Consider the following 72,089-nt stretch of genomic DNA (forward strand, 5'->3'; position numbering starts at 1 on the left):
GGCAACTCAAATGTGGATTTATCACACTTTCCTTGTGCTTTATTTCTAGGTCATATCCATCATTGCTAATTGTGAAATGGAATAAGCTTTTGAATCAAAAGCCCCAGGTTTCTATACCCAAGACTTTCAGAAACTTAATATTATTGAACAGTTTAAACACAAACACACATATACACATATATACACATAAAACTTATGATCAGTTAACAAGTATTTATTAAATATATGGTATGTGTCAGAAACTCTGCTAGCCTCTGCATGTACAAGTGCAAAGAATGAAACAATTACAACTCTCAAGACAAATATATAACTAAATAAATATAAATATGAAGTTATTATATCCAAATATGTACAAATCAATTAAATACATATTAATTATGAGGAAGAGTAACTGAAAGAACAAACAAAAGATAGTCAATCTGTATCTTCAAATAGGGAGGTAGTAGGAAGACTAGTAGGAAGGGAGAGGAAGATTCTGAAGTAGAGATAAGAATGCATTCTAGCAATGAGGAATATATTCCATAGGAAATTATGAGATGAAGAACTATGAAAAGGCCCGTCTAGTTGAATTTAAGAGTATAATAGGGGAATGATATCTAAAGAAAGTGGAACATTAAGCTAGGACCAGATAGTGACAGATTTAAAAAACTGAACAGAATGTTGCCCCCAAAGCTACCAAAGTCCAATGAATAAGGAAGTCACATTATAAGCTTTATGCCTATGGGAAATTATTGTGGTAGCATTATAGAAAATAGACTAAAGTGGTTGAAGGCTTAAACTATGGAGAACAATTAGGAGAATGTTAAAGATAATCTAGGTAAAATGTCTTGAAAGCATATCTAAAGTGGTAGTTATGTAAATAGAGAAATGTCATTAAAGTCATTGTGAAGATAAAAACATTTACATTTAACAACTACTTTACATATAAAATGAGTGAGAATAAGTAGTTTAAAATAATGCCATAATTACAAACTTCAGAGCTGAGCCTTGCAACAAAGAAGAATAATTATTAAAGGCACACAACCTGACTTCTCAGTAGCCAGGAGGGGTACAATGAGAGCCATTAGAATTCTGTTCTTGACTTTTCCTTCTAACTTTCTCTTCCCTTCAAACTGGCAAAATTACCTTTCATTCCTAGCCTTCTCTTCCCTTCTGGTGAACAAGGCCAGTGTTATACTCTTGGCATATCTCTGGACCACCTGCCCTCCCAGCTGGCCATAAAGGAGTAATGTGGCACAAAGTCTCCTGCTGTCCTGCTACTGTTCCAAGCTCATTCTTTGCCATTCCTTTTTCTTCTCCCTCTCTCTTTTTTTTTTTTCCCCTAAGTCTTCCAGCTAATATCTCTCCTTCTAAACATAAGAGATGAGTCAATCCATGGTAACTTTTTATTCAGGAAAAATTGTGTGCTTTATTTTGGTAATATTAAATATTATTTTTTTATAAATAAGTCATAAAGGATAAGCTTGTATATTATGAAACTATTGACTCCAGCTGACTGTCAAAAGTGCTGATATTGATAGTTCTAATCACTAAATTTATTTCTTTGTTCTTTGTTGACCATTTATTTTCTAGAATGTATATATCTGATCATAATTTTGCCAGTGATTTAAAAATGTTTATAGCTTCTATGTTGGCAGTTCCAACTGAATATCTCTTTTTCTTGCTTTGCAAGTGTACCATAAAAAGGCCTACAAGATTTTCAATAATCTTTTAGAGTGGGTACAGTAAACTCAACAACTGGTGGAATCTTAGGGTTCCCCACCTCCTTTTTACAGTCTGCTTAACACAACTATCAGCCTTGACTGATAAAACCTTGAGGACCTTCAAAGTATTGTTTTAATGTATAAATAAAGAGCAGTTTATTATTGGTCTTAGTAGTAAATGCAATATTTTCCAATTGATTAAACAGGTCCAACAAAAAATACTTACAAGGTTAATTTACTTAATTTAAGTGAAAAGTAAATTTTATTGTATTAAATAAATCATCATAAATTCCAAAACTTAAGCTCTAAATTGACAAGTTGTGCCTTTGAAAAGTTGTCTTTAATTTTTCCCTTTATATTTGCCATTGCTAACATAGATAGAATTGATTAATCTACAAGTGCTTATTGAACCAATATTATTGATTATGAGAAACTGACTATTCCTGAGCCTTCTATCTTCTCCTTTCTACAATGAGGTTATTGGTTTAAATGGTTTGATATGCTCTATAGCATCAATGGGTAGAGATTCTTGAAAAAGAAGGATTGAGAGGGCTCATAACTTATCTCATTATATACCTTAAAGAAGGCAAGCTAAAAATAAGGAACAAATATCACAGACCCTATTCAAAGTTCACGTAAGGGAGTTGGGCCAAATCTTTGCTTGTTTTCTCTGGAACTTTTCTCATATATTTTATTGTTCAACTTTTTCAGATATGTCTGACATTTACATATATATATCTATATCTATATCTATATCTATCTAGATAGATAGATAGATAGATAGATAGATAGATAGATAGATAGATAGATATAGACTGAATTTGGGGTGTACTTGGATGTCAGAATGGTTTGTCATTTCCTTCCCCAGTCCGTTTCTCCATTTCACAAATTTAAGAACTGAAGGAAACAGGTTTAAAAGTTTCAAGCCATATTTGATTGTTGTTGTTGTTGTTGCTGCTGAGGTTATTGGGGTTAAGGGTCATAAAGTTAAGAAGTGTTAAATGTCTGATCCCAGATTTGATCTCAGGTCCTCCTGACTTCAGGGCTGGTGCTCTATCCACTGCACCATGTAACTGCCCCACAAACCAGATTTTAACTTAGAGTCTTCCTGGCTCTAGATGCCACTATGCCATCTAGCCAACCTTCACTTATATAGACGAAATCTTTGAAACCACTGAACAATGATGCATATTAGTTGTTGTGGCATATAGTTTTCTCAGAAAAGGTTCATCTATATTTTCTTGAATAATGACTTTTCATTCTAGGAGCTCAAATCTCTTTTTATAAATGTGTAAATAGCCAGTTGTAGGACAGTTAGGACTAAAAGGGGAAAAACAAATCCCTAGTCTATAATAATCATATTGTACATTGCTTTAGTAGTATTATAGAGTTAAAAAGTGTTCTGAAGAGATCAATCCAGTTCAAGTGGGAGGGAGGATGCAAGATATATTAAATACCTCTTATGTATTAGGCATTATGCTATGTGCTTTACAAATTTTATCTCACTTAAGTCACATAATAATCTTGTAATATAATGACATAAGGATCTTATCATTAAACCCATTTTAGATGAGGAAACTGATTCTTAGAAAGTGGGAATTGTTCAAGATCACAAATTCAGAAGAACAGTATACTTATCATGGGAATGAGGAATCAAAGCTACTTACCTCCCTGAATCATTGTGAAATAAGTACTTTGAAAATATTAAATTGATATTCAAATTTGAAATACTGTAACTATGGCTGTTTTTTTTTTAATTATTGTCATTATAATGGAGAAGAGAAGGTATCTGGGGAATCATTTGCATTTGTGATGAAAGCTTAGAAAGCTATTTCAAAGCATTGGCTGGATCTTAAATCACAACTGGCACTAATTCTCTTTAAAATAGAATAGTTCTCTTATTCCATTCTTACTCATAAGGTAAAATTATTATTTTGTATAATCATGTAAACTATATATCCTGATAAAACCCTATATAACTAAGATGTTTTAAATTCTGAGGTATTCTTCTAACCTAGTTTTATAACAAGCAAAATAATCAGTACACACATAAGATAGCTATAAAAATATTCATATTGAAGTTTGATGAATAAATGAAAATATTTGTAAACCATTAATATGTGTTCATTTCTAAGTGCTAGAGACAGTACAAAATTAGAGCTAACCCTGTCTTCAAGAAATTTATATAAGGGGAACTTAACTTGTTAAGGGATAAACCAGGAATCTCTTATAGCTGAAATGGGGCAGATGTTAGCTATATTCAATCCCTGGACCTCAGCCGACTCATCCCCAGCCCCAGAAGCAACCTCAGCTCCACCCCCATTCAGGAGTGGTACTATAGAGAGTATAATCAACATAATTGAGGAGCAGAGTTTACTTGTAACCTGGGTACAGATTGCTAAACTCTTGGCTGCATTAAGACGCACATCCCCTTGGTTCTTAGAGGAAGAAAAGATAGATGTAGATAAATGGAAGCTAGTGGGATATGAAATGAAAGAATTTCAAGCAAAAAATGGACCTCGTTCAATTTCTGCAGAAGTATTTTATATCTACAACATAGTTCAATTAGCCTTAAACTATCAAGCAAGTTGTAGGAGAAGGAAAAGTTCTAAAAATGAACAGAGGAGGAAGTGTGAGGAAAAAAGGAAAGATCAAGATCTTTCCCTAGACCAAGAGGATTTAAATGAGGAATTATGGTATGATTCTCTTGAAGAAGCTTCAACCCTGCCTAGAGAACAGATTATTGACAGGCCCACATCAACCCCACCTTCAGAGATGGAGGAAGAAAGAGGGGAAGAGGCAGAAACACAAACAGAATTGCCTGTGAAGCAGCCTAAGCCTATGACAAGATTAGAAAAAGCATTGGTTAAAGCTAAGAGAGAAGGACAGGATATAAGTGATTTTATACATGCATATCCTGTGATTGAAAATACTGACTGTGTAGGTAAAAAAAGGAGAAGATATGCACCTTTAGATTTGAATAAAATTAAGGATTTGAAAAAAGGTTGTACCCTTTATGGGGCTACATCAGCTTATGTCAAAATGTTACTAGATGGTTTGTCTTATGAAGTCCTAACCCCGAATGATTGGAAATCCATAGCAAGGACATGTCTGGAACCTGGAGAAAATTTATTATGGCTTGCGGAATTTCATGAATTATGTAAAATTCAAGTCAGATGCAATTTGGAAATAGGAGTTAACACACAATTCACTTTTGAGCACTTAGCTGGTGAAGGTCAGTATGGAGAGAATTCGGAACAGATTAATTATACCATGACAATATATGAGCAAATTGCTAAGGCTGCAATAAAAGCTTGGGGTGTCCTTCCTGGACAGAAAGATCGTGGAGAGGCTTTCACTAAAATACAGCAAGGTCCCAATGAACCTTTTGCAGATTTTGTGGGACGTTTGCAAACTGCTGTCAAAAGAACTATTGGAGAAAATTCAGCTACAGAAATAATGACCAGACATCTGGCTAAGGAAAATGCCAATGAGATTTACAAAAGAATTATATGGGGATTAGACAAAGATGCTCCTTTAGAGGAGATCATAAGACGCTGTGTTACAGTGGGAACAAATGCTTTTTACACCCGGACAATGATGAATGTGGAAAGACAGGGTCCCTCATGGCAAGGGCCTTCTAGAGAAACTCGGCGATGTTTTCAATGTGGAAAAATTGGGCATCTAAGAGCTCAGTGTAGATATGGAGATACAGTGAGAAGACAGGGTGAGAGAAGACCTAAAACTCCATGTCCAAAATGTCACAAGGGCCTCCACTGGGCCTCCGAATGTAGATTGACACAGGGAAATGACAGGTGGGGCCCAGCTTCAGCCCCCCAGGTGGGGAATGATGGCAGCCGAGGTTACATCCAGAGAATTTTAAGACACGATCAATCAGCCAAAAGGCAATCAGATGGAAGAAAGGGATTGAAATTAGGAAAAATAGAGTTGTGTGCAGTAGAGACTACCGAGATACTCCCTGGAGAAGTGAAATCTGTTCCTGTTGAGCCTATGGATCCTTTGCCTCCAGGCACAGTAGGCTTGACCATTTCACCTTCCGAGAGTGCCTACAAAACAGTGTCCATCCATACACTGATGTGGGAGACTGGAGAACGTGTATCTAATATCCCAGTCACTAACACAGGCAGACAACGTGTGATTTATCAACCAGGAGAAGTAGTAGCATCAGGCTTATTGTTACGGACCCCTAATAAGCAACCTAGTGATAGTCGCCTAGATTTTGACTCCAATGAACAAAATCCAGGAATATATTGGACAGCAGCTGTGACAGCTGACCGACCTATGCTTACTATTTATATAAATGGAATACCATTTGAAGGATTGGTAGACACGGGTGCAGATCGTACAGTTATTAGAGGTGCCAATTGGCCCGGTCACTGGCCAAAGATTAAAGCAGACACCTATATGTCTGGGGTGGGAGGATCAATAGCAGCAGAAGTTAGTGCTAGGCCTTTGAGATGGGTATTTGAAGGAGAAACAGGAGCTTTTACTCCTTTTGTGGTTGAAAAAATCCCCATCAATCTGTGGGGAAGAGACATTTTACAGCAGATAGGATTACAAATAAGCACTTCGGCTTTTTAGGCAGGGCTGCTGTTGAAGGCCTACCTGCACTTTCACCAGTTCCTATTCAGTGGAAGACTGATTCACCAGTGTGGGTAGAACAGTGGCCCTTAAGAAGTGATAAAATTCAGGCCTTATTAGACATAGTGCAAGAACAACTTGACCAAGGACACTTGCGGCCTTCTCTAAGTCCTTGGAATTCCCCAGTATTTGTGGTGAAAAAGAAATCTGGAAAATGGAGGATGATAACTGATCTAAGAAGAGTAAATGAACAGATGGAAACTATGGGAACTCTTCAGCCTGGACTTCCATCTCCTACTCAGTTGCCAAGAGAATGGCCTCTATGGGTTATAGACATTAAGGATTGTTTCTATTCTATTCCTCTAGATAAGGAGGATATGAAAAGATTTGCTTTTTCAGTGCCTAGTGTTAATTTGGCTGAGCCTTATAAAAGATATGAATGGACAGTTTTGCCACAGGGAATGAAAAACAGCCCTACTATGTGCCAAATGTATGTTGCAGCTGCTCTTGCTCCAGTAAGAAAAGCCTTTCCAAAAGTAATATTGTTACATTATATGGATGATATTTTGGGATGTGCACCTGAGGAACAAATGTTAGAGGCATGTCTACAAAGGACAATGGAAACATTAAAGTACTACAAACTGCATATAGCTACAGAAAAAATTCAAAGACATGCTCCTTTTCAATATTTAGGATATGAAGTATATCCTAAGACACTCACAGTACAAAAGCTTTCTTTAAGAACAGAGAAGTTGAACACCTTAAATGACTTTCAAAAATTAATAGGAGATATCCAATGGATGCGTCCAGTGTTAGGCTTAACTACCAATCAACTACAACCTCTCTATGACATTTTAAGGGGAGACAGTGCTTTAAATTCACCACGCCAGCTTACAAAAGAAGCACAAAAGGCTTTGAGAGAAGTTGAACTGGCTTTATCCAATGTGGTTGAAAGAGTCACTCAAAAACCCTTGGAAATATCAGTTTTTGCTACAAAAGAGGCACCCACAGCAGTCCTTCATCAAGGAGACAGAGTGATTGAGTGGGTGAACCTCCCAGCACAACCAGAACAAAGCCTTACACCTTACCCAGTGCTTGTGGCTAGGATTTTATTAAAGGCTATTAAGAGAGTAACACAATTATCTGGGATAAGTCCTGAAAAAATATACACATTCTATACTAACGCACAGATTAATGTATGCTGTGAGACCATCCCAGAATAGCAAATTTTATTGGCCACCGCTCCAAATTTTGCACATGGATCTCCATTAAAGATTACCCGGCTACTACATAATTGGCGATGGATTTTTGAAGAAAAGGTTTCTAAGGTTCCTCTTAAAGGACCAACAATCTTTACAGATGCCTCCAAAGAAAATATTTGTGCCATATACTCTCATGATTTAACCATAAAGAGAGTAATCAGGACTCCTTTTCAATCCACTCAACAGAATGAATTATTTGCTATCATGCTAGCTCTCACTTATTACCCAGGAGACATAAATATAATTACTGATTCAGCCTATTCAGTAGGTGTAGTACAAAGAATTGCCACAGCCCAAATAAAATTTGCAGCCTCCAATATTTATCAGCTCTTTAAGGAACTTCAAGAGCAAGTGAGAAAACATCCAGGCAAGATTTATATCTTGCATGTCCACTCACATAGTGGACTTCCAGGTCCCATTTTTGATGGAAATTCAAAGGCAGATAGCCTTCTAACCATGTTAGCCAGTAGTCCTTTATTTCAGGAAGCACAAGAATCTCATTCTAAATATCATCAGGCTGCTCGAGCTTTACGTTTACAATTTGGAATCACAAGAGAGGAAGCTAGGAGCATAGTAAAAAGCTGTACAGCTTGCCTTCCTTTCCATGCTCCTACACTCCCTCCAGGGAAGAATCCTCGTGGTTTGAGACCCAATGAAATCTGGCAAATGGATGTGACCCATTATAAATCTTTTGGTCCTCTATCTTTTATTCATGTCGTGGTAGACACCTTTTCAGGATTCACATTTGCAATGCCAGCAGCAAAAGAGACAGCCCGAGTGGTCACTGAATTCCTTATACAGGCTTTTGCAATTATGGGTGTGCCACAAGCAATAAAAACAGACAATGGACCTGCATATACGTCCAAACATTTTACACACTTTTGTGCACAGTATAAGATTTTACATACCACGGGCATACCCTTTAATCCTCAAGGGCAGGCAATAGTAGAGAGAAGAAACAGAGATATTAAGACACTCCTCCAAAAACAAAAGAAAGGGGGAGCCACAGGTAGCCCTAGGGAGCTTCTAAATTTAGTTCTCTATACCATTAATTTTCTAATTTTTGACAAAGATGCACTGGCTCCGGCAGACAGGTTTTATAACCCACCAGAAGGGCAGTGTCCAGTGCGAGCATCTCCACTGTCCTTAGATAATCGCCAGGTGATGTGGAGAGATCCAGAAAGTGGTGAATGGAAGGGACCAGATAGGTTAACTGCCTGGGGGAGAGGGTTTGCTTGTATTTCTTCAGCAGGAGAAGGAATCTAATGGGTGCCAACGAGTCATATTCGCCTTGTCCATCAGAGAGAGACAGAAAAAGAGAAAGACCTCAAAATAAAGGAGAAGATCTAAGAAACATCTGACACTGAAAGAGCATGGATAATAAGAAGACTGTTAAAAAACTTTAAAAACCAGCAGGAATCATTGGACTTCCTCACACAAGATGAGACTAATGGACAATGGACTTATGGACATTTATAAATTTTCAATTTATGATTATTTGATTATGTTATATACTTCTAGAATGTATTATGTTACTATGTTACTATGTGCTTATGTAATTTATGTAATTATCTGTAATACTTCCCATATTGATGGATTTATGTTTCAAGGTCATTTATGTAATTATCTGTAATACTTCCCATATTGATGGATTTATGTTTCAAGGTCATGACTGCCCTATGTTCTAAATCAAAAGAAAGGGGGAGATGTTAGGATTACTAAGTGAGAACTCAGGTTTTCTGGACAATTACAAGGTGAGAACTCAGGTTGACTTGATAGAGGGGGCAAGCTCATTGGCTGGGGTGGTTCTTCCCAGAAGCCCTTGCATTATCCCACGCCCATTCTCTGGGAGAATAAAAGAGAGGACTCCCAGAGATAAAAGGAAGACTCTGAATTGCATCAGGCTTGACGGGGCTCTCTGCAGGAAGGGAAGTCACTTCTTTGGACAAGAGTTAACAGCAACTGCCTGGAGACAACGGTTCGTTACAGGAAGAAGAATCTGTTGGAGAGATTTGAGTAGAAGACACAGCAGATCTCTTCCCAGAGAGTGATCCGGCAGCTTCTGGAGACGACAGCTCGCTACAAGTTTATATAAAAGTTTTCTACAAATAGAGGTGATAAAGAAATAATCTCACTTGACTCCTATACAACACCACTATAATATAATAGCTTCTTCACATTGATATTTTTACCTATATGTCTTATTTTTAATAGAACTAAGGAAATAAGGGAAAAGAAAAAAAATAACTGCTTTACATTTGGATATTGCTTCATAATTTACAAAGTGATATCTAATCCATTATCTTATTTGGTTATCATAATAGCTTTATGATATAGGTAGTATAGATTTTATCATTTCAGTATTTTTTAACTTACAGTTTTTGAAAAAGATTAATTCTAAATCACCTCACTCTTTTCCACACCTTCCACCACCAATTGAGAAGGAAAGCAATATGATAACCATCCTACATATGAAGTCATGGAAAAATATTTTCATATTATCCTTGTTGGTAAAAAAATAAAGCAAGAAAAATATATAATAGCTTTGATCTGCACTTAATTAATTTAACTTAAAGTTAGTTTTTTGTTTGTGGGAGAAGAATATTTTTCATTATAAGTCCTTTGATACTGTCACAAATCTTTGTATTGATCAGAGTAGCGAAGCTATTCACAGATTAATAATATTGTTACTGTATAAAATGATTTTGTGGTTCTTTTTATTTCATTTTCTATCAATTCATATCTGTTTACTAACATTTTTTATAGTTATCTCCCTCATTATCTGTTACAGCACCATATTATTCCATCACAGTCAAATACCACCATTTCACTTTAATTGGAGAAGTATGGTAAAAGATATAGGAAACATAAACCCCTTTCCAAACATTTTGTCTTCTAATTTGCAGAACCTAGACGACAAATTGAATGTAGAACTGTTACAATAATTTGCTTAATAGAAGTATTTGTCCAAGAAAAGAAGGCATTCCTGGAAGAAAACATCAAATGGAATGCAACAAATCCACTGAAAATTCAAGCAATATTTTAATTGCCTGATTTTCCTAACTGATCAAAGTAAAAGGCTCACTAACACAAGGGTGCTGAAGACCTAATCTCAGAAGCAGCAACATAATTCTTGTATTCTTGTGTACTTCTGACTATAGGAATATTAGCATTGTCTTGTGTTTTTGTCTTCCTTTTTGATACCTTCCTTTCTTTAGGGAGAAATGACATAGTATTTTTGTTTTCCTTAAAGGTAAGAATTATCAAATTTCAAAATGGGTTTTAAATGGAAATTAGTCTACAACCTGAACTTCTTCAGGAGATTCCTAATATAAATATTCACATGTACCTTGAATAAATATTTAAATATATTCTTTGTTTTTATTTATGTGGTAATTTTCATGGTTATTTCTTGATATGTACGGGTATTTATGTAGACATACCTGCAGATAAATATATATATATATATATATATATATATATATATATATATGCCCACAATACAGACAAAATAGTAGAAAAATAATACCTATATATATATGGGTGCAAACATGCATGTATACTTATATTCATAAACATTCTTTGCCTTTCTACAATTTGGTCTGTATTGATGTAGTCCATTTCACTAAGAAGATCTGAAAAGATGATATCTGGGTCTGTTTTGCTTCTACTCTGGATGCACTACATTCATTATGGGCACTTAATAAATCCATTTTTATTTAAGTCATTTTTAACTTTATTTTCAATAACTAAGTAAATTGTACTGATTTTCCTCAGTCTTCAATCCCAAATGGCTTGTAGGCTAGTTTTCCTCTAAATTTGTAACATATGCTGAGCAAAAAAAAAAAAAAAAAAAAAAAAAAAAAAGGGTGGGTAGGGAATTGGAAAAGAAGTAGAAAAAATATACAGATAATTAGTAAATTAGCAGAGAGACTCAGAGAAAGAGTCAGAGACTGAGATGGAGAGAAAGAATATGAGGAGAAGAGTAGAATCAGAGAAACAACAACAACAACAACAAAATAAATGTAAGGAAAGAGTGAGGGAAGCAATACAACCATAGGATTTTGGAAAATTTTGACCCTTTCTTCCTAGAATTACTCATAAAATTGATGACTCCAAAAGTTTCCCACAAAATTTATAGATTTTTATGAATATTAATTTGGATTGAAAAGATCAAGTAGTATGAACTTACTAAAAAAATAGAAATCGTATATATGGTTCTTGTTAAATTCAAAATAAATTAGATTGTCAATCTCTTGCATGATGGGAAATCAAAACAATGTTTGAACTAAAATTAATTAATCGGGGTATTTTGCCTTTCAGATTTCCCCCCCAATATTTATGTCATTCTTCACAAATAATAAATTGGAGAAATTTGTTCTGGTTATACATAAAGCCATTTTGATAAATATAGGAAATCATCAAAGTTCATTTCCCCCTTTAACTGATGAAGAATTCCAACACAAATTCAAGAATCTGGTTCTATGAAAGGATTTCCAAAATTAATTCAAACCACAAGCATCATAATTTATATCAGTGTAAATTTTATCTTCTTTTTTGGGGGGGTGTTAATTGTCTGTTCTAAAATATTGACATTTCAGAAGCTTGAAATATTAAGTCAGAAAACTGAGGAGTATAGATGAAGGTTACAAGAAAACTTGAATTTTATTGAATTCATCCCTAACTCAATGACCATAAAGAGAGGTACAAAATAAATTAATTTTAGCATGAACAAAAAGAATTACTATTTACACTTAAGGTCACATGGTTTTAATTTTCTGAGGCTAGGTATGAAGTCAGATTCTCCTAATTCCAGGTCCTACACTTTTCACACTTTCCCACCTAGCTGCCTACAGAAAGCAAATATATCTTGCATTGTGAAACAGAAAAAAAGAATAATAAGCAAATATATATATGGATCTTTTCTTGATGGTAAATAATTTCATATTAAATGGAAGGAAGGAAAATGAAAATGATATGTTACAGATGCAGGACTACTATAATAGCTAAGATTACTTATGAAGATGCAGATTCAGATCCTTTTAAAATGACAGCTAGGATTCAGTTAATGGTTTTCAAGGTTATTTATTTCACAATGAAGATCCAAAATGGTTAGTATCCCTCCTAAATTGATAATTTTTTCTTCAAATTTTTTTTTTCTTTCCAACAAATGAATGCTTATTATACAGAATCATTTCTTAATAGAAATATAGATTGGAATAGAAAGCTAGCCTCAGAGTCAAGAAGATGGTTTAAAATCCTACACATACTTTATGTAAGACTACAGATAAATGATTTAGCTTCTCTGACCTCTAAATAGTTTCTGAAATTATGTCTCAGAGAAGGTGCTAACATGTATGTGTTAAGAGAATGTACTCTCTTTAGTGTTCTCTTTATCAATGAAATCATGTCCTATCTCTTTTTCCATCCCTTTCCCATATTACTTTGTATGCATTTTTTTCATAGAGTGGAAAAACTTAAGAAAAATAGGCAGAATAATGTAATGGAACAATATACCACGGACTAGGCCCAAGTTCAAAAATCACCCCTCCTATTTTGCTAATTTGTGATACATCTGGAAAGTCATTGCCTGACTCTGGAACTCTATTTTAGTAACTCATTTTTTTTCAAGTCAAAAACTAAAGATTTTCACCTCTTTATATTGGTTTTGTAACATAATTTATAATGTAGTATACATTTATATCATGCATTGGTGATTAAAGGGATGATTTTGACTAAAAATATAAAAATAATACAAAAAAACTAGAAAATGTTATGAAAGGTAACTTTGATTACATTAAATTTAAAAAAGTATTTTGTTTGTTTGTTCCTCCTCCTGCACCCCTGTGCAACAAAACCAACAGAAAAGAGATTAAAAGGGAAGTTGGAAGCTGGGGGGGGGGGGAATTACAGCCAAAGTTTCTGATAAAGTGTTAATAAATATATAAAATATTATAAAAATATATAAAATATATAATATATATATATAAGTGTTAAATTATAAAAATACAACTAATTCCCCAGTAAATAAATAATCAAGGCCATAAACAGATGACAAACTTAAAACTATCTATAGTCATATGAAAAAAAAATGCTCTAAATCACTATTGATTACAGAAATGTAAGCAAAGCAACTCTAAGATTGGCTAAAATAACAGAACAAGATAATGGTAAATATTGAAGGGGATGTGGGAAAACAGGTACACTAATGCATTGTTGAGGGAGTTGTGGAATGACCTTTCTGGAGAGCAATTTTGAACTACACTCAAAGCATTATCAAACTGTGCATACCCTTTGACCTATCAGTATTGAGCCCGCATTTAGGAAATCCTAAAAGAGGGAAAAGGATCTACATTTGCAAAAATGTTTGTAGCAGCTCCTTTTGTGGTAGCAAAGAATTAGAAAATGAGTAGATGCCCATCAATTGAGGAAAGGCTGAACAAGTTGTAGTATATTATAGGATAAAAAACCCAGGTTTCCTTGACTCCTAGCCATTTATTCTTTTTATAAATATGTTTTTCTTCAAAAAAAGGGATTTAAAGGTAAGATACATAAATATAAATATAAGCATATAGAAAAATTGATATGTTTGAGGAAGATATTCATTACCAAGTTATAGTATCTTTGCTGGAATATAACTGAAGCATGCATACTCATTAATTGTTGGGTTATCATTTTCATATCTTTTTTTTTCTTTTTAAAAATATTCATTTATTTTTGATACACAATGCTTTATGAATCATGTTGGGGCAGAAAAATCAGAAGGAAAAACCATGGGAGAAAAAGAACAGGAAAAAAAAAAGTGAACCTAGCATGTGTTAATTTACACTTAATCTCCATAGTTATTTTTCTGATTTCAAGTGCCATTTTCTATCCAGCATTATAAAAGTGATAACTACTATCATTATGGTCTTTTTAAAGTTTAAATTAGTGATATGGTATCAAGATCATATTTCAAACAAAAGTAGTCTCAATAATTTGCATATAAAAAGTTTAAAAATAAGGAAAATTGGGGGGGAGCATAAAAAGAATGTTTATTGCTGTCATTCAATCATGTTCAACTCTTTGTGACTTCATTTGAAGTTTTCTTGGCTCAGATGCTAGCTTACCATTTCTTTGTCTAGTTTATATTATAGATAAGAAACTGAAGCAAATATGGTTAAGTGACTGCTCAAGACTTCTGCAGAGAGTGAGTCATAGAATTTTGGCATAACTTGGATTTCAGATTGGACCCACCTCCCCCAAAAGTGGGACCACAGATCTAAACTGATCTCTACCAGAATCTTCTGCCTGCTTCCATCCCCAGAGATCAATTATTTTACTCATCACACCTAACATTGAAGACCTCATCAGAATGACTTGTTTACTTCCTTAGTAAATCATTTCCTTAGTAAAGAGTAGAACAGGATTTAAATTTAAGTCCTGTTAGTTATAATTTATGATGATAGTGATTAATAATGTTTATAATAATATTAATAATAATTATCATTTCTATAATGCTTCAAAGTTTTGAAAGTATTTATGAATAAAAACCTCATTTGATCTTCTTAACGATCCTGGGAGATAGGTGATATTATTATCCAAATTTGTGAGATGAGAAAACTGAAGCAGAATTTAAATGATTTGCATAGGCTCATCCAGGTAGTAAGTTTTTCAGGCTAGTTTACAGTTCAAGTATTGAGGCAATTAAGTCTACCACTCTAGCCACTATATCACTTACTTATCTATTATCATTAATATAATCATACCAACAGTTACAATTTTATTATCTTTTTTTGTTGCTATTATATTTATTAGCCCACAGTCTAAAAGACATTTATACTTAAAGAACAATTGATTATAATCCCCCAGAGGAAAAAAAAATAATTAAAATGAAATCCTCCATATGAACTATGAGGAAGGTAAAATGTAATAGCAATATCAGTCTCAAAGCTCTCCTAAGTGTGACCCAAGCAAAATTAAAATTTATTTTGGAAATGTGTAACAAAAATAAAGACACAATCCAACAATGTTAATGTTAAATTGTGATTTTCTAAATCAAAACATAACCCAAAGGGATTGTTTCTATTTCGGTTTCACAGCGCTGCTGTAGATGACAATCCTTTTGTAGTCAATGTCATTTGTAGACTCTACAAGTCCTAGATAGACCTTTTGGAGTCTTGCTGTTACATGTAGAAATTAGAATTTTAATAATTTAAAATAAATTAGTTTTTTTTTTAAATAATCCCAGTAACCTTCCCCTTCACCTCCCCATATCCTAAAGAAGAAATTTTCAGCATCCATGAAATAATTTTTATAAAAACTCCAAAGTACAAATATTTGATACCATGGCTGTCAGCATTATTATGCATGTTTGTCTGTCTTCAATAAGCATTCAAATTGTTTCATTAAAAGTTAACTCCATTTTTCAGCATCTCCCACATATAAGAATAGACCAGCCTAATACAAATGAATCTATTTAGGCATTTCTTTCAGATTTATGGGCTTTATCTCTTTTCTGAGGGAAAAATGCAGTTTAAAAATGCTGATATCATTTCTGATTCGATGTGTGTAGCTAAAAATCCATTATCTGAAGAACAGGGAGGAAACTGTTTTGGTTGGAGAAAGAACTGCTGACAGGTTTAAATAGGAGTATTATGTTAGTCATGCTTGGCTGCCTGTGATTTTAGCATGTATAAAGATAGATTCCTTTAAATATTGATGTTCTGTAAATTTAAGACTTTAAAAATATTTCTTGGAATTACAGTCAAACCCAGCATAAAAAATATCAGGAATGTACAATAAATGCCTAAGTTGTAGAAAAACATGAAAAAATCAGGTATTTTGTTCAACCCTTAGCATCTGGATACTCTGTTCAGGGAGTTCAATAACTTTTTTCCAACTTCAAATATTTGTAATTCTAGTTAGAGGGAATTTACTCTATCATGGATTTTTCTGAAGAGGCATGGGAACTACAATGATAATTCTTGATTAATAAGTAGTAATCATTAGTAAGCAAGGTAGCTCTTTAATTATCCCAAGCCTGTTATTTTTTTAGGAAAAAAAAAGTTTAATTATACATGAAGGCCAGATATAGATGCATTCTTGTTGCAACCAAACTTTCAAGTTACCCTTCTCTCTTATCCCCATAGAATTAAATAGAGATTTATCATCAAGCTTCCTATGTGTCACAGGGAGCAAAAGGTGAGTTGTAGGAAGCCATATAATAAGCAATATCAGTACCCAGGGAAGCAGTGAAAAAGTAATTGGCTGGCTGATACTTCTTTCACTGATATTCATAATTTGTTACCATACATCAGATAAGCCAAAAGAGGATAAAAGTTGCGTAGAATTAAGTAGGAAAAGCAAGTAGGAGTAGAATTGAAAAAGACAAGAGAGGAGTATGAAGGGGAGGAGAAGGAAGGAGACAGAAGAGGAGAAGAGGATATTGGTAAGTTGAAAAGACTTCAGGAGAAGAAAACTAGGATAGTGAAGGGAGTAATGATCATGGATTGTGTGGATAGATTGTAGAAATCAGTTATGTATAATCTGAAAAGAAGAAGATATTAAGGGATCATGTCTCTCTTCTCTCTTATCTCTTCAGGACTGAGACTGAAAAATGATAAAAGGGTCTTTGGCCTTAAAGACAAAATTCAGAGCAACTGATGGAAATGATAAAGTGGCAAATCAAGGCCTGATATAAGGCAAAGTATATAAAAAAGTGAAATTAGTTGCCTATTAGCGGATTCCTCTTTTCTATAGCTTTTCCTTATTCTATTCATTCAACAAATATCCATTAATCACTAGGTTTCAGATAGTTCTAGCCATTTGTGATATAGAGACAAAAAGAAACAAGATCTTCCAACAAGAAGCACAAATTTTAGTAAATACAAAATAATTTTAGGAAGCACTAGTAATTGGGGTGGGTTAGGGAGAATCAGAATAGGCTTCTTATAAGAGTTAGCAATGGCGTTTACCTTTGTAGGAAACTTCCATTTCTAATAAGAAGAAAAAAAAAGAGTGTATATAAGGTATGGAAGCTAGACTACACAAAAGTCCAGAAATGGGTGAAGGGATAATATAACTGAGGAGAAAGGAGTTGAGTAGTTTCTTTGGAATTCTGGAATAAATTCTGTGTGATAGGGAGTATTAATGTGAGATAAGCCTGGAAAGACTGAACTCATAGTGTAAAACACTTTAAATTATTAACAGAAGAGATAGTATTTTGTGTAATGTTCAGCTTAGCTTTCTAGAGGTCCTTCGGATGGGGCCTTGGTCTCAGCAGGATAGACACCACAAGAATGGTCAAGAATAGAGTCTAAAGTCTTTATTGTGGCCCAATCTTGATCTTAGGGCAGAAGGCATGAGAGCCACTACAAGAATGTTCAAAAATAGAATTTCTATCTTTCAGTCCTTCTTAGCTCTTATATACCCTATTACAATTACATCATTACAGCATACTGAATATGTGTGAACTAGAGAACCATTACATCACCATGCTAAATACAAAGTGTATGTGAATTAGATAACCATTATCTCATTAATTCCACTGAGTTAACAACTTGTGGTAAGTATCCTTGTTTCAAATATAATACAGGTGGTCATGCCCTCTTTGACTTCTCAGGAAAGGTGAGAACACCAAAGGGAAAATGGGGAGCCAAACCAGATATTGTTAGCAGGTTTCCTCTGGGCGGAAGGGTATACCTCACATAGATTTCCCCCACTATCTATGGCCCTCTACAATTTTGTTTTGCCTTGATGTAATAACGTGGCATGGTATTTTAAAGTGATAATGTTAAATCTGTTTTTTAGAAATAAATCCTTTAATTTGGCAAATATAATGTCAATATAGACATACCTTAGAGATATTTTGGGTTTGGTTCCAGACCATCACAATAAAGCATGTATCTCAGTAAAGTGAAACACATGAATCGTGGAGTTTCCCAATGCATATAAAAATTGCATTTACACTATATTAAGTTTGCTATGGTATTATGTCTAAAAAATAATATACCTTAATTTTAAAATACTTTATTGCTAAAAATGTTCTCATCTAATTCTTCATTAATTTATTATCTTTTTGTTGGTTAAAGGTCATGCCTTGGGCATTGATGGTTGCTGATTAATCAGGGTGATGGCTGGTGAAGGCTGAATAAGATAGCAATGAAATTTGGAGTATTGAATGACTCTTCCTTTCATTTGAACACATTGAAACCCCTCTAGGAGTTGCTAAATGGCCTGATTTCAATTTTGTTGTGTCTCAAGGAATAGAGACACCTGAGGAGAGAAAGAGAGATGGAAGAACAGTTAATCAGTAGAGCAATTAGAATTCAGATTAAATGTATCTATTAAGTTTGTTGGCACTTTGTGGCACTATAAAATCACCAATTTGTGGCACACAAAATAGTTACAATAGCATGAAAGAATACAGATCACCATGTCATGTTATATTCATGAAAATGTTTGAAATATTGTGAGAATCAGAAAGTGACATAGAAACATGATATGAGCACATGATGCTGGAAAAAATTGTTCCAGTAGACTTGATTATGACAAAAGGATTACCATGAATATTCAATTTCTAAAAAAATACAACATATGTGAACTGCTATAAAGTGACATATAGTAAAGTGAGATGTGTCAAAATAGGTGATAATAATAATAATAATAAACATTTATGTTGTATTTACTATATGCCAGGCACAGTGATAAGTACTTTATAAAAACTCATTTGATTTTTTAAATTTTATTTATAAATTTTTGACAGTATATATGCATGAATATTTTTTATAACATTATCCCTTATATTCATTTTTCCAAATTATCCCCTCCCTCCCTCCACTCCCTCCCCCTGATGACAGGCAATACCATACATTCTACGTGTTACAATGTAACCTAGATACAATATATGTGTGTAAATCCCATTTTCTTGTTGCACATTAGGTATTAGATTCCAAAGTTATAAATAACCTGGGTAGATAGACAGTAGTAATAACAATTTACATTCACTTCCCAGTGTTCCTTCTCTGGGTGTAGTTGTTTCTGTACATCATTGATCAACTGGATGTGAGTTGGATCTTCTTTACATTGAAGATATCTACTTACATTAGAATACATCTTCATACAACATTGAAGTGTACAGTGATCTTCTGGTTCTATTCATTTCACTCAGCATCAGTTGATGTAAGTCTCTCCAAACCTCTCTGTATTCCTCCTGCTGATCATTTCTTACAGAGCAATAATATTTCATAACCTTCATATACCATAATTTACCCAACCATTCTCCAATTGATGGACATCCATTCATTTTCCAGTTTCTAGCCACTACGAAAAGAGCTGCCACAAACATTTTGGCACATACAGGTCCCTTTCCCCTCCTCAGTATTTCTTTGCGATATAAGCCCAATAGCAGCAATGCTGGATCAAAGGGTATGCACAGTTTGTTAACTTTCTGGGCATAGTTCCAGATTGCTCTCCAGAATGGCTGGATTCTTTCACAACTCCACCAACAATGTATTAGTGTCCCAGTTTTCTCACATCCCCTCCAGCATTCATTATTATTTGTTCCTGTCATCTTAGCCAATCTGACAGGTGTGTAGTGGTATCTCAGAGTTGTCTTATTTTGCATTTCTCTGATCAGTAGTGATTTGGAACACTCTTTCATATGAGTGGATATAATTTCAATTTCATCATTTGAGAATTGTCTGTTCATATGCTTTGACCATTTATCAATTGGAGAATGGTTTGATTTCTTATAAATTAGGGTCAGTTCTCTATATATTTTGGAAATGAGACCTTTGTCAGAACCTTTAACTTTAAAAATATTTTCCCAATTTGTTACTTCCCTTCTAATCTTGTTTGCATTAGTATTGTTTGTACAGAAACTTTTTAGTTTGATGTAATAAAAATTTTCTATTTTGTGATCAATAATGATCTCTAATTCTCTTCTGGTGGTAAATTCCTTCCTCCTCCACAGGTCTGAGAGGTAGACTATTCTCTGTTCTTCTAATCTATTTATGATCTCATTCTTTATGCCTAAATCATGGACCCATTTTGATCTTATCTTGGTATATGGTGTTAAGTGTGGATCCATATCTAATTTCTGCCATGCTAATTTCCAGTTTCCCCAACAAAAACTCATTTGATTTTTACCATAGCTCTGGAAGGTAACTTAGTATTATTATCACCATTTTACAAATGAGAAAACTGAGGCAATAAGAGGTTAAGTGACTTGCTCTGGGATAACATAGCTGGTAAGTATCTGAAGCTGGGTTTAAATTCAGTTCTTCCTGATTTCAAACTAAGTGCTTTGTCTATTGGTGTAACTTGTTAGTACTTGGCTTTCATTATACAGCATAACTGGGGAGAGGAAGGTGACTCTCTGTTTTTTGACTTCACTCTGCTGTTTCTTAACCTTCCTTCCAACTCTTAAAACATATTCCATAGATTGTTTTTGTATTTTGTTTTTTGATCTCTTCTTGATTCTCTAGCAACTGTCATTTCTCTCAATAACTCTTTTACTGGTTTCACATATGTATTTCTAGCTGACTATTAAATAAGACATCTTAAAACTACCATGAGTTCACTGTCAACATATGTAAACCAAAACTGTCATTGTCACTAACATTTAGGGGGAAAATACCCAATACCCAATAACAAACAATAAACCAAATGGCAAGTACAAAAAAATTCTGTTTGTTTTAGGTTTTCCCAAAATAAAAATAAATTAGATTTATAGGAAAGAAACTGACAATAAATTATTTTTAACTCAAGGCAAAACTACCATGAGGGAAAATGGAGATCCATACAAGAGAACATAGGATACATTTTAAAATAAAATCTGTGATAGTGCTATGTAGGCACCTTCTTTGCCAATGCCTAATACAATTCTTAATAAGTTATTTATACAATTTATGTTGTCTACTGGACAGCTAGATGAAACAGTAGATAGAGTTATCACTCTGGATTCAGGAGAACCTGAATTAAATCTATCTTCATACATTTAACACTAGCTCTGTGACCCAGGGCAAGTCACTCAACCCCAGCTGTGTGGTCAAAAAAATAAATAAAAAAAAAAAAAAAAAAAAAAAATCCAGAATTTATATTGCCTAAAAGAATTCATACCTGACAGACTGACAGACACAACTTTGGTTATAATCCTTTCAGAACTAAGCTTACAGATGAGAGACATATCTGTCATCTGAAATGGATTCAAAGTTCTTCAAGCTCTATGCCATTGAACTTGTAATATAATTAACTTATGAGGCAAAAATGTATACTTTAAGGACTCATGGTCATCGTCAGAGCATGGTGAAACATAGAAGGAGTCTAATCGACTTTTATTATAGTCTCAGGGATAAGTTCAGAAAGACATCCATTAAATGAAACAAATATTTGTAAGATTCTATTATATAACAGATTCACTGTGACATGTCTACTGTGTATGTTACATGCATGGAAGCACGAGAACAATTAAATGTCAAGTGGATACCAAAGATGGATGAGCAGTTCTTAAAAGATGTAAGCAAGCCTTCATAGGAGAGGTGCTAGTCCTTTCTGAATACATAAAACATCTTGGCAGATGAGCTAAACGAGGTTGAGGGTAACTGACAAGCCTCAAAATTTGGAATAAAAGTTGTTAACCTCGAGCATGTGGAGACTTCCCCCAGCAGAATAGTCAGATGAGAATAATTTGTTCCCATTGTCCCATTGTCATTGAAACAGGCAAAATGGAGAACTCAGGGCACCAAGGCCATAAAATATGTCCCAGGCCATCACTAGACTTCTTGACCTTTGTCTCACCATTGTATTTCAATGACTCTGACAGAGTGTATAAAAATAATGACTTTTTGCAACTTAGCTTCAATTAAATCCATTTCCCACATGCATCAAAACAGTATACTGTGGGGCAGCTAGGTTGCAAAGTGGATAGAGCATCAGCCCTGAATTCAGGGGGACCAGAGTTTAAATCTGGTCTCAGACACTTAACACTTCCTAGCTGTGTGACCTTGGGCAAGTCACTTAACCCCAGCCTGGGGGGGGGGAAGTAAAACAGTATACTGTAATGTCACTGTTTCTCTTTAAAAAAAAAACAAAAAAAAAAACATAAATTAAGTCAGTCCTAGGAATAAGATGTTCAGTTTTGGCTCACCATGGTAAAATGTGGTTTGAGCCTCTGGAGAATCTCTCAAAACAGAATATAACAGGTTCTATTCTATATTTAAAACTCTGAAGATTACTAACTTTTGAGAAATAAAAATCTCTCAGAGGTGCAAAAGACAAAAATGGGAAAAAGAGGGTGAGATAGAAAAGTAGAACTGAATTGCAAAGGAAAAAATACTGGACATGAGTATAAAGAGATAATTTTTAGTACTTGCTATAACAAATGCTAACAATATTTATCTAGCCAGCAGATGTTTTTGCTGCCATTAGAAAATACTACCCGAATCACCTAATATGTCTTTTGAAAAAATGGTAATGTGTTCAGATTCATCATTATAAAAAGGTTATGCTTCCCAGTGTTTCCTGATAAAGTTTGAATTTTTTAAATAGTAAATTAGTTGGAATTTTAGAGTGGTTGTTATTTATTTGAGGGGAGGAGAAAATATTCCTTTGCATAGGAAATTCTGTTCAGGAAGCTCCCTACTAAGCAAGGCAGACTATTATTCACTGTAACTATTATTAACATTTTAGTGTCAATTACCTGGAAAACCAAAAAGCTGAGTGAGAATTCAACATGTAAGAATTCAGCACAGGGTTTCCTTATGCCAAGTGTACTCTGTTTTACCATAGTATGGTACTACTAAATTACTAAATAAAAATATTTATTTCATGTATTTCAGAGGAATGCAAGCTCTTTAGAGAAAAAAGAACTTTTTTTTTTTTTTTTTTTTGGTATTTTCAGTGGCTAGTATTATTTACAAAGCAGTGTGAGCAATACAAAAATGAAGCAGACATTGGCTTCTACCTTTGTAAGCTTACAAAAGAGATAAAATGACTAGCAAAAACAGCAACCAAGGAAATGTGTGATGAGGGTTGTTGTAGAAGTAAGAGTGGTATTAACTCACAATTACATAGCATTTAAAAAATAGATTTTTTTTTTTAACTTTCATTGCAAAAAAAAAATCTCTCTTGCTCATTACCTATTACAAACTATTCCATTTGGTAATTTTTTTTTTTGAAGAAATTGAAAGGCAATTTAGGAAAAAGAAAAACAAATAATATATCAAATCACAAGATATCTTACAATATTCCATTTTCATGGTCTCCTGTACCTAAAAATAAGGGAAGAAAACACATTTTCTAAATATCATTTTCAGTTTTACAAAGCACAAAATAGTCTGAAACCATAGGGAGTTCAAATAGAGAGTCAAGGAATAGAGAGAGTTGGAGTAGTATATGGTATACATGGAATATCACTAAGCATTTAGAAAAGTAAATTGTCATTCAATTAAACAAGGATTTCATGCCAGAATTTATTTATTTTATTTTTTAAACCTTTTTATTTTCAATACATATGCATATATGATTTTCAACATTCATCCTTGAAAATTCTTATGTACCAAATTTTTTTCTCCCCTCCACCAAACCCTTCTTTATATGGCAAGTAATCCAATATATGCTAAATATGTCCTATTCTTCCACACACATTTCTACAATTATAGTGATGCACAGAGAAAATTAGACCAAAAATGAAAAAAATAATGTGTATAAGAAAACAAACAAAATAAAACAAAAACAAAACAAAAAACAACAAAAAAAAAGGAAAATGCTGTGCTATGATCCACTTTCATTCCCCACAGTCCTCTCTCAGGGTGCATATGGCTGTCTCCATCACAAGACCACTGGAACTGGTCTGAATCACCTCACAGTTCAAAAGAGTCACATTCATCAGAATTTATCATTGGAAACAACCTGAATCACCTTGCTGTTGAAAGGAGCCATGCTTATCAGAACTGATCATGGTATAATCTTCTTGTTGCTGTATACAATGTTGTCTTGGTTCTACTCACTTTACTTAGCATGAGTTCATGTAAATATCTCCAGGCCTTTCTGAAATCATCCTGCTGATCATTTCTTATAGAACAGTTTCCAGTTCCTTGCCACTACAAAAAGGGCTTTTACAAACATTTTTATACATGTAGGTCTTTTTCCCTCTTTTATGATCTCTTTGTGATAAAAGCAAAGTAGAGACATTATTGGATCAAAGGGTATGCAGATTGATAGCCCTTTGGGCATAGGTCCATATGGCTTTCCAGAATGGTTGTATCAGTTCACAACTCAATCAACAGTGTATCAATGTCTCAGTTTTCCCAATCCCCTCCAACATTCATTATTTTCTTTTCCTGACATCTTAGCCAATAGGAGAGGTGTGGTACCTCAGAGTTGTCTTACTTTGTATTTCTCTGATCAAAGGTGATTTAGAGCACTTTTTTATATGACTAGAAATGGTTTTATTTATTTCATCTGTTCATATCCTTTGAGCATTTATAAATTGAGGAATTATTTGTATTCTTATAAATTTGAGTAGATTCTCTATATATTTTAAAAAAAATAGGCCTTTATCAGAACCTTTGAATGTAAAAAATTTTTCCCAGTTTACTGATTCCCCAGAAGTAATTTATATAAGATATTAATTATACTTGAAATCAAATTCCCTTGCATGGAGGAAACTTTGACACATTTGAGAATCAGCACCCATGAAAGTAGCCATAAAAGTGGGAGTCAGAAAATGAACAAAATGGGCAATTTAAAGGGAAAATGTTAAAATATAAATGTCAGTAAGAAGAAAATTCAGTTGAAAATTTTGAGCAAAAATAGACGTTTTTTTTTTCCAATTTGAAAATATTAGCAGAAGAGAATTTTACCTCCAGATCTAGCAAATAAGTCCAGATACCTGTAAATAAGTATTTTAAAACAAAGGAGAGAGGACATCTACTCATTTTCCAAATTTTTGCTACCACCAAAAGAGCTGCTAAAAACATTTTTTCACATGTGGGTCTTTTTTCCCTCCTTCATGATTTCTTTGGGCTACAGACCCAGTAATGGCACTGTTGGGTCAAAGGGTATGCACAGTTTTATAGCCCTTTGGACATAGATCCAGATTTCTCTGGTTGAATCATTTCACAACTCTTGATGCAGAGGGCCACAGATAGTGGGGAAATCTTTAATCTGGTAAGGAACCCTGCTGATGTGTATGATTTGGCTTCCCAACCCCTTTAAAGGCATCTTGGCCTTCCCGAAAAGTCAGGTAATATGATAACTTCTGTTGTACTTGGAACAGGGGGAAGTGCACCTTAGCATTTACTATACTGACATAGCAAGGAAACATCTGCACACAAAAGCAATTGTTTATGTAGTTGACCATGTGCGGTATCCTATAATTGTATATAGTATTACTTAAGCATTCAACCTATAAGGTGAAGGTTTTCTTTGAATCAACAGACTCCTGCTTGACTATCCTCCTGATTCCCACCTCTTCATTCCCCATCCATGATTAGAACTTAAACTGATACCAAAGTTCCGATAAGCAGATCTGGAGTCTCCACCAACAGTGCACTAGTATCCCATTTTTCCAACATTTCTTGCAAAATTTATCATTATCTTTTCCTGTCTTCTTGGCCCATCTGAGATGTATGAGATAAGTAACTTAGAATTGTTTTAATTTGCATTTCTCTGACTTTTTGTTTTTCCAAGGGAATTTTGTTATATTTTCTAGTTTTATAAAATTATATTTTGACAGTTTGATTGATGTGGCACTAAACAAATAGACCAATTTAGGCAGAATTGTCATTTGCATGATATTAGCTCAATCTCATGAGCAACAGATATTTTTTCAATTGTTTAGATCTGACTTTATTTGTATGAGACTATTCCACACTTTTCAGTCAAGTATGTGATCATGAAGCTATTACCTGCCATAGAATGTCATTGTGAAAATCTTATCTTTTTCTTATCATATTTTCATTAACCATTCTCTTAGAATATATTTATATTCTACATATAAATATATTATATATTCTATATATAGATATATGTATATATTTATATATATGAATATATTCTTTATATAAATATATTTTCTTAGAATATATTTATATATCATTCTCACAAAAGGTCTCATAAAAAGATGAAAAATATCCTTATGATTAACTAGTTATTAACATTATTTTGATTGCTCTCCCCTCTCCCAGTTATTGTTTTATTATCTTTTCCCCTTTTTTAGTTTTTCTTTTATGTAAAAGAGTAATAATCACCTATTTTCCTTGAAAGATGTGTCATATTCAATATAGATTACCTTTCTGCAGAGTTTATAATGATCCAACAACTTTTTAAATCACTGTGATTTGCTCCATTTCCACTTAGGTTGCAAGTTTTGATCTGAGAGGGTACTTTCTAAATGTGGTAGCTCCTCTATCATTGAGGTAAGAAAGGAGCTTATTATCAAAATGCTAATAATGAAGGTGGTAATACTTATCTACCATTCTCCTTTACAGAGATGTCACAAGGCAAATGCTATAAAAGGATAAAATGTTGTTAGATACAGATAAATTATATTTCAAAACAGTGAATTGATTTATAGAAAATACTTGTAATTTGGAGAGGATCAATGGAATTACTTGAGGATCAGATTTGTGACCTAATGTAAGGATGGGCATTCTATAAATTATGTTATTAAGTGAATTACATTAGATTATTAAATAAGCATACTCATGAAATAAATTTTCAAGCAGATAGTTTATGAGTATTGATAATAATTTTGTAGTAAGCCACTGTGGCATAGTGGCAAAAGTGCTGGATCTGCAATCAGAGGATTTGAATGCAGATCTTAACTCAAATATTTACTACCTTTGTTACCTTGGTTAAGTCACCTAACCTACCTGGGCCTTAATTTATCTATTTGCAAAATAAAGAGGAAAAACTAGATCAGATATGTAAAACATGAAGAATACAAGCCACATACATTCTTTAATACTCCCAAGTATGTCTTGAACCAGATTAAAGTATTGTTCATATATGATTTTAATGTTTTGATGTATTGATAAAAAAGGAATACATAAACATGATTTTTTTAAAAATTAAGATCTTTTTGTATGATTATGTAGCTCCATTTGTATTTGAGTTGACACACTGATTAGATGACCTCTGAGTTCCTTTTCAATTCTAAATCAATGATGTTATGATTCTTTATCATCAAGCCTCAGGGTGTTCAGATATTAAAAGATGATTGTCTTCAATATCATCAAAGAATTGTCTTTAGTTTGGAATGGAGGCAGTAAGAATTTACGAACATTGCTTATATCTTGTCATCACAACCCCATCCCATGATATATATGTACCACCTAGTGAAAAACAGCCAATTTAGATAAAAGCATAATCACAGATATAAATGCCCCAAATCTCATGACACTTTCCAATTGTATGGCAATCAGGTCATCTAACATCCCACATAAATTGTTACAACCAGTTGCCAATTTGTGAGTCTGTGTTAACTAGCAATACCTAGATTCTCTATTCATTAGCCTCAAATAGGTCAATTTTATCAATAATGATCTACTTCCTTTCCCTTTATTTGATTCCACTAATATCCTAGTTTAAATGTAGGATCTAGTGCTACTTCATAACACATGTTCTTTCAGAACCTTAGACTACTTTCATTTTAAGAAAATGCCACCTACAACATCATTTGCTCTGTTTTCCACTTTCAACTAATATGTGTACTTCTCTGACATAACTGTAATTCATGTTCTTATTAGAGATATATATTGGCTATAAAATTATAATAACAGAAAGCATGCTTTATTTCCAATCTCAATTAGCTATAATCCAATGATCATTCACATTTATGTAACTGTTATTAATAAGTGTTCATAACACTATCTCTGTCAATATGTATGGTGCCAGGAATTTTGCTGACTGCTCATTTCACCCCCCCCCCCATATGCCAGGGTTCTTTTTGCTTTCTGTTATCCATCTGTTTCCCTATTAGTCTATTTTACAACTTTGTTCTAAATTCCCAGCATCATTTCCTTTATCCCATGAGGTTCCCTAGTCAGTGTAACCTTAATGTCTAATAATAAATTAACCCTCTCTTACATTTTCTGGATCTCCTTTCATGTTCCTCTGACCTTTTTACATATCTTTCCTTTGCTCTTCTCCCTGATAGATTTTCATGAGGGTGCCCCTCTCCATAATTGTCCCATTGATGTATAGTTATAATCACAATTGCTTTGTTTTATTTTAAATGGGTCACTCTATGGTTCAACATTCTCCTGAGACTTCTCTATGGAATATTGATTTTATAATCCATTCCCACCCTCATTAACCAAAGAAGAATAAGAATTCCTTATGGAGAGGTCATGAAGAAAAGGGATGTGAAAGGTCAGATAAAATAGAACCCACTAAACCACATACAGGGATCCTTTTAAACAAATGTTGACTGAGAAAACCACATACTAACATTTGTTTTGAGTCATTTCAGTCATTTCAGACTCTTTGTGACTCCATTTGGGGTTTTCTTGGCAAAGATGATAGAGTGGTTTGCCATTTTCTTCTCCAGCTTCTGTTACAGATAAGAAAACAAAGGCAAACAGAACCAAGTAACTTTTTCCAGAGTCATACAACTAGTAAGTTTCTGAGAACAGATTTGAATTTGTAAAGATGAGTCTTCCTGATTCCAAGACTAATGAAAGCTCACTAATTGCCTCTCATCCTAATATTATCTATGTATTGTTGTATGTTCATTTACTTTGTCAAGTCTTTCCTGATTATGTCTTAAACTGGTTCTGAATGCATTATAGTAATCTTATGGAGTGTAATGTGGTCCATGGTCCATGTGTTTTAGACCTGTGATCTAGAATGTGGTGCATTATACGATAAATCAATTTCTATATGTTTCTATTTTATTTGGACAATCTCATCCCAGCCTAGTATTCAACTGGAATGTCAAAAGTATTTTTTAGGAAATTATGGCTTGAGATTCAGGAACACATATGCACACTGCTGAACACTCTCTTGGTCTCCTAAAAAAGAGTTAGCAATGTAAACTGTGCTTCTGGGAAATAATGTATATAGTCATCATTGTACTTGGGGATAAAATGGAGAAGGAAAAGATGTCAACTACTCAGGACTATAGCTAGTGAGTTTTCAAAGGGGTGCTTCCAATATGCACAAATCAATCACAATGGCACAACTAATTGAGAAAGCAAAAAGAAGAATGAACAAACTATAATAATACTACCTTACCAAGGTCAGACATTTTAACAATATATAGAGTCAATATATAGTGAGCAAGTGAGCAAACATAAACTACATAAGCCTAGTACAGAGATACAAGAGTAGGAAAACTCATGAGGTAACTCTAGATTCTAGACTGGAAACTTAGATATGTATGATCTTTTAAAGGAATAATTTTTACTATAGATCTCATTCATGTGCTGAGTGAGACTGTTCCACTGCTCAGCCTCTTTACTCTCATACTGAAAAACGTCACTTTTCTACAACAACTAAACTGCCCTTTTAACCAACAAGCGTGTTAAGCTTGGGAATGGAACTGAAGTTAAATTCCCTTCTCTAAGTTCAGAGCAAGTATGACACTTGTTCAGTAAAAAAAAAATTTCCTTTTAATACTGAAATCTTCAAATCTATTCAGATCTTGCTTTCTACAGACTTTGAGGATTTGGGATTGATTTGGTTTCAGTTTTTGCCTCTCAAGTCATAGAGGGCCCTTCAGGGACAGTGGAGGTTTCCTCTTAGTCAGAATGTACATAGAACTGGAGGCTGAGGAAGCCAGTGCATAGGATTCTCCTTTCCTCCAATGAAATCATTCAAATAGCTAATATTCTCTCCATTTTTATAAGCTTCTTAGATCAATAGTAGAGACTTCCTATCCATTGTGCTCAATTCCTTTCTTCCTCTTATTTCCTTGGTTTCTATGTTTTGTCTTCTATTTTTTTCATATCCTGTAAATACCTTCCCTGATCTCTCTTATGCACCCTATTTCTTTCATAGATGACTCAGTCTTGAGATAGGGTTTCTCATCTTTGGCTCCTATGCCTCAGAATAGTTTCTTTATGTGTAGTTTACTGGTGAGAAACCCAAAATCACTGTCAGATGCTATAGTTATTGTATAATATCCCCTAGTCCCAAAGCAGTTTTTTTTTTAATACAGAGTTTCCTAGCAATCAATTTCAAAGTTCTAAAAATCATATTCGGCGGAGCCAAGATGGCGGAGAAGAAACACACGACTCAGTGAACGTCCTCACTCCCTCACAACCAATTAGATAAATTAAGTCTCAGAATTAGCTCAGGACTGATAGATACCACAAGGACTGGAAGCACGACTTACCAGCTGAAGAGAATCTGGAGGGGACCGCTGTTTCTGGCAGACACTTCCAGTTTGAGCACAGGGGCTTCTCACGTCACCTGCTGCAGACATCCACTCCCCACCCGGACACATAGGCTGGGCTTCTTGCTGTCTTCACTATTCTACGCCCTCAAAGCACAGTAGTGCTAATCACCTCTGAGGCACTTCCAGGGAGGGGGTGGGGAACTCTCTCCCAGAGCTCTCTCTTAGCTCGGGCTCAGGAGCCGCTGCATCCATCCGGTCTGGGAGGAAGCTGGTAAAGAAGTAAATAATTTCCTACCCCAGAGACAGACCCCAAAAGATTTTTTTTAAGTATGAGCAAAAAAGCTAGAAAAACCATAGATTCCTTCTATACAGAGAAAGAGCGGGTGTCCAACCCCGAGGAAGTTGACAGCAGAGAATCAGATAACAACCTAAAGGGGAACGATTCCTGCCCCCCATCACATAACTCTCTCCTAGAAGAAGCTCTTAAAAAATTGAGGGAGATCGAAGAAAAATGGGGAAAAGAAAGGGAAGTTATGATAGAGAATAACAACGTCCTGAAATTGGAGTTGGAAAAAATAAAGAATTCACAGGAGATGCAGGGAAACAAAATTAGTGAATTAGAAAAGGTTAAAAAAACACAGGAAAGTAGGATTTCTGAATTGGAAAAGATAAAAAAGTCTCAAGAAAATAGAATTTCTGAATTGGAAAAAGAAAATAATTCTCAAAAAAAAAATTAGGGAAATGGAAAAAAAAACTCAATAGAGCAAAATAATTCATTTAAAAACGAAATTGGGCATTTACAAAAAGAACTAAAAACTGTGAAAGAAGAAAATAACTCCTTAAAAGTCAGGATGGAACAAATAGAAATGAATGATTCACAGAGAACCCAAGAATCAGTCAAACAAAACAAAAAAAATGAGAAGCTGGAGAACAACGTCAAATACTTACTGGGAAAATCTATAGACCTGGAAAATAGATCTAGGAGAGATAATCTGCGGATTATTGGACTTCCAGAAAACTATGACCAAAAAAAGAGCCTAGATTCTATTTTACAGGAAATTATCAAAGAGAACTGTCCAGAGATAATAGAAACAGAAGGGAAAGTAGATGTGGAAAGAATTCATCGAACTCCTTCTGAAATAGACCCTAAAAAAAGAACACCACGGAATATTGTGGCTAAGCTGCAGAATTACCACACAAAGGAGAAAATCCTGCAAGCAGCTAGAAAAAAACAATTTAAATACCAAGGTGCCACAATAAGGGTCACCCAAGATCTGGCTGCCTCCACATTAAAAGATAGAAGGGCCTGGAACCTGATATTCCGAAAGGCAAAAGATCAAGGACTGCAACCAAGAATGAACTACCCAGCTAAGTTTAGCATCTTTTTTCCATGGAAGAAGATGGTCATTCAATGAAACAGAGGAATTCTATATGTTTCTAAGAAAAAAACCAGACTTAAACAAAAAATTTGATCTACATCCACAAGACTGAAGAGAAACAGAAAAAGGTACACAGAACCCTTGAGAACTGTAACTCTGTTGTGGGTATATAAAAAATACTCAAGGATAATTTGATTTTACTGATATAAAAGAAAAAAAGGGGGGTGTGGTAAAGGGAAGGAGGTCAGTTCAGAAAAAGGGGAAGGAGTGATAAAAAGAGGGAAACTACATCCCAGGAAGAGACATAGAAAATACACCATATCTGAGGGAACTTAGTGAGGGGGAGAATCATTATCATTGTGTGAATCTTACTCTCATCAGAAGAGGCTCAAAGAGTAAATAATTAACATATTTGTTTTTCAGAGAATTTTCTCTCACCTCATTAAAAGGGGGGAGAGGAAAAGGGGAAAGGAAAAGGAGAATAAGTGAAGGGACTTGGAGGGAGGGGGGAGGGATCCTAAAAAAAAAAAAAAAAAGAGGGAGGGTTGCGCGTCACAAGGGGGGTCTGTAAATTAAATATCGGGGAGGAGGATCAGGGGGGTCAAGGGAAAAAAGTATAATCTGGGGATAATACGATGGCAGGAAACACAGAATTAGTAATTTTAACTGTAAATGTAAATGGGATGAACGATCCCATTAAACGGAGACGGATAGCAGATTGGATCAAAAAGCAGAACCCTACAATATGTTGTCTACAGGAAACACACTTAAAGCAGGGAGATACATACAGAGTAAAGGTAAAAGGTTGGAGCAGAGCCTATTATGCTTCCACTTCCATCAGAATACAGAGCAATAATATTCCATAACCTTCATATACCATAATTTACCCAACCATTCTCCAACTGGGTCACAGGGTATGCACAGTTTGATAACTTTTTGGGCATAGTTCCAAATTGCTCTCCAGACAATTCTCAGAGGAAGAAATTGTAACTATATCCACTCACATGAAAGAGTGTTCCAAATCACTACTGATCAGAGAAATGCAAATTAATATAACTCTGAGATACCACTACACACCTGTCAGATTGGCTAAGATGACAGGAACAAATAATGATGAATGTTGGAGGGGATGTGGGGAAACTGGGACATTAATACATTGCTGGTGGAGTTGCAAAAGAATCCAGCCATTCTGGAGAGCAATCTGGAATTATGCCCAAAAAGTTATCAAACTGTGCATACCCTTTGACCCAGCAGCGCTACTACTGGGATTATATCCCAAAGAAATACTAAAGAGCGGAAAGAGACATATATGTGCCAAAATGTTTGTGTCAGCTCTTTGTGTTGTAGCTAGAAACTGGAAGATGAATGGATGTCCATCAGTTGGAGAATGGTTGGGTAAATTGTGGTATATGAAGGTTATGGAATATTATTGCTCGGTAAGAAATGACCAGCAGGAGGAATATAGAGAGGCCTGGAGAGACTTAAATCAACTGATGCTGAGTGAAATGAGCAGAACCAGAAGATCACTGTACACTTCAACAACAATACTGTATGGGGATGTATTCTGATGGAAGTGGAAATCTTCAACATAAAGAAGATCCAACTCACTTCCAGTTGATCAATGATGGACAGGGGTAGCTGCACCCAGAGAAGAAACACTGGGAGGGGAATGAAAATTGTTAGCACTAATATCTGTCTGCCCAGGTTGCATGTACCTTCGGATTCTAATGTTTATTGTGCAACAAGAAAATGATATTCGCACACATGTATTGTACCTAGACTATATTGTAACACATGTAAAATGTATGGTATTGCCTGTCGTCGGGGGGAGGGAATAGAGGGAGGGGGGGTAAATTGGAAAAATGAATACAAGGGATAATATTATAAAATATATATATATATATAATAAAAAAAATAAAAACTAAAAAAAAAATCATATTCAAATTAATTGCTAAGAAATAATGCAGTTCATCCATCAGACAGTAGTATTTCTGTTTGAGAAAGGGGTTCATTTAAGTTGCTAAGAACTATCATTTATTCTCAAGATATTTTCTTTTACTAAATCACCTAATTTTGTATGTATGTACATACACACATATATTTAAATCAACTCTTTCTGACAAAAAAGTTGAAATTAAAAGGATGCACATCAATAAGGAATGGTTAAAGAAGTTATGGTATTTAATTGTGATGGAATGCTGTTGATATATTAGAAATGATGAGCATTGTGGTTTCAGGAAAAAAAAAAAAAACAGTGAAGTCATATTAACTGATGCAAAAGGAAGTAAGCAGAACCAGAATATTTTTATAATAACAGAAATATTGTAATGATTATATATTTTGAAAGACTTTACTACTCTTATCAAGTCAATGATCTAATGCAATTTACAAAATATAATGTCTGGGCTAGCTCTCTGGAGGGCCTCAGGATCAGAGTCAGGATCAATCAAAGGCTTTGGTCTTTAGGAGGAGAAGTGAAGAAGGCAGGCAAGCTGCCACACCGCTTGACAAAGATGAATCCCGAACTCTGGAGTCCAGAGCCTGAAGTTTTTCTCCTGCTCATCCTGCAGCATAGCGATTCTGATCTCCCTCAGCCCTCCAATCCTTGCATATGAACACCTCACCACTACACATTCAGCAAGCACCAATCATGAGAAGAGCCATCACATCATCATCTCATCTAATATATATGTATATAGAACCATTATCTCACATGGAGTAGGTAATTAGTCTTAAGTGTTCTGCTATCTCAGATTCAAGTACACCTTTTCAGAATTTCAGTCCTTTGCAACAAAGACTTAAAATAAAAATTTTGTCTACCTTTAGAGAGAAAACTGATGAGCTATGAATGCAAATCTAATCATACTTTTTTCAATTTAAAAAAAATTCTCATTTTTGTGTGTGGTTTTTTTGCAACATGACTAATATAAAAATACATTTTGCACGACTTCACATGCATAATCATTATCATATAGCTTGCTTTAAGGGGTGAGGAAGAAGCCAAAGAGAAGGAGACAATTTGGAACTCAAAATTTTTAAATATGAATGTAAAATGTTTAAACAATATAGCTATATTAAAATATACTTTTAAAAAGAAAACATAACATCTATTTGAAGGAGTTTTATTGAAACAAATATATTTCTTTTGTATTTTTCATAGAATGTCCTTTTTATGCCCTTTTCAGTAAATGAAACGGTTACATAAGAAAAGGCCAGTGTATAACACTTACATTTGAATAGTTAAAAAAATAACTTGTCAAATATTTTCACAACTGTAATTTTATTTGATCTTCCCAGACTTTCTTTTATTACAAATGGTATTTACATGTCATACATATTTATCATTTCTTTCCTACCATTGAATAAAGTAACAGATTCCATAAAGATTAAACATATTGCATACTCTTTTCTCATAAAGATATTATATTCAAACATTCATTGTTTTCTCTTTAGTTCTCAAGGTCCTCCTGTATGTGAAACTAACTCTGATGCTAGGAGAAATATAAAATTTAGGTGAAAAAGTCACACTCTTATAGAACAGAAAATGTTTCAAACCAGAAAAGAACTTACTCAGAGAACCTATTCAATCATCTCAAGAAGACGAGGAAAGTATAGAGAATATGTTTTCCCCAAATTCATACAGGCAGTAAATAGCAGCTTGAAACTCAGTCCTCTAATTCAGATATAATTTTCTTTCTAGTATCTCTTTAGAATATTTCCTGTTCCCATAGACCTTATAATAAGTCAGATATGACATAAGAACAAATAACTCACCAAATCACAAAATAAGTACATAGCTGAGATGCAAACAAAACAAATAACAAAAAAACATTCAATCCTGATAGGATGTCTTTTGGAGAGGGTATTAACAACTGCATATCAAGATGTCAGAATTAAAAGTACAATAGAAACTGTACTAATGATGAAGGGTAGGTCTTTGAACTGCTGCATTCAGAATTCATCTGCAAAATTGTAGCTGCAATTCATAGCTAATTTAGGTTATAGGCTAATTGCATCAACATTTTTGTCAAAGTTGTAGTTAGATAGGGATTGATGGAAGAACTAATGGAGGAAGGGAATTCGTTTATAGACATCTTACCTGCTGACTTAAGATGTTTCTAACTATTTCATTGTAAGGCTATTTTGTTTCATCCATATAGGCTATACATTTACATGGATTTATCCAAAATTGGCACATTAATTCCAATAAATGAAATAGAAAGTGCCATATTCATCTGAATGTGGATTAAAGAATAATATTTTCACCTTTTCATTATTTGATTTTTTTTTTCTTTTTCATGTTTTCTCTTTTGATCTGCTTTTTCTTGCACAGTATTATGGATATTATATTTGGAAGAATTGCACCTGTCTGGAACAAATAATGATGAATGTTTTAGGGGATGTGGAAAAACTGGGACACTGATACATTGTTGGTGGAGTTGTGAAAGAATCCAGCCATTCTGGAGAGCAATTTGGAACTATGCCCAAAAAGTTGTCAAACTGTGCATACCCTTTGACCCATCATTGCTGTTATTGGGATTATATCCCAAAGAAATACTAAAGAGTGGAAAGGGACCTGTATGTGCCAAAGTGTTTGTGGCAGCTCTTTTTGTTGTAGCTAGAAACTGGAAGTTGAATGGATGTCCATCAATTGGAGAATGGTTGGGTAAATTGTGGTATATGAAGGTTATAGAATATTATTGCTCTGTAAGAAATGACCAGCAGGAGGAATACAGAGAGGCTTGGAGAGACTTAAATCAACTGTTGCTGAATGAAATGAGCAGAACCAGAAGATCACTATACACTTCAACAACAATACTGTATGAGGATGTATTCTGATGGAAGTGGAAATCTTCAACATAAAGAAGATCCAACTCACTTCCAGTTGATCAATGATGGACAGAAATAACTATACCCAGAGAAGGAACACTGGGAAGTGAATGTAAATTGTTAGCACTACTGTCTATGTACCCAGGTTACTTATACCTTCAGAAGCTAATAATTAATGTGCAACAAGAAAATGGTATTTACACACATATATTGTATCTAGGTTATATTGTAACACATGTAAGATGTATGGGATTACCTGCCATCAGGGGGAGGGAGTGGAGGGAGGGAGGGGATAATTTGGAAAAATGAATAAAAAAAAAGAATTGCACCTGTCTAACTTATTTCAGATTGTTTACTATCTTGGGAAGGGGGAATATAGAGGAGGGCAGGAAAAAAAAATTGGGACACAAGGTTTTAGAAAGGTGAATGTTGAAAATTATCTTTGCATGTATTTGGAAAAAAATACTATTAAGCATAAAACTGACAATGCTGAGAGACAAGAATAAACAATTCTAGCATCTCCTCTCATTCTTGTCATAGATAGTAATTTTCCTTACTTCCAAGAGAGGAAAAGGAAGCTGAGACCATAGACTGATTACTCTGTTCTCATCAGGAAGAAAAAAGTCCTGGGTTAGAATTACATCAATTTATTCCTTTGAATATTATTAATATGTTAACAATGTTTATAAATTTTAGACTCAAACTATAATCCTGATCACTATTTCTTAATCAAAAAAGCAGGGCCCTAACCTCCATATCACTGGGTTGATCCCTTACATTGCTGACATTGTAGATGTTAATTCCATGAGGAACACACATAGCAAAGAGGAAAGAAACTTAATTAACCAATTTGATAGCCAAACAGAAATTTTAGGAAGCATACACAGGAGAAAACTAATGAAAATTCTCCCATTGAAAAGAAAACAGTTTAGCTCAATCAAGAAACAGATTTCCAGATCTCAACAAAGGGGAAATACCCCAGTCTTTAGTGTAACAAGTAGAAGACTGGAAGTAAAATAGACATTATCACTTGGTCATAAGCCTCTCTAAGTGGCTTTTCAGAAAGCAAACATTACAGAATTCACTGCATACAACTCTAAATTATTTCCACCTTGGTAAGCCCTGCCACAAAATATGTAATTTATTGGCACATGACTAGAAAAGATAAGGACATGTGTGTATGTAAGTATATGTATATGCATAGATTCATATTTATGTATATCAGTTAATAAATATTTAGTGCTAGGCACTATTGACTGCTAAAAAGACTAATAGAGTAGGAGGAAGAAAAAAATAATAAGAAAATAATTCTTTCCCTCAAGAAGCTAACAATCCAATGGGATGACAAAGCACAAATGAAGAGAGGGGAAAAAGGACTATGACTGCTCATATGGTACAGACTTCAGTCAGAGAAATCCGGTATTAGTGCAGTCAGTTGACAAATGGGATTTGAGAAGTGAATTCTTTCCTTAAGTAGATATTTGAAGATAAGTGCCAATCTCCAATTAGGAAGAGAGTAATGAAAAGATGCAGAACTAGGCCTGATGAGATTTTAGAGGATGATTAAATGAACTCAATAATGAGTTTCCCCACCATTATAAAGTCAATTAGAGAAGTCCCATAGTAATACAACTAGGTGGGAAAAGTGGAGAGTATTTATGTACATACATATATGTATATGTGTATGGTATCTGAATATACGCATATATATAATATATATATATATATATATATATATATATATGACAACTATTTCAGTACACTTTCCATTTAACAATTCAATTTTATTTTATTCTCTGTTGCAGATTTTCTCCTACAAAACTTTGCTCACTGTTCTGTGATAACTAAGAAATATATAAGTCATCAAAAATATGAAATTATGATAGACTGACTGACTGTGAGTCCATGACAGTAAATTTTTGAGAATCTCTAGGTTAGTTCAACCCAATAATTTTTAATAATGGGAAACTGAGTCCTAAGAAGATGACGTTGCTACTAAAGTATAAAGTCTGTAGCAAATTTAAGAGACAAGATTTAAATGCACATCATCCTACACCAGAGCTGTATGAATTATTCCTTATCATGATAGATTTTCATGTATAATTGTCTATAATGAAAATTAGTCTGACACTAAAAGGATAATTTAAATGGGGAAATTGTGGATAAAGGAAAACCTGTTGGAAAGTAGCAAGTTAGAAACTAGTAAGTAGTTTATATATTAGGTAATAAGCAGTTCACCTCGGGCAGCATCACTGGAACAAGGAAAGGGGAGCAGATTCTTCATCATTTCTTTCTTTTGTAAAACTTTCTCGCCCCAGAACCCTAGATCTTTGATTTGAGTCAATCAACCCATAAGTGAAATTAAATGTTTCCTATGTACAGAACACTACACTATGAATAGAGATATAGAGAATGAAACAAAACAAAACCTTTACTCTCAGGAAGCTAACCTTATAATGGGGAAAATCTCAAGTATTTATATGTATGTGAGTGTGTGTGTATTCATTTAAAATTATATATATGATATACATAAAATATAAGTATGGAAAATAGTTTAAATACCAGGTATCTTGTGAGGGAAGACTTTAGCACTTAGGGAAGAGATATCAGGAAAAAAAATAATTATACAAAACGTGTGAGTCTCTTTTTTGTTCACTTAACTTCACTATGAATGTGGATGCTATATATGCACTTGGTGCATATATGTTGACTACTGATATTACTTTATTTATGGTACCCTCTAGCAAGGTGTAGTTTCCTTCTTTATCTCTTTTAATTAGATTTATTTTTGCTTTAGCTTGGTCTGAGATCAAGCTCTCTAATCCTTTTATTTTGTTTGCTTTGTATTCTTTTCCTTCTGCTGAAGCATAATATATTCTGCTCCAGCTTTTTACTTTTACTTTTTATGTATTTCTCTGCTTCAAATATGTTTCTTGTAAACAACGTACTATGTGATTCTGTTTTTGTTTTTGTTTTTGTTTTTTTAATGCACTCTGCTATCTCCATTTTATGGGACCATTCATCTTACTCACATTCACAGTTATAATTACTAACTCTGTATTTCTCTCCATTCTAGTTTTTCCTATGTATACTCTCTTTCTCCTTTCAATCTTTTCTTACCAGTGTCATGCTTCTGACCTCCATTTGCTCAGTCTGCTATCCCTTTTATCAGCCTCCATTTCTTACTCCTATCCTTTTTCAATCCTGCCCTTCCTTCTATCAGCTTCTGTTTTCCCCTGCTACTTTCCTATGGGGTGAGACAAATTCCTATTCCATACTGAAAATGTATATTATTCCCTTACAAAGTGAGATTTAAAATATAAACAATGTTCATCCTCCTCTCTACTTTCCATTAACTTAATGGATTCTTTGTACCTTTTCATGTAATATAATTATTGCATTACATTCCCTTTCCTCTTTTCCCAGTACAATCCCTTTTCCACCCTTTAATTTTTTTTTTTAATATCATCACATTAAAGTCAAATTATATCCATATTTTCTGTTCATGCATACCCTTTCTAACTGCCCTGATAAGATAAAGATACAGTTTTCAAGAGTTATAAGTACCATCTTCCCATGTAGGGATTAATCTTAACAGTTTAATTTTTTAAAAACTATATTTTTTCCTATTAGTTTTCTTTTTTTTTTTATTCTTCTCCTAAATCTTGTATCTGAAGATCAAATTTTCTTTTAAGCTCTGGTCTTTTCTACAGAAATGATTCAAAATTCCCTATTTCACTGATTGTCCATATTTTTCTGGAATAGATAACACTGAATTTTGCTGGATAGTTGAGTCTTGGTTATAGTCCAAGCTCCTTTGTCTTTTAGAATATCATATTCTAATCCCTCTGATCTTTTGATGTGGAAGCTGCTAGGTCTTTGCTTAATCTTCATCTTGTTACTTAATATTTAAATTATTTATTTCTGAATAGAAAATGAATGGATGTCCATCAATTGGAGAATGGTTGGGTAAATTATGGTATATGAATGTTATGGAATATTATTGCTCTATAAGAAATGACCAGCAGGATTAATACAGAGAGGTTTGGAGAGAATTACATGAACTGATGCTGAGTGAAATGAGCGGAACCAGAAGATCATTATACATTTCAACAACAATACTGTATGAAGTTATATTCTGATGGAAGTGGATATCTTCACATAAAGAAAATCCAACTCACTTCCAGTTGATTAATGATGGACAGAAACAACTACACCCAGAGAAGGAACGCTGGGAATTGAATGTAAACTGTTAGCACTACTGTCTTTCTACCTAGGTTACTTATACCTTCAGAATCCAATTCTTAAAGTGCAACAAGAAAATTGGACTTACATACACATATTGTATCTAGGTTATACTGTAACACATTTAATATGTATGGGATTGCCTGTCTTCTAGGGGAGGGAGGGGAAAATTTGGAAAAAATGAATACAAGGAATAATGTTATAAAAAAATTACTCATGCATATGTACTGTCAACATTTTTTATAATTATAAAATTAATTAAAATATTTATTTCTGGCTACTTATAGTATTTTCTCTTTGATGTGATAGTTATGGAATTTTTCTACAATATTCTTTGTACTTTTCATTTTGGGGTCTCTTTAGAGGTGACTGGTAGATTTATTATTATTTTTTTAATGACTATTTTACCTTCTGGTTCTATGATATCAGGTCACTTTTCATTGACATTTTCTTGAAAGATGTGGTCCAGACTTTTTTGATCATGTCTTTCAAGTATTACAATAATTATATAATTACAATAATAATAATAATAATAATAATTACAGTTATAATAATACAGATTATCTCTCTTGGATCTGTTTTCCAGATTAATTGTTTTTCCTAATAAGTATTTTACATTTTCTTCTATTTTTTTTTCATTTTGTTTGACTGATTCTTGATTTCTTACTAACTCGTTAATTTCATTTGTTCAATTATAATCTTTATGAATATTTTCTTTGGCTAGCTTTTTTTAACCTTTGAATTTTTTTTTTTCCATTTGGCCAAAAGGAGTTGTTTTGTTCAGTGGATTTTTTTTTCTCATTTTTTCAAACCTATTCTTTTAAAGAGTGGTTTTCTTCAGTATGCTTTGCCCCACCATTTCACCAATTCTATTTTTAAAAGGAATTTCCCCTATCCTCACAGATTTCTTTATAAGTAATTGTTTTCAGTTAATTTGTGTCCTTCCTTTTCCAAATTTTTGGCTTTCACAATTCTCCTGCATAGGTCTCATTTCTTTTCCACCCTTTTCTTCTCTCTCTCTTTTAAGATTCCTTTTAAGCTCTTTCAGGAATATTTTTTGAACTTGAAAGAAGTTTGTATTTCTCTTTGAGGCCTCACAGTAGGCATTTTGCTATTGTTGTCCTTGTCTGGGTTTGTAATCTGAACTTCTTTGTCTTCATAGTAGTTCTCTATGTAAAGGACTCTTTGCTTTTTTGCTCATTTTTAAAAACTGAGCTTTGTGCTTAAGATGTAGATGAGCTTGTCCTAGGTTTTTATTTTTTTATTTTTTTTTCCTTTGGAGATAGGGGTCTCTCACTGACTTTTATGCTAAGGCTGGCAGTGCTGCTGGCTCTTCAAGTGTGCCATATTGGCTTGTCCTATTGCTGCCTATTATCCTGGGATTTAAAAGCTCACTATTTGCCTTCTTTGTTTGGGATGAAGCCACAGCTGGTCTGCCGATCCACTGGCTCTGTGAACTACGACAGTAGCCAAGGCTTCTGTACTTTGTCCAAGAGGCTCCTGCCAGATTCCCTGTACCATGTCTGCACTGGCAGCATCCCTCCCTTCCTCTAAGTGAGACAGATCTTTTCTGAAATCCTTCCAACTTATCTTAAGCTGGAAAATTGTTTCACTCCCTGTATTTGTGAGTTCTGTTACTATAGAATATTTTCAGAGGCTTGATCTTACATTGATTCTGAGACAAACAGAGGAAAACTCAAGCTTCTCTCTGCCATTTTGGCTCCAATCAAAGTTATGATTGTCTTAAAGGATGAGCGGGATGTTATAAGATAGAGTTGCAAAAGTGCCTACTATCCATAAGATTGGTTAATACAAAGACATAGAAATTCAAGCTAGAACTTCATGTGTAACTAACAGAACAAAAGTGACTTTTACTATCAGCATGAAGGAGGGGAAATAATGCCCTTTTAAAACAAAAGAGAGGAATTTGTATTTGACATTAGAAGCAAAAGAAGTCAGCAATATTGACTGAATATAAGAGTGATATGGTCAGATCTATCCAACAAAATTATGTGGATAGCAGTGTGGAAGACAGATTATAGTGGGAAGATATTTGACATAACAAATTCTAATATTCTGTTCCAATCATGCAATTATGGAAAATTATAAAAAATCACAGATTGAGAACTAATATTTATAAATAGTTGTAAAAGAATGTTAGTTTTAGTCTCATGGGGATATCCTCAGAATCACATAATAGGAAGGGCAGATGGAGCAAAGGAGAGACTATAAATCCCAAAGTCAAAGCAACCCCAGAGGTTAGTTAACTAACTGACATGTAAACCAAAAGACTAATCTAAGTTTCAATCAGATTACCCAATATAATATTCTTGCTGCAGTCCCTTTCCCATGCACACTAAAACGTAGGCTTAAAGTAGAAAGAAAAAGAAGGAATTCCTTATTAACTTTATTTAGGGTTATTGGTGACATTGAATACTAGCTAAGATAGTCTTTAGAATAATGCACTAGAGAGTCATCAAGAGCAGTGGAGGCATTTAATAATAGGGGAGACAAGGAACACACAGAGTAGTTGCATTTTTAAAGAAAAGTATTATCCTAGTTTTTAAACAGTATTTCCCTAAGCAATAAAAATAGTAATTCAATTATCTGTTCAGTTTAATTACTGTGTAATATACTTAATTGATATACTGTAATTTTGGTCCTGTTAAATATAACAGATCTCTAGTGTGAAATATTCTTAATGATCAACATAAAAATAGAGATCTCATTAGTGTAATTTTATATTCTGAGTTGATCTTATAGTAGAATTTAACCTACAATTAAAACTTACATTATGAACATGAATGGTTTGTTCTCTTTAAATGATAAGGGTTTAAAAGAGGTATCTTTTTCAGTTATAAAATAATGTTCATTTATAACATAAATTTGAGGTTAATTTGCCCAGGAAAATAAATGAGAAAAAATCTCGTATGCAGCCTAAATTTTCACTTGCCTACTGATTTTTTTACCAGCTTTCTTACACTTAAATGAAAACTTCCAAGGCTGCCCACTTCACTAATAGCTTATGCTTTTCGTTTTGTTTTTCTTGTACTCCCAATATACTCAAGGTCAAATTCTGTATTGAGTCAAGATTCCTCTACAATGCCAAATCCTCATTCCAATGGAGGGACAAATCAATGCAATATTCATTAATGTATTTAGACTTAATGCTTAATATCCTGGAACTAGGGTATTAATTCAGGGGAAAGTCAAAAAAGATACCTTATCAAAATAAGTGATATATGCAGAAGACCCTAGAATAAATTATGTTGCTTAAGGACTGAGTTTTCCCAGTATGCAACCAAATAATTTTATTGTTTCAATAAATAAATAAAATAATTTTAAACATTCATTTCTGCCTATAAATAAATTGGAATTTATTACATCAGATAAGAGCAAGCCTTATCATTTATGGGTGCCAATCAGTATTTTAAATTATAAACTGTTAGATCTAGAAAGCTCAAAGATTTTTTGTCCAGCATTCATCTTTTTGCTTATAAAGTGACATATGGAGCTGTAGAACCAACATGGCATAGTGGCAGGAACCACACTGCCTAATCACTGATAACCTTAGCTCATCAAGAAAGCCTCAGCTACTGTTTACAAACTAATTATTTGATGAAAATATCTGTATAACCTGGAAAACAGTCTGAATTTGACACACAATAATCATGAGAGATAGGTATTGCTATTATCATCTCCACTTTATAGTTAAGGAAGTTGAGCCAAATAGAAGTTTGTTTTTTGTTTTCAAATAGAGTTAAAAAAACATACTAAAGGTTACCTAACTAGTGAGGATTTGAGATTGCATTTGAATTCATGTCTTCTGTACTGCAGGTCCAGTATTCTATTCACTGTGCCACCTTATTGCCTTTAACAACCATTCAACCATATACCAAGCACCAAATGGATACATGGTAAATATAAAGGCTGAGATCATAAAGAAAATAAGGGAATAAAAAAATACTTTTTGGATCAATAGATAGAGGAAGAGTTCATGAACAAACAAGGGGAAAAAAGTTAACAGATGGATGTAAACACAATGAAACTCAATACAAAGAAACTAAGAAAATTTATGGGGAAAAAAAACCTTACCTTTTTTTAAATTTTTTTTTATTGTAAGCATTTCATATTCACTGACAAGAATACTGTAGAAATTTAACTTCCTGAGTGTATCTATCTATCTATCTATCTATCTATCTATCTATCTATCTATCTATATGTATGTGTATATATATGTATATGTATGTATATATATGTATGTATATGTATGTATACATACATATATACATATATACATATATATATATATATATATATATATATATATTTCATGTGTTTCCTTTCTTTTTGCCCATTCCTCAGGAAGAAAATAGATTTTTTTTTCTTTGAGGAAATGAATAAAATTTTAAAACATAAAAAAATAGGATTTAAAAAAATATTACTTAAAATGCATTCCAGCTTCATACGTGTTACTTTGGAAAGTCACTTCTTTTAGCCTCCAATTTCTCATGAATAAATGTAAGAACTGGACCAGAAGGCCTTTTATGTTTCAAAATTCCATGATGGTGATTGCCAAGTGACATGACCAATTATACCTAGGCTGAAACAAGATCTTACCTCTCTATGACTCAAGAATGTTTCCTCAGGTATGGGGGATGAGGAGAAAGAAACTTAGTTGACACTGCTGGATTTGTAGTCTGTAGACCTAGGTTCAAATCCGGGATCTGCTACTTATTATCTTTATAACCTTGGAGAAATCACATCACTTGGCTACAATGTCCTTATCTATAAACTGAGAGGTTTACTAAATAAATCTTAAATTCCTTTCCATTCTAATTCTATGATACTTTGACTTCTCATTCAATTCTATCATCATTAAAACTCATTTCAGACAGTAAAATGAAAAAAAAAAACACATCCTGTCTTTTATTGAATAAACTTATTCTATTCCAAAAGAATCACTTTTTCAAAGCACCAGTTTGGTAATATTATCCACAATATAATTAACCTCAAAACTTCAAAGGACCATACTTCAAGGCTTAAGAAGTATTAAAAAAAAAAAAACATGGAGGAAAGGTAGAAGAAAAAGGGGCAGTTTAAATGAATCAAAGTTCATTTCTAGCAAAGCAGACAGGAAAGCATAGAATCATATTTTGTGATTCTACCAGAGTGATTAGAGTGATTCACATCCCCTCAGAGAATGTGGCAAGAGCATTTTAAGGAGCATCAGAAAGATATATCTGTCCTGGTATTTCACAGCTTTCAAAGGGTCTTAACATTTTAATTGGTGTTTCTGCCTGCATTTGAAGTGTTCCTCCCATTTTTTCAGAGCCCAACTCTAGAATGGTTTGAAAGCTTCTTGGCCACAAAAACACCATTGGCATTCATCCACCCTTCCCACCAAGTCAAGTAGCTAAGTTTAGGATTGAGATCATAAAATTGTTGCAGACAATCCAAGGTCATGCATCTCTCCCTGTGAGTTCTTTGAACTACCTCTTTTATCCTTCCCAGGGTCTCTGCAAGGTCTCTGGACCCTATTTCCAACTGGAAGAATTTATGAGCAGTGTCCTTTTTACTTATTCCTTTGGATGGTTGTTTTTCCATTAACTTTGTTTCAATACGCCCAGTAAAGGAGCATGTCTGAGACATAGCAGGAGTTTAGTAAGTGCTTGTTCACTTAAGAGTCTGATGGCTTTAGATGCTCTCTGTACCATAGCAATAGTCCTCAGTGGGTCACAATAATTATCTTGGGTTTTTCACATACTAGTTTTCACATAGCTGTTCTTTCCACAACAAAACAATGATCTCTTAATTAGCAATTTGGTAATTCTTCATCTTTTTGGTCAATTCTTTCAATCCATAAATATAGTCTATGTTAAAATTTCACATCTATATCTCCTTCTGTTCAATTATATAGCTCTCAATGGGCAATAAAATAGTTTTTTAACTGGTTTCCCTGCTTCTGGCTTGTCTCTACTACAATCTACCCTTCATTTGGCACCCAAAGTTTTTTCCCCCTCTAAAATATAGATCTAATGATGTCAAACACTTCTTCTTGCCCAATCTCCCAGCAAAACTGTTTCAGTCAATGATTTTTAGTTACTTACCTCAAATTCAAATATGAATTCTTAAGTATTTAAAACACTTTATAACCCTTCCCCCCTGTTTTTCTAATCCATTTAAACAGAACTCCCTTCCATACACTTTACCATGTTATCCATTGGCATCTATATTGATTCTCAAACATGACACTACTTTTCATTGGCTGTTCCCTATGCCCAACACATATTTTTTACCCAGTGCTCTTAATTTTTCTGGCTTCATCATAAATCAGCTTAAATCTTACCTACTTCAAGACACCTTTCTTGCTCATTCCAGTAGCAAACGCCTGAATCCCAAGTCACCTTCAAGCCATTAAGGGCCTTGAGGGCAGAGATTTTGTCTTTGTAGTCCTTTGTAGTCCTAATATTTTGCTCCATGTTTGGCACACAGTAAGCTCTTAAATGCTTATTAATGGTCTGAGTGACATTTTAACATGTGAAAATCATTTTACATATATTATCCCTTTTAAATGTAACAATGTTTCTATCAAATCTATGAGGATGTACTAGGAAATAGTCAATCTCTTAGAGAAGAAATGTATCCACTACACATTTTCAAGATTAATGCTTAACATTTTGCTTAAATAATATCTTAAATCTGGACTATTGATATTTAATATGTTCATATTTCTGGATTGTATATGTTTGCACAATGAATACTTAACAATTATTTCTCAGAGATCCAATTTTGGCTGACTCTAGTATACTCTAGACTTGAAAGCAGACTTTGGGTTGAGACTCAAAGAGGTGAAGCAATTTACTTAGTAGATTATAGCCAATAAGTATTTGAGTGATGATTGGAACCCAGATTTTTTTTTTATTTCCAGTCTATCACTGAATCCACCCAACCACACTGCCTCTATTTTGCAAATTTCTTTAATTTTCGCAGCACTATACTATACACTTGAAAGATGCATAATTTAAATAAAGAACAAAATGGTTCCATCCTTTATGGATCTACAATATATAAAGGGAATACCACACATACTTAGAGATACACACATACACAGAAATAAGTATCATGTAAAAGAATACATCCTGAGTATTGAACCTCACAAATGAAAAAAATTTAAAAAAAGTAAATAGTGACCTATATAACTGATGGTATAACAGAGGTATGACGATGGCAGTAATGATTTGGATTTACTTTGTAGGATTTGGAAATGATTACTTCACTTGAAATGTCAAATTTCTTCCATTTATTTTGTAGGGATGTGCTCATTAAATTAATATATTATAATCATTATATAATCTAATCCCTTTTCCTTTTATCTCATAAAGATTTCAGGAAAATCTGCCCTTGACCAAAGTGATGCATATGCATTCCATCTTTTTTGTTTAATTTTTGATTTCCAAATTTACCTTCCCATTGAGAATCTGCCTAGTAGAATACTCATTGTATAAATGAAGTCATGCAAAACTTATTTCCGTATTAGCTATGTTTTAAATAAAAAAGCAAAAAGAAAAAAAGAAAGTAGAAAAAGTATGCTTCAATTGGCACTCAAGAGTTCAATTGTTTGGAGATAGAATTTTTTGTAGCATCCTTTGTATTGTCATTGTATTGATCAGAGTAACTTAGTTTTTCATTGTTCATTATGATGACAATATTACATATATTAAATACAATATTTCCTGATTCTGCAATTTGATTTTAATTCAGTTTATATAAATCTTCCCAAGTTTACCAAAACCATTCCTTTCAGCATGTCTTATAATAGAAGAATATTCCAACACAACTATATACTGCAACTTATTAATTTATTTCACAATTGATGGGCATCTACTCAATTTCTAGTATTTTTTGCCAGACCCCCCTCCATATGCAAAAATATGCTTTATATATCAATAATTTTGAATAAAACAGGAAAACAGGACAATATCCTAAGTCCCAAGTTATTATTTAGTTTCTTTTGGGGTTTCCTTTGAAAACAAGTCATCTCATCATGATTAATTTAGGAAACAGGCTTTGTGGTGGTATTTTTAAAATAACATTTTATTTTTCACCAATTATATCTCAAAATAAATTTTAACATTTATTTTGTTTAAGAAAATCAAGTTACAAATTATTGCCATCTCCAATTTCAACTTCCCCCTTCCTGAGATGGTAGGTAGTTTGATTCAATTTATACATGTCCAATCATGGAAATAGAATTTTGCCCATGTTGTGAAAGAACATAGAAACCAAAAAGGGAAAACACAAAAATAAATAAAATAGCTAATAATATGCTTCAATTTGCATACATATTACATGAGTTATTTCTCAGGACATGGAGAGCATTTTTCATCATGAACCTTAGATGGCAGATAATCCAATACATGTTAAATATGTCAAAATATACATTAAATCCAATATATGTATACATATTTGTACGATTATCTTGTTGCATGAGAAAAATTGGATCAAGAAGGGGGGAAAAGCTGAGAAGAAAACAAAATCCAAGCAAACAACAACAGAAAGAGTGAAAATGCTCAGTTTCCAGTTTCTTACCACTACAGAAAGAGCTACTATAAACATTTTTGTACATGTGGATCCCTTTCCCTTCTTTAAGATCTTTTTGGGATATAAGTCCAGTACAAACAATTATGGATCAAAGGATGTGCACAGTTTGGTAACTTTTTAAGCATAATTCTAAATTGTTCTCCAGAATGGCTGGATCAGTTCACAATTCCACCAACAATATATCAGTGTTCCAATTTTCCCCCCTCCCCTCCAATGTTAATCATTATCTTCTCCTGTCATTTTAGGAGAGAGTTGTGGAGTAGTATCTCAGTTGTCTTAATTTGCATTTCTCTGATAAAAAGTGATTTAGAGCATATTTGCTGTTCATATGATTAGCAATGGTTTGAATTTCTTCATCTGAAAATTGCCTGTTCATACCCTTTGAACACTTTTCAATTGAAGAATGGCTTGAATTCTTATAAACTTGACTCAATTCTATATATATTTTAGAAATTAGACCCTTATCAGAAGCCTTAAATGTAAAAATGTTTTCACAATTTATTGCTTTCCTTCTAATCTTGTCTGAATTAATTTTGTTGGTACAAAAACTTTTCAACTTAATATAATCAAAATTATCTTTTTCAGGGGTTCGCAAATTACAGCCTGTGGGCCAGATGCTGCCCACTGAGGATATTTATGTGGGTTATGGCAAATGGGCTGAGGGGCGGAGACAGAGAGTGAGTTTTTGTTTTTACTATAGTCCAGCCCTCCAACAGTCTGACAGACAGTAAACTGGCCCCCTATTTAAAAAGTTTGAGGACCACTGAATTCTATTTGGTGTTCAATAATGAGTTCCAGTTCTTCTGTGATCACAAATTCCTTCTTGTTCTTCAGATCTGAGAGTTACACTATCCTATGTTGTTCTAATATATTTATAATAGCACTCTTTATGTCTAAATCATGGACTAATTTCAACCTTATCATGGTATATGGTGTTAGGTGTGGATCAATGCCTAATTTCTGCCTTACTAGTTTCCAATTTTCTCAGCAGTTTTTGTCAGATAGTGAGTTCTTATCCCAAAAGCTCAGAGCTTTGGGTTTGTCAAATGCTAGATTGCTATAGTTATGGACTATTTTGTGTTGTGGCCCTAACCTATTTAAATTATTGAATACTCTGTTTCTTAGGCAGTACCAAATAGTTTTCATGACTACTACTTTATATTATAGTTTAAGTTCTGGCACAGCTAGGATATGTTCATTGGCATTAAAAAAAAAAAAAAAAAATATATATATATATATATATATATATATATATATATATATAATTAATTAATTCCCTTGAATTTCTTGATCTTTGGTTCTTCCAGATGAACTTTGTTATTATTATTTTTTCTGGATCTGTAAAATAATTTATTGGGGTTGGTATAGCACTAAATAAGTAGGATAATTTAGGTACTATTGTCATTTTTATTATACTTGCTTGGCCTATCCATGAGAACTTGATATTTTTTCCAATTGTTTAGATCTGACTTTATAGTTTTGAAAGTATTTTGTAGTTGTGTTCATATAGTTCCTGGCTTTCACTTGGCAGTTATACTCCAAAATATTTTATATTATCAACAGTTATTTTGAATGGAATTTTCTTTGTATTTTTTCTGCTGGACTTTGTTGTTAACATATAAAAATATTGTTTTTTTTTAAGTAGATTTATTTTTTTCCTGCAATTTTGTTAAAGATGTGAGTTTTTTCTGGTAGTTTTTTAGTTAATGCAAAGAATGATAATTTAGTTTCCTCATGACCTACTTTAATTTCTTTAATCTCTTTTTCTTCTATTGCTGCTAAAGCTAACAATTTTAATACAATATTGAATAATATTGGTGATAGTAGGCAACTTTCACACCTGATCTTATTTGGAATGGTTCTAGTTTGTCCCCATTATATATGATGCTTGCTGATTTTTAAAAATAGTTGCTACTGATCATTTTAAGAAAGAGTCCATTTACTCTTATACTCTCTATGGTTTTTATAGGAATTGGTGTTGGGTTTTATAAAATACTTTTTATGAATCTACTGAGATAATTATAAGATTTTTGTTAGTTAGTCAATTATGCTAATATGTTTGTTTTTGTTTTTTGTTTTTGTTTTTTGCTGAACCATCCCTGCATTTCTGGTATAAATCCTATTTGGTCATACTGTGTTATTAGGGGATAACTTTCTGTAACTTCTTTGTTAATATTTTATTTAAGATTTTTGCTTGAATATTTTGTGGTCTATAATTTTCTTTCTCTATTTTCATCCCACCTAGTATCTGTGTCATAACAGGAATTTGATAGGACTCCTTCTTTCCCTATTTTTAAAAATGGTTTATGTCGTATTGGAATTATAAATGTTTTAAATCCATTAGTCCTGAAGACTTTTTCTTGGGCAGTCAATTAATACCTTGTTCTATTTCTTTTTCTAAAATGGGACTATTTAAATGATTTATTTCCTCTTCTGTTAACCTGGAAACTTTATATTTTTGTATTTATTCCTAAATTTCACATAAATTATCAAATTTATTGACATATAGTTGAGTAAAATAATTCCTAACTATTGCCCTATTTTCCCTTTCATAACTATGATAAAAAAAAGAGCCTAGATTCTATTTTACAGGAAATCATCAAAGAGAACTGTCCAGAGATAATAGAAACAGAAGGGAAAATAGGCATTGAAAGAATTCATCAAACACTTTCTGAAAAAGACCCTAAAAAAAGAACTCCATGGAACATTGTGGCTAAGCTGCAGAACTGCCAAACAAAGGAAAAAAATATTGCAAGCAGCTAGAAAAAAAAAAAAAACAACATTTTAAATACCAAGGTGCCACAATAAGAGTCACTCAAGATCTGGTTGCCTCCATATAAAAAGACTGAAGGGCCTGGAACCTGATATTCCGAAAGGCAAAAGATCAAGGATTGCAACCAAGAATAAACTACCCAGCTAAGTTTAGCATTTTCTTCCATGGAAGAAGATGGTCATTTAATGAAACAGAGGAATTCCATTTGTTTCTAAGAAAAAAACCAGACATAAATAAACAAAAACAAATGAACTACATCCATAAGAATGAAGAGAAACAGAAAAAGGTAAAAAGAACTCTTGAGGATTATATCTTTGTTGTGGATATATAGAAAGTCTACATGGATAATTTGATTTTACTGATATAAAAAAGGGGGAGTAGTAAAGGGAAGGGGTTAGTATCAGAAAAAGGGGAAGGAGTGATAAAAAGAGGGAGACTACATACCAGGAAGAGGCATAGAAAATAAACCACATCTGAGAGGAATTTAGAGAGGGGGAGAAACATTGTATGAATTTTACTCTCATCAGAGTAGGCTCAAAGAGTAAATAATAGACATGTTTATTTTTCAGAGAATTCTCTCTCACCTCATTAAAAGGGGGGAGAGGAAAAGGGGAAAGGAAAAGGAGAATAAGTGAAGGGACTTGGAAGGAGGGGGGAAGGATACTAAAAAGGAGGGCTGCGCATCACAAGTGGGGTCTATAAATTAAATATTGGGGAAGGGGTTCAGGGGGGTCAAGGGAAAAAAGCATAATCTGGGCATAATATAATGGCAGGAAATACAGATTAATAATTTTAACTGTAAATGTGAATGGGTTGAACTCTCCCATTAAAGGGAGACGGATAGCAGACTGGATCAAAAGTCAGAACCCTACAATATGTTGTTTACAGGAAACACACTTAAAGAAGGGAGATATATACAGAGTAAAGGTAAAAGGTTGGAGCAGAATCTATTATGCTTCAGGAAAAGCCAAAACAGCAGGGATAGCCATCCTTATCTCAGATCAAGCAAAAGCAGAAATTGATCTAATTAAAAGAGATAAGGAAGGAAACTATAGCCTGCTAAAATGTAGCATAAACAATGAAGCCATATCAATACTAAACATATATGCAACAAGTGGTATAGCATCTAACTTTCTAAAGGTAAAGTTAAGAGAGTTGCATGAAGAAATAGACAGTAAAACTATAATAGCAGGAGATCTCAACCTTGCACTCTCAGATTTAGAGAAATCAAACCACAAAACAAATAAGAAAGAAATTAAAAAGTAAATAGAACATTAGAAAAACTAGGTATGATAGACCTTTGGAGAAAACTGAATGGTGATAGAAAGGAATATACTTTCTTCTCAGCAGTTCATGGAACCTATACAAAAATAGACCACATATTAGGACATAAAGATCTCAAAATTAAATGGAGGAAGGCAGAAAAAATAAATGTCTTCTTCTCAGACCACAATGCAATAAAAACTACATTCAATAAGAAGTTAGGGGTAAATAGATCAAACAGTAATTGGAAACTAAATAATCTCATCTTAAAGAATGACTGGGTGAAACAGCAAATTATAGAAACAATTAATAATTTCACCCAAGATAATGACAATGATGAGAAATCATACCAAAATCTGTGGGATGCAGCTAAAGAGGTAATAAGAGGAAATTTTATATCTTCAGAGGCTTATTTGAACAAAATAGAGAAAGAGAAGATTAATGAATTGGGCCTGCAACTTAAAAAGCTAGAAAAAGAACAAATTAAAAACGCCCAACCAAAAATCAAACTTGAAATACTAAAATTAAAAGGAGAAATCAATAATATTGAAAGTAAAAAAAAAAAAAAAAAAACTATTGAATTAATAAATAAAACCAAGAGTTGGTTTTATGAAAAAGCCATATAAAATAGATAAACCTTTGGTAAATCTGATCAGAAAAAGGAAAGAGAAAAATTAAATTGTTAGTCTTACAAATGAAAAGGGGGATCTTTCAACCAATGAAGAAGAAAATAAAGAAATAATAAGTAGTTACTTTGCCCAACTTTATGCCAATGAATTTGATAACTTAAATGAAATGGATGACTTCCTCCAAAAATATAGGCTTCCTAGATTAACAGAGGAGGAGATAAATTGCTTAAATAGTCCCATTTCAGAAAAAGAAATAGAACAAGCTATTAATCAACTCCCCAGGAAAAAATCCCCAGGATCAGATGGATTTACATGTGAATTCTACTAGACATTTAAAGAACAACTAGCCCCAATGTTATATAAACTATTTGAAAAAAGAGGGGCTGAAGGAGTCCTACTAAACTCCTTTTATGACACAGACATGGTACTGATACCTAAACCAGGCAAGTCAAAAAAAGAGAAAGAAAACTATAGAGTAATCTCCTTAATGAATATTGATGCTAAAATCTTAAATAAGACATTAGCAAAAAGACTTCAGAAAATCATCCCCAGGATAATAAGTATGATCAAGTAGGATTTATACCAGGAATACAGGGCTGGTTTAATATTAGGAAAACTATCAGTATAATTGACTATATTAATAATCAAATTATTAAAAACCATATGATCACCTCAATAGATGCAGAAAAAGCATTTGATAAAATCTAACATCCATTCCTACTAAAAACGCTTGAGAGTATAGGAATAAATGGACTATTCCTTAGAATAATCAGGAGCATATATTTATGACCATCAGTCAGCATAATATGCAATGGAGATAAACTGGAACCTTTCCCAGTAAGATCAGGAGTGTAACAAGGTTGCCGACTATCACCATTACTATTCAATATTATATTAGAAATGCTAGCCTCAGGAATAAGAGTTGAGAAAAAGATTAAAGGAATAAGAGTAGGTAATGAGGAAATCAAATTGTCACTCTTTGCAGATGATATGATGGTATACTTAGAAAACCCCAGAGATTCTAATAAAAAGTTATTAGAAATAATTCACAACTTTAGCACCGTTGCTGGATACAAAATAAATCCACATAAATCCTCAGCATTTTTATACATCACCAACAAAATGCAACAGCAAAAGATACAAAGAGAAATTCCATTCCAAACAAATGTTGAGAGTATAAAATATTTGGAAATCCATCTAGCAACAAAAAGTCAGGAATTATATGAGCAAAATTACAAAACACTTGCTACAAAAATAAAGTCAGATTTAAATAATTGGAAAGACATTCAGTGCTTGTGGATAGGCCGAGCAAATATAAGAAAGATGACAAAAGTCCCCAAACTAATCTATTTATTTAGTGCTATACCAATGAGACTCCCAAGAAACTATTTTTGTGACTTAGAAAAAATAACAACAAAGTTCATATGGAAGAATAAAAGGTCGAGAATTGCAAGGGAATTAATGAAAAAAAAAAGTCAGATGAAGGTGGTCTAGGTATACCTGATCCAAAACTATATTATATAGCAGCAGTAACCAAAAACATTTGGTATTGGCTAAGAAATAGACCGGCCAATCAGTGGAACAGATTAGGTACAAAGGACAAAAAAGTGTACAACTATAGTAATCTAGTGTTTGAAAAAACAAAGATACCAACATTTGGGATAATAATTCATTATTTGAAAAAAAATTGTTGGGAAAACTGGAAATTAGTATGCCAGAAATTAGATACGGACCCACACTTAACACCATATACCAAGATAAGATCAAAATGGGTCCATGATTTAGGCATAAAGAATGAGATAATAAATAGATAAAAGGAACAGAGTATAGTCTACCTCTCAGACCTGTGGAGGAGGAAGGAATTTATGACTAGAGAAGAACTAGAGATCATTATTGAGCACAAAATAGAAGATTTTGATTACATCAAACTAAAATGTTTCTGTACAAACAATACTAATTCAAACAAGATTAGAAGGATAGTAACAAATTGGGAAAATATTTTTACAGTTAAAGATTCTGATAAAGGTGTCATTTCCAAAATATTAGAGAATTGATCCTAATTTATAAGAAATCAAGCCATTCTCCAATTGATAAATGGTCAAAGGATATGAACAGACAATTCTCAGATAATGAACTTGAAACTATATCCACTCATATGAAAGAGTGTTCCAAATCATTACTGATCAGAGAAATGCAAATTAAGACCACTCTGAGATATCACTATACAACTGTCAGATTGGCTAAGATGACAGGAACAAATAATGATGAATGTTGGAGGGGATGTGGGAAAACTGGGACACTGATGCATTGTTGGTGGAGTTGTGAAAGAATCCGGCCATTTTGGAGAGCAATCTGGAACTATGCCCAAAAAATTATCAAACTGTGCATACCCTTTGATCCAGCAGTCCTACTACTTGGCTTATATCCCAAAGAAATACTAAAGAGGGGAAAGGGACCTGTGTGTGCCAAAATGTTTCTAGTGTCTAGAAACTGGAAGATGAATGGATGTCCATCAATTGGAGAATGGTTGGGTAAATTATGGTATATGAAGGCTATGGAATATTATTGCTCTGTAAAAAATGACCAGCGGGATGAATTCAGAAAGCCTTGGAGTGACTTGCATGAACTGATGCCGAGTGAAATGAGCAGAACCAGAAGATCACTATACACTTCAACAACAATACTGTATTAAGATGTATTCTGATGGAAGTGGATATCTTCAACATAAAGAAGATCCAACTCACTTCCAGCTGATCAATGATGGACAGAAACAACTACACCCAGAGAAAGAACACTGGGAAGTGAATGTAAAATATTAGCACTACTGTCTATCTACCCAGGTTACTTATACCTTAGAAATCCAATACTTAACATGCAACAAGAAAATTGACTTTACACACATATATTATATCTAGGTTATACTATAACACATGCAAAATGTATGAGCTTGCTTGTCATCTAGGGAAGGGAGTAGAGGGAGGGAGGGGAAAATCTGGAAAGATAAATACAAGGGATAATATTATAAAAATTACTCATGCATATATACTGTCAAAATGTATAATTATAAAATTAATAAAAAAAGGAAAAACTAATTTCCCTTTCATAAATGAAAATACTTCCTTTTCATTTTTGAGACTAACAATTTGATTTTCTCCTTTTCTTTTTCCAATTAAATTTATTAAAGGTTTATCTATTTTATTGTTTTTTTTCATAAAACCAACTTTTACTTTTATTTATTAATTCAATAGTTTTTGTACTTTGTATTTTATTAATCTTCCCTTTTATTTTCTGAATTTCATATTTGGTTTTTAACTGAGGATTTGTAATTTGTTCTTTTTCTAGCTTTGTTTAGTTGTAAGCCCAATTCAATGATCTTCTTTTTCTCTATTTTATGGAAGTAAGCATCTAAAGACATAAAATTTTCCCTTACAGTCACTGCTTGCATCCTACCAATTCTAGTATGTTGTCTCACTATAGTCATTCTCTTGAGTGATGTGAATGATTTTATCTATAATTTCCTGATTCACCCATTCATTCTTTAGAATTAGATTGTTTAGTTTCCAATTAATTTTTGTTTTATTTTCTCCTGGCTTTATATTGCATGTGATTTTTGTTGCATTATGATCTGAAATTTTTTTTTTTTTGCATTTACTATTTCTGCGTTTCTGTATTTAATTTTGGGATTTCTGTACCCTTACCCAGGGTCAATTTTTGTTTAGGTTCCATGAACTACCAAGAAAAAAGTATACTCCTTTCTGGTCTCCATTCAATTTTCTCCAAAGATCTATCATTCCTAAATTCTAAAATTCTGTTTATATCCTTAACTTTCTTATTTATTTTGCATTTTGATTTATCTACATCTGAGAGAGCAAGGTTGAGGTCCCCCACTAGTTTAGTTTTACTGTCTATTCTTTTTGCAGCTTTTTAAACTTCTCCTCTAGTAATTAGGATGCAATACCACTTGGTGCATATATGTATAGTTTCCTGCCTTGTCTCTTTTCATTAGATCTATTTTTATTTTTGCTTGATCTGAGATCAGGATTGTTACCCCTGCTTTTTTTAACTTCACCTGAAGTTTAAAAAATTCTGCACCAGCTTTTGACCTTTACTCTGTATGTATCATTCTGCTTTAAATGTGTTTCTTTTAAACAACACATGCAGGATTCTAGTTTTTAATTCAGTCTATCTGCTTTCATTTTATGAGAGAGTTCATTCCATTCTCATTCACAGTTAAAATGACTGATTCTGTATTTCCTGCCATCTTATTTCCCCTAAGTTATGCTTTTCTCTTTCCTTTCCCCTTTCTCTCCTCCCCAGTATTTTCCTTTTGATTACCACCATCCTCAACCAGTCATCCCCCTTCAGGTTCTTTCCCCTTTCTTACACCTTTCCCCTACTACTTCTGTTTTCCCTTCCATTAGGCTTCCCCTTTCTTTCCCCCTTTCCCCTCTCAGTTTCCTATAGTGAGACAAGTTTCTCTGTGAAACCAAATAAATCTGATATTCTCTTTTTGAGCCAAATCTGAAAACAATAAGATTCACCCAATGCTCATCCCCTTCCTTTCTTTCCCTTAATTTTAATAGGTCTACTTTGCCTCTTCATGAGAAGTAATTTCCATTATTTTACCTCTTTTTTCCTCTTTTTTTTTTTTACAGTACAATCCCCTTTCCACTTCTAGTTTCTTTTTAAATGTTATAAAAATAAATTCAAATTACACAGACACTCTGTATGTTTACCCATAACAGAGATACAGTTCTCAAGAGGTTTTTTGTTTTGTTTTGTTTTGTTTTGTTTTGTTTTGTTTTGTTTTTGTTTTGTTTTGTTTTGTTTGGTTTTTCCTTTTTACCTTTTCATGCTTCTCTTGATTTCTTATTTGGAGATCAAATTTTTTGTTTAGCTCAGGTCTTTTCATCAAAAATAAATAAAATTCACCTCAATCATTGAATGTCCATCTTCTTTCTTGAAAGAATGCTCATTGTAACTGGATGGCTTATTGTAGGCTGTAATCCAAGTTCCTTTGCCCTTTCATCCTTTAAAGTGGAAGCTTCAAGATCCTGGATAATCCTGATTATGGCCCCTTGGTATTTGAATTGTTTCTTTCTGGATGCTTGCAATATTTTTCCTTGGCCTCTTAGTTCTGAAATTTAGCTGTGATATTCCTTGGGGTTTTTAATGTGAGGTCTATTTGGTGAATTCTATCAATGGCTATTTTGCCTTCTGATTCTAGGACATCAAGGTTGTTTTCTTTTATGATTTCCTGAAAGATAATACCTAGGCTAATTTTTTTTTTTTTATCATGGCTTTCAGGAAAGTCCAATAATCCTTAGATTGTCTCTCCTAGATCTATTTTTCTGGTCAGTTCTTTTTTCCTAGGAGGCATTTCATACTTTCTCTTATTTTTTCATTTTTTTTTCAATTCTGTTTGACTGATCCTTGAAGTCTTACTGAGTCATTCACTTCCATTTGCTCAATTCTAATTTTTAGTGCAGGGGGTTCTCAAACTACGGCCCGTGGGCCAGATGTGGCCCACTGAGGACGTTTATGAGGCCTGCCATATTATGGCAAAGGAGCTGAGGGGCAAAGACAGAGTGTGAGTTTTTGTTTTTACTATAGTATGGCTCTCTAACAGTCTGAGGGACAGTGAACTGCCCCCCATTTAAAAAGTTTGAGGACCACTATTTTGGTGTATCATTTTCTTCATTTACCTTTTTTTAGATCCTTTTGATTTGGCCAATTGAAGTGTTTTGTTCATTGCCTTTTTTCCCCATTTCACAAATTCTGTTTTTCAGCAAATTTGTATCTTTTTCATATTTATTTTGTAAGGAGTTATATGCTTTTTCTATTAAATTTATTTTCAATGGATGTATATGCCTTTCTTATTTCATCATATCCATTTTTTTATTTTAATGAGTTTCTATTCTTTTTATTATTATTATAGCTTTTTATTGGCAGAACATATGAATGGGTAATTTTTCAACATTGACCTTTGCAATTACTTCTATTTCAACTTTTTCCTTCTTTCCCTCCACCCCTCCCCTAGATGGCAGACAGCATCATACATGTTAACCATGTTAAAGTATATCTTAAGTACAATATATGTGTACCTATTTATACAGTTCTCTTGTTGCACAAGAAAAAATGCATTTAGAAAGATAAAAATAATCTGGGAAGAAAAACAAAAATGCAAGCAATCCACACTTGTTTCCCAGTGGGTTTTTTTGCTGGATGTAGCTGGTTCTGTTCATCACTGATCTATTGGAACTGAATTGGATCCTCTCATTGCCAAAGATAACCACTTCCATCAGAATTGATCCTTATATAGTATTGTTGTTGAAATGTGTAATGATCTCCTGGTTCTGCTCATTTCACTTAACATCAGTTCATGTAAGTCTCTTCAAGCCTGTCTGTATTCATTCTGCTGGTCATTTCTTACAAAACAATAATAATCCATAACATTCATATACCATAATTTACTCAGCCATTCTCCAATTGATGGATATCCGTTCAATTTCAAGTTTCTAGCCACTACAAAAAAAGAGCTGCCATAAACATTTTTGCACATACATGTCCCTTTCCCTTTTTTAGTATTTCCTTGGAATATAAGCCCAGCAATAGCACTGCTGGGTCAAAGGGTATGAACATTTTGATAACTTTTGGGGCATATTTCCAAATTGTTTGCCAGAATGATTGGATCCGTTCACAACTCCACCAACAATTCATCACTGTCCCAGTTTTCCTGCATCCCCTCCAACAATCGTCATTGTCTTTTCTTGTCATATTAGCCAATCTGATAGGTGTGTAGTAGTATTTCAGAGTTTTCTTTATTTGCATTTCTCTGATCCATAATGATTTGAAACACCTTTTCATGAGTAGAAATAGTTTCAATTTCATCATCTGAAAATTATCTGTTCATATCCTTCATCAAATCCATTTTCAAGTAGTTTTCTTCAGATAATTTCTGTTTTTTCTTTTCTACACCCTATTGCATAGATCTTATTTCCTTTCCCCAGTTTTCTTCTAACTCTTTTTGAGATCTCCAAAGAAGGCCTTGTGAAATGGGGACCAGCTCATATCTCTCTTTGGACTTCACCTGAAGTTGATTTGCCTTCAGGAACATCAGTATTTGAGGTCTGTTCTCTCTCCATAAAAGTTGTCTATGGTCAAATTTCTTTTATTTATTTTTTATTTTGCTTATTTTTTAAGGGTTGAGATTTGCCCTTAAGACACAGATGGGATGAGGGGGCAGAGCCAAGATGGCGGAGAAGAAACACACGACTCTGTGAACGTCCTCACTCCCTCACAACCAATTAGATAAATTAAGTCTCAAAATAAGCCCAGGACTGATAGATACCACAAGGACTGGAAGCACGATTTACCAGCTGAAGAGAATCTGGAGTTTCAACAGAGAAGGTCAGTCCCCAGGGGAGGAAGAAGAGAGGCCAGCACAGACGGTGGGGTAGTGGCACAATGCGCCCATTGCGCTGGGAAGGGCTCTGGGATCAGAGAAGCCACTGAGGTAAAGGAATCTGGCACAGGCTGTTAGCTCTTCTCTGCAAATTATTTAGCAGTTCAGAAGAGAAAGCCAAAATATTTTAAAACTCAGATTAGATTTTCCTCGGACCCTGGAGGTGACGCAGCAGATCTCGGCACCAGGGGGTGTGGCCTCAGCTACCACCTGAGAATAGTTAAGAGATTGACAAGTGGGTGGATACGGCCCAAGGCAACACACACTGCCTAGTTTAGCTGGAGGGAGTGGAACTCAGCTCCAGGAAGTCCCAGAGAAGTGGAACCTTTGAACTAGAGACAGTGGTTTCTGGCAGACACTTCCAGTTTGAGCACAGGGGCTTTTCATGTCACCTGCTGCAGACATCCACGTCCCACCCCGACACATAGGCTGGGCTTTGTGCTGTCTTTACTGTTCAGTCTCAAATCTCAGGGAAGCCGCTAAAACACAGTGCCCTCGGGCACAGCAGTGCTAATCACCTCTGAGGCACTTCCAGGGAGGGGGTGGGGAACTCTCTCCCAGAGCTCTATCTTAGCTCAGGTGCAGGAGCCACTGCATCCATCCGGTCTGGGAGGAAGCTGGTAAAGAAGTAAATAAATAATTTCCTACCCCAGGGACAGACCCCAAAAGATTTTTTAAATATAAGCAAAAAAGCCAGAAAAACTATAGATTCCTTCTATACAGAGAAAGAGCGGGTATCCAACCCCGAGGAAGTTAACAGCAAAGAGACAGCAGATAACAACCTAAAGGGGAACGATTCCTGCCCCCCATCACATAACTCTCTCCTAGAAGAAACTCTTAAAAAATTAAGGGAGATTGAAGAAAAATGGGGAAAGGAAAGGGAAGCTATGATAGAGAATAACAACGTCCTGAAATTGGAGTTGGAAAAAATAAAGAATTCACAGGAGATGCAGGGAAACAAAATTTATTAATTAGAAAAGGTTAGAAAAACACAGGAAAGTAGGATTTCTGAATTGGAAAAGATAAAAAAGTCTCAAGAAAATAGAATTTCTGAATTGGAAAAAGAAAATAATTCTCAAAAAAAATTAGGGAAATGGAAAAAAATTCAATAGAGCAAAATAATTCATTTAAAAATGAAATTGGGCATTTACAAAAAGAACTAAAAACTGTGAAAGAAGAAAATAACTCCTTAAAAGTCAGGATGGAACAAATAGAAATGAATGATTCACAGAGAACCCAAGAATCAGTCAAACAAAACAAAAAAAAAAAAAAAATGAGAAGCTGGAGAACAACGTCAAATACTTACTGGGAAAATCTATAGACCTGGAAAATAGATCTAGGAGAGATAATCTGCGGATCATTGGACTTCCAGAAAACTATGACCAAAAAAAGAGCCTGGATTCTATTTTACAGGAAATTATCAAAGAGAACTGTCCAGAGATAATAGAAACAGAATTATCAAAGAGAACTGTCCAGAGATAATAGAAACAGAGGGGAAAGTAGATGTGGAAAGAATTCATCGAACTCCTTCTGAAATAGACACTAAAAAAAGAACACCACGGAATATAGTGGCTAAGCTGCAGAATTACCACACAAAGGAGAAAATCCTGCAAGCAGCTAGAAAAAAACAATTTAAATACCAAGGTGCCACAATAAGGGTCACCCAAGATCTGGCTGCCTCCACATTAAAAGATAGAAGGGCCTGGAACCTGATATTCTGTAAGGCAAAAGATCAAGGACTGCAACCAAGAATGAACTACCCAGCTAAGTTTAGCATCTTTTTCCATGGAAGAAGATGGTCATTCAATGAAACAGAGGAATTCTATATGTTTCTAAGAAAAAAACCAGACTTAAAAAAATTTATTCTACATCCACAAGACTGAAGAGAAACAGAAAAAGGTACACAGAACCCTTGAGAACTGTAACTCTGTTGTGGGTATATAAAAAGTACTCAAGGATAATTTGATTTTACTGATATAAAAGAAAAAAAGGGGGGTGTAGTAAAGGGAAGGAGGTCGGTTCAGAAAAAGGGGAAGGCATGATAAAAAGAGGGAAACTACATCCCAGGAAGAGGCATAGAAAATACACCATATCTGAGGGAACTTAGTGAGGGGGAGAATCATTGTGTGTATCTTACTCTCATCAGGAGAGGCTCAAAGAGTAAATAATTAACATATTTGTTTTTCAGAGAATTTTCTCTCACCTCATTAAAAGGGGGGAGAGGAAAAGGGAAAAGGAAAAGGAGAATAAGTGAAGGGACTTGGAGGGAGGGGGGAGGGATCCTAAAAAAAAAAAAAGAGGGAGGGTTGCGCGTCACAAGGGGGGTCTGTAAATTAAATATCGGGGAGGGGGTTCAGGGGGGTCAAGGGAAAAAAGCATAATCTGGGGATAATACGATGGCAGGAAATACAGAATTAGTAATTTTAACTGTAAATGTAAATGGGATGAATGATCCCATCAAATGGAGACGGATAGCAGATTGGATCAAAAAGCAGAACCCTACAATATGTTGTCTACAGGAAACACACTTAAAGCAGGGAGATACATACCGAGTAAAGGTAAAAGGTTGGAGCAGAGCCTATTATGCTTCAGGTAAAGCCAAAAAAGCAGGGGTAGCTATCCTTATCTCAGATCAAGCAAAAGCAGAAGTAGATCTCCTTAAAAAAAGATAAGGAAGGAAACTATATCCTGCTGAAAGGTAGCATAAATAATGAAGCCATATCAATACTAAACATATATGCACCAAGTGGTATAGCATCTAACTTTCTAAAGGAAAAGTTAAGAGAACTGCAAGAAGAAATAGACAGTAAAACTATAATAGTGGGAGATCTCAACCTTGCACTCTCAGATTTAGACAAATCAAACCACAAAACAAACAAGAAAGAAATTAAAAAAGTAAATAGAACATTAGAAAAACTAGGTATGATAGACCTTTGGAGAAAACTGAATGGCAATAGAAAGGAATATACTTTCTTCTCAGCAGTTCATGGATCCTATACAAAAATAGACCATATATTAGGACATAAAGATCTCAAAATTAAATATAGGAAGGCAGAAATAATAAATGCCTTCTTCTCAGATCACAATGCAATAAAAGCTACATTCAGTAAAAGGTTAGGGGTAAATAGACCAAAAAGTAATAGGAAACTGAATAATCTCATCTTAAAGAATGACTGGGTGAAAGAGCAAATTATAGAAACAATTAACAATTTCACCCAAGATAATGACAATGATGAAACATCATATCAAAAACTTTGGGATGCAGCTAAAGCAGTAATAAGGGGAAATTTTATATCTTTAGAGGCTTATTTGAAGAAAATAGAGAAAGAGAAGATTAACGAATTGGGCTTACAACTTAAGAGGCTAGAAAAAGACCAAATTATAAACCCCCAACCAAAAATTAAACTTGAAATACAAAAATTAAAAGAGAAATCCATAATATTGAAAGTAAAAAAAAAAACTATTGAATTAATAAATAAAACCAAGAGTTGGTTTTATGAAAAAGCCAATAAAATAGATAAACCTTGGTAAATTTGATCAAAAAAAAGAAAGAGGAAAATCAAATTGATAGTCTTACAAATGAAAAGGGGGATCTTTCCACCAATGAAGAGGAAATTAGAGAAATAATAAGGAGTTACTTTGCCCAACTTTATGCCAATAAATTTGGTATCTTAAGTGAAATGGATGACTTCCTCCAAAAATATAGGCTCCCTAGATTAACAGAGGAGGAGATAAATTGCTTAAATAGTCCCATTTCAGAAAAAGAAATAGAACAAGCTATTAATCAACTCCCCAGGAAAAAATCCCCAGGGCCAGATGGATTCACATGGGAATTCTACCAAACATTTAAAGAACAATTAGCCCCAATGTTATATAAATTATTTGAAAAAATATGGGATGAAGGAGTCCTACCAAACTCCTTTTATGACACAGACATGGTACTGATACCTAAACCAGGTAGATCGAAAACTGAGAAAGAAAATTATAGACCAATCTCCTTAATGAATATTGATGTTAAAATCTTAAATAAGATATTAGCAAAAAGACTTCAGAAAATCATCTCCAGGATAATACACTATGATCAAGTAGGATTTATTCCAGGAATGCAGGGCTGATTTAATATTAGGAAAACTATTAATATAATTGACCATATTAATAATCAAATTAATAAGAACCATATGATCATCTCAATAGATGCAGAAAAAGATTTGACAAAATCCAACATCCATTCCTACTAAAAACTCTTGAGAGTATAGGAATAAATGGACTATTCCTTAGAATAATCAGGAGCATATATTTAAGACCTTCAGTAAGCATAATATGCAATAGAAATAAACTGCAACCTTTCCCAATAAGATCAGGAGTGAAACAAGGTTGCCCACTATCACCATTACTATTCAATATAGTACTAGAAACGCTAGCCTCGGCAATAAGAGCCGAGAAAGAGATTCAAGGAATTAGAGTAGGAAATGAGGAAATTATACTATCACTTTTTGCAGATGACATGATGGTACACTTAGAGAACCCCAAAGACTCTGCTAAAAAGCTACTAGAAATAATTCAAAATTTCAGCAAAGTGGCAGGATAGAAAATAAATCCACATAAATCCTCGGCATTTTTATATATCACTAACAAAATGCAACAGCAAGAGATACAAAGAGAAATTCCATTCCAAACAAATGTTGAGAGTATAAAGTATTTGGAAATCCTTCTGGCAAAAAAAAGTCAGGAATTATATGAGAAAAACTACAAAACACTTGCCACAAAAATAAAATCAGATTTAAATAATTGGAAAGACATTGAGTGCTCTTGGATAGGCCGAGCGAATATAATAAAGATGACAATACTCCCCAAACTAATCTATTTATTTAGTGCTATACCAATCAGACTCCCAAGAAACTATTTCAATGACCTAGAAAAAATAACAACAAAATTCATATGGAAGAATAAAAGGTCGAGAATTGCAAGGGAACTAATGAAAAAAAACTCAGAGGAAGGTGGTCTAAGTGTACCTGATCTAAAGCTATATTATATAGCAGCAGTCACCAAAACCATTTGGTATTGGCTAAGAAATAGACCGGTAGATCAGTGGAACAGATTAGATACAAAGGACAAAAAAGGGTACATCTATAGGAACCTAATCTTTTACAAACCCAAAGATACCAACATTTGGGATAAAAATTCATTATTCGGAAAAAACTGTTGGGAAAACTGGAAATTAGTATGGCAGAAATTAGATATGGATCCACACTTAACACCATATACCAAGATAAGATCAAAATGGGTCCATGATTTAGGCATAAAGAGGGAGATAATAAATAGATTAGAGGAACAGAGGATAATCTACGTCTCAGACTTGTGGAGGAGGAAGGAATTTATGACCAGAGGAGAACTAGAGATCATTATTGATCACAAAATAGAAGGTTTTGATTACATCAAACTAAAAAGTTTTTGTACAAACAATACTAATGCAAACAAGATTAGAAGGGAAGTAACAAATTGTGAAAATATTTTTAAGAACAAAGGTTCTGACAAAGGTCTCATTTCCAAAATATATAGAGAACTGACCCTAATTTATAAGAAACCGAACCATTCTCCAATTGATAAATGGTCAAAGGATATGAACAGACAATTCTCAGAGGAAGAAATTGAAACTATATCCACTCACATGAAAGAGTGTTCCAAATCACTACTGATCAGAGAAATGCAAATTAAGACCACTCTGAGATACCACTACACACCTGTCAGATTGGCTAAGATGACAGGAACAAATAATGATGAACGTTGGAGGGGCTGTGGGAAAACTGGGACACTGATACATTGCTGGTGGAGTTGTGAAAGAATCCAGCCATTCTGGCGAGCAATCTGGAATTATGCCCAAAAAGTTATCAAACTGTGCATACCCTTTGACCCAGCAGCGCTACTACTGGGATTATATCCCAAAGAAATACTAAAGAGCGGAAAGAGACATATATGTGCCAAAATGTTTGTGGCAGCTCTTTTTGTTGTAGCTAGAAACTGGAAGATGAATGGATGTCCATCAGTTGGAGAATGGTTGGGTAAATTGTGGTATATGATGGTTATGGAATATTATTGCTCTGTAAGAAATGACCAGCAGGAGGAATACAGAGAGGCCTGGAGAGACTTAAATCAACTGATGCTGAGTGAAATGAGCAGAACCAGAAGATCACTGTACACTTCAACAACAATACTGTATGAGGATGTATTCTGATGGAAGTGGAAATCTTCAACATAAAGAAAAACCAACTCACTTCCAGTTGATCAATGATGGACAGAGGTAGCTACACCCAGAGAAGAAACACTGGGAAGTCAATGTAAATTGTTAGCACTAATATCTGTCTGCCCAGGTTACATGTACCTTCGGAATCTAAAGTTTATTGTGCAACAAGAAAATGGTATTTACACACATGTATTGTACCTAGACTATATTGTAACATATGTAAAATGTATGGGATTGCCTGTCATCGGGGGGAGGGAATAGAGGGAGGGGGGGATAATTTGGAAAAATGAATACAAGGGATAATATTATAAAAAATATATATATATATAATAAAAAAAATAAAAAAAAAATAAACATGAGCAGAGCAAGGTGAAAAAAAAAAAAAGACACAGATGGGACAGTTGTTTTATTTTGCCCTGGGATTGTTTCTGTCTAACTTATGGTGCTGTGTAATTACAACCTGGTGCTGAGTGCTTCTGGGGCTCAAAGGCTTACAATTTGTCTTTTGTATTGGCTTTTGGGTGTTTTGACACAAATCTAATAAGTTACCCACCTGTAAGCAGGGCAGAATAGCTTAAGAGACTCACAGAAGATTCCCTGGTCTATAGATGCAGCAACATTCTGGCTTCCTTTGCCAGCTCCTTGCTCTAGGGTCCCTGTGTTGTTTTCTTGGCTTGGCAGACTGTCTCCTTGACCAATTGAAATAGGACTGTTCTGAATTTCTTCCAAGCTATCTTCTTCCAGAAATGTCTTGTACTCCAAATATTTATAGGTTCTGTGGCTTCAAAACCAATTTAAAAGCTTAATATGCTTTTTGTTTGAGAGAAAGCTCAGAGAAGGTCACAGAAAGTTGTGTCTGCTTTCTGCCATCTTGGTTCCACCCTTATGAGGGACCTATTCTATTCTATTAATTCACCACTCTGTTTCTTAGCCAATACCAGATGATTGTGATGGTTACTGCTTTATAATAAAGTTTGAGATCTGTTACAGTTAGGCTATCTTCCTTCATATTTGCTTTCATTAATTACCTTGATTTTTTTTTTTTTTACTTTTTTTTTTCTTCCAGTTAAATTTTGTTTTGACCCTTTTCCAATTCTATAAATTTTAAAAGTTTTAATTTTTTGTCAACATTAATTCTTTTCATTTTATATAGCTTTTTATTTTCAAAATACATGCATAGATAATTTTCAACATTCACTCTTGAAAAAGGTTGTATTGCAAATTTTTTCTCTCTTCATTCCCTCCTCTCACTCCCCTAGATGGCAAGTAATCCAATAAGTGTTAAACATGTACAGTTGTTCTATACATATTTTCATAATTATAATGCTACATTAAAAAAATCAGATCAATAATGAAAAAATGAGGAAAAAACAAAATACAAGCAAATAATAAAAAGGTGAAAATACTATGTTTTGATCCAAACCTTGACCTCCACAATCCTCACTTTAGATGAAGATGGCTCTTTGCATCATAAGCCCATTAGAATTAGCCTGAATCACTTTCCTGTTGAAAAGAGTCACATCCATTAGAATTGTCCATTGTATTATCTATTGTCATTAACTTTTTTAAGATTTTGATTTAGATATTTCCCCTTCTCCTCCATCAACCATTTTCTTTATTATTATTATTATTGTTATTATTATTATTATTATTATTATTATTATTATTATTATAGCTTTTATTTACAAGATATGTGCATGGGCAATTTTTCAACATTGACAATTGCAAAACCTTTTGTTCCTATTGTTCCAACTTTTCCCCTCCTTCCCCCCACCTGTTCCCCCAGATGGCAGGTTGACCAATATATGTTAAATATGTTAAAGTAGAAGTTAAATAAAATAAATGTATATATGTCCATATAGTTATTTTGTTGTACAAAAAGAATCGGACTTTGAAATAGTATACAATTAGCCTGTGAAGGAAATAAAAAATGTAGTAGGACAAAAATAGAGGGATTGGTAATTCTATGTATTGATTCATAGTCATTTCCCAGAGTTTTTTCCACTGGGTTTAGCTGGTTCAATTCATTACTGCTCTATTGGAGCTGATTTGGTTCATCTCATTGTTGAAGAGGGCCATGTCCATCAGAATTGATCATCATATTGTATTGTTGTTGAAGGATATAATGATGTTCTGGTCCTGCTCATTTCACTTAGCATCAGTTCATGTAAGTCTCTCTATGCCTTTCTGAAATCATCCTACTGGTCAATTCTTATGAATAATAATATTCCATAACATTCATACCACAATTTATTCAGCCATTCTCCAATTGATGGGCATCCACTCAGTTTCCAATTTCTGCCCACTGCAAAGAGCACTGCCACAAACATTCTTACACATACAAGTCCCTTTCCCTTTATTAAAATCTCTTTGAGATATAAGCCCAGTAATAACACTGCTGGATCAAAGGGTATACACAGTTTGATAACTTTTGAGCAAAGTTCCAAATTGCTCTCCAGAATGCCTGAATGTATTCACTATTCCACCAGCAATGTATCAGTGTCCCTGCTTTCCCACATCCCTTCCAACATTCTGCATTATCTTTTCCTGTCATGGTAGCCAATCTGACAGGTGTGTAGTGATATTTCAGAGTTGTCTTAATTTGCCTTTCTCTGATTGATAATGATTTGGAGCATCTTTTCATATGGCTAGAAATAGTTTCAATTTCTTCATTTGAGAATTGTTTGTTCATATCCTTTGACCATTTATCAATTGGAGAATGGCTTCATTTCTTATAAATTAGAGTTAATTCTCAATATATTTTAGACATGAGACCTTTATCAGAACTTTTGACTGTAAAAATGTTTTCCCAGTGTATAGCTTCCCTTCCAATATTGTTTGCATTTATTTTATTTGTACAAAAACTTTTCAATTTGATATAACCAAAATTTTTTATTTTGTGATCAATAATGATCTCTAATTCTTCTTTCCTCATAAATTCCTTCCTCTTCCATAGGTCTGAGAGGTAAACTATCCTATGTTCTTCTAATTTATTTATTTATTTATTTATTTATTTTATTTTTTAATTTTTATTCATTTTTCCAAATTATCCCCTCACTCCCTCCACTCCCTCCCCCCGATGACAGGTAATCCCATACATTTTACATGTGTTACAATATAACCTAGATACAATATATGTGTGTAAATACCATTTTCTTGTTGCACATTAATTATTAGCTTCCGAAGGTATAAGTAACCTGGGTAGATAGACAGTAATGCTAACACTAATTTATAATCTCATTCTTTATGCCTAACTCATGAACCCATTTTGACATTATCTTAGTGTACAGTGTTAAGTGTGGGTCAGTGCCTAGTTTCTGCCATTTTAATTGCCAATTTTCCCATCAGTTATTGTCAAACAGTGACAATTCTTACTCAAAAGCTGGGGTCTTTGGGCTTGTCAAACACTAGATTATTAAAGTTATTGACTGTTTTGCCCTTTGAACCTAACCTATTCCACTGATCAAGTAGTCTATTTCTTAGCCAATACCAAATGGTTTGGTAACTGTTGCTTTATAATATAATTTTAGATCTGATAGAGCTTGGCCATCTTCATTTGATTTTATTTTTCATTAATTCCCTTGAAATTCTTGACCTTTTGTTTTTCCATATTAACTTTGTTCTTCTTTTTTTCTGGGTCATTAAAATAGTTTTTGGGAGTCTGATTGGTATAGCACTAAATAGATTAGTTTAGGTCAATGGTCCTCAAACTTTTAAAAGAGGGGGCCAGTTCAGTCCCTGAAACTGTTAGAGGGCTGGACTAT

Source organism: Sminthopsis crassicaudata, chromosome 3, assembly GCF_048593235.1.
Source record: "Sminthopsis crassicaudata isolate SCR6 chromosome 3, ASM4859323v1, whole genome shotgun sequence".
In the NCBI taxonomy this organism is placed as follows: Eukaryota; Metazoa; Chordata; class Mammalia; order Dasyuromorphia; family Dasyuridae; genus Sminthopsis; species Sminthopsis crassicaudata.